Source organism: Nomascus leucogenys, chromosome 17 (genome assembly GCF_006542625.1).
Source record: "Nomascus leucogenys isolate Asia chromosome 17, Asia_NLE_v1, whole genome shotgun sequence".
In the NCBI taxonomy this organism is placed as follows: domain Eukaryota; kingdom Metazoa; phylum Chordata; class Mammalia; order Primates; family Hylobatidae; genus Nomascus; species Nomascus leucogenys.
This window is the reverse complement of record NC_044397.1, coordinates 87,430,508-87,502,596: the sequence shown is the minus strand read 5'-3', so window position 1 is coordinate 87,502,596 and position 72,089 is coordinate 87,430,508. Positions and strand designations below refer to the sequence as shown.

The 72,089-nt window shown below is 38.7% G+C and overlaps 2 protein-coding genes across 5 annotated transcripts; both read left to right on the top strand.

Moving 5' to 3' along the window:
- Positions 1-12,800: 12,800 nt before the first annotated feature.
- On the top strand, positions 12,801-45,921 carry ZNF112 (zinc finger protein 112). 3 transcript variants are annotated; one of them, XM_030797383.1, is made up of 6 exons: positions 12,801-12,829; positions 21,902-22,123; positions 26,613-26,661; positions 27,599-27,725; positions 31,198-31,293; positions 38,193-45,921. In XM_030797383.1, the coding sequence occupies exons 3-6, from the start codon at positions 26,647-26,649 to the stop codon at positions 40,694-40,696; spliced, it is 2,742 nt and encodes a 913-aa protein (XP_030653243.1). In that variant the 5' UTR covers positions 12,801-12,829; positions 21,902-22,123; positions 26,613-26,646; the 3' UTR covers positions 40,697-45,921. The 3 variants fall into 3 exon arrangements, with proteins under 3 accessions (XP_030653243.1, XP_030653241.1, XP_030653240.1); XM_030797381.1 differs by lacking the exon at positions 12,801-12,829 and having other exon boundaries at positions 21,568-22,123; XM_030797380.1 differs by lacking the exons at positions 12,801-12,829; positions 21,902-22,123 and having other exon boundaries at positions 22,840-26,661.
- A 3,491-nt stretch (positions 45,922-49,412) lies between these two features.
- Positions 49,413-70,646, top strand: ZNF235 (zinc finger protein 235). Of its 2 annotated transcripts, none has more exons than XM_030797385.1 (5): positions 49,413-51,813; positions 53,330-53,392; positions 57,017-57,143; positions 57,850-57,933; positions 67,796-70,646. In XM_030797385.1, the coding sequence occupies exons 2-5, from the start codon at positions 53,378-53,380 to the stop codon at positions 69,772-69,774; spliced, it is 2,205 nt and encodes a 734-aa protein (XP_030653245.1). In that variant the 5' UTR covers positions 49,413-51,813; positions 53,330-53,377; the 3' UTR covers positions 69,775-70,646. The 2 variants fall into 2 exon arrangements, with proteins under 2 accessions (XP_030653245.1, XP_030653244.1); XM_030797384.1 differs by having other exon boundaries at positions 57,850-57,945.
- The last annotated feature ends 1,443 nt before the right edge of the window (positions 70,647-72,089 follow it).

Here is a 72,089-nt window from a genome sequence, read left to right as displayed (position 1 = left end):
AGAGATGGGTAGACGAGTAGTGACTTAGTTCTTAATGTTGCTTAGTGAATCTGCATTATTACATAAACAATAGGGAAGAGGAAGCAATCAGATATGCATTTGTTTCAGGTGAACAGAGAAATGACTTTGAGTTCTGTCTGTCCTTTATCCCACACCTGTGAAGATAAGCTATCAATTTACATTACCAGGGTGAAATTCAACAGAAATGCTTTTGGATAAAGATGTTCAGGCCCACAAGGAATTTCCTTGTGGACAACTTGTGAAGGAGGTATGTAGCTTTTTCTTCTTTATAGCCATCTTATTTAGTAATAAAATGAGAGGTTTGCCTGACACAGTTCCCAGCCTGACTTTTCCCTCTGGCTTAATGATTTGGGGGTCCCGAGATTTATTTTTCTTTCACACTTTGCAAGACTGTGGATGCTTAATAGGATGAGATTAGCAATTGAAAGAGAAAAAGTTTGATTCCTAAAATCTTCACCCTTTCCCTCAAACTCTTTGAACCTTGTTCTTCTTCTGATGGACATGTGTGCATGATTGAGGTGTAGTATCTTAGGTGCTGTAGGAAACAGTAATATTCAAGAATGTGCTGTGATCTGCACTAAGAAGAAGGTGATGCTACTGAACAAGACCAGAATAAACCTACCTATGGAGAAGTATTCTTGCCGAAAACGATGAACCTTAATCTCATCTGCTCTCTAAATCTAAATTGTAGTTTACCAGAGCCACACAAGATATTCAAGAAAATGTTAACTGACAGCATAATGAAACATTTTTAAAAATCCAGAATGTGGGACATCTTACTTGACAACTGACCTGATGTCTTCTATAGGCCAAAAGCATGAATTTAAAGTGGATCAAAGAGGGGATACTCTTCCAGATTGAAAGAGACTCAAGAGACAAAACAACCACATGCAAAGAAAGGACATTTTTGAGATGACTGGAAATTTTGAACTTTCGTTTTGTAGGGTATAAAATAATATTAAGGAATTATTAACTTTCTTCAGTGTGATAGTTGTATTTTTGTTACATTAGAAAATGTAATTCTTTGAAGTATGCATGGGAGTGTTTAGGGGGAAAATAATACAGTGTCATGATTTTGTTTTAAAATTACAGTAACAAAAAGGGCAGAAAGACAATATTGATAAAGGAAGCGTGGCACATGTTGAAAATTGCTGAATCTGGGTGATGAGGTGATGGAATACTTCACTCTTCTTTCAATGTTTGAAATTTTTCATAATATAAAGGTATGAAAATGTTTAGTTTTTGTCCAGAAGAAAAGTGGTAAGCAGAAACTTCGTGTATTTTTATTTGTTGGGTTTTCTGGATTTGCGTCCAACTCTCAATCGACTCACTTGAATGAAATATGGTCTCACTGGTTTTCATATTCTTCAGTTATTATTGTATTTATGATAATAAGAATAGGGTGGAAGTAGGTGATGTGATGCTTGAACTTGAACAAAAAGATATTTCAAATTTTTATATATTTATCTCTTTTTATATTATAATAATTCCTCCCCATGAACGCACCTCCTTTCATTCACCTTGTGAGCCACGTTTTACAATGAGCAATTAAAGTCAAGGAACACCCAAAAGCTTTTGCTGCTTCTGCTTTATACTTTAATAAACTTTGCATGACCTTCTTGTGGGTTCTTGTATCACGGAATGAATAGCTAATATCAGATAACACTGCCAAGACTTCTAGATGCATCCAACACACATGGAATAAAGTAGAAAATCCAGTCAAAGTAGGTTTGAGATCTTGTGTTCCTTACATTCGTGCCCAGTTTCTAAGTTCTGCATTTTTAGCTCACACGTATCTTCCCCTTTATAATTTGTGCCTCCTTTTCATTTCAAACTGTGTTCTCTACTAAAGGGATTTGAGTGGGGGACAGGGTGGGAAGGGCGTTCAAATACATTTGTTGTCACATGTGAAAGAAAAAAATGAGAATAAGGAAAAAGAAGGCTGCGCTTGACCAGAATAGAATGATTCGGACTGAATCTAGTTATCCAAAATAAAAAGGGAAACGCCGGTGAGAATCGCTACCTGAAGAGGATTCTGGAAACTGGTCCAAAGGGTTCACGGCGTCAAAAACACTTCTGTTCCAGGAAAGGTGGCTTTAATGATTGGGCTTCTGGGGGAAATATTAAGTATAAATTATAATCCTGTTTTTGGAGACATTTTGGTTCAAAGAGGACGGTGCTGAGTTTGTATTCTGCTCAGAATTGTGTGACATACATTCCAAATTCAAAGGGTAGTAGCCAGCCTTCCGCCAGAGAAAGGCAATGACATTGCCAATTCTTTGCGAGGATTCTGGGAGCAGTAACCTTGGAGCTCTGTGTAGGTGGCCGGGCTTCCGCTACAGGAAGGCGTGGCTGTGACGATTATCTCATTGGGAATTCTGGAGTTAGAATCCAGGAATTGTGGGTAACTACAGTCACTTCCGCTCCATGAAAGTGAGGTCATCCTTCCTTTCAGGAAGTTGAGTGAGGCCTGAGACAGCAATGTTTCGTTTAGCCTGGCCGCGGCCCTCCTTGTCTTCACGAAGAGTGTCCGCGGCTAGCAGTGGAAGATGGGGTTGGGCCCCAGGTGAGTGATCCTTTGTCGAGTTTGCAGCATTTGGTCTTGGCGGGTTGAGGATCTCTTGTATTTTGTGCTCTCTCTTCCTACTCCAGGACTGACCAGGCAGTTCTGCCACCTTCTAGGGGTGTGAAATTGGGAAGTAATTCAAACTGTATGTGCCTAGCATTCCTTTTATGTAACATGACGGGAATAGCAGTACCAAACTGATGCAGTTGAGTGGAGAATTAAATGAGATAGTCACAAGTAAAAGGTGGTAAGTGTGGTTCATTTTATTAATTTTTTTTTTTAATGTCCCGAGAAGCCCGAGTTACCTGAAAGCTTCTGTGAGCCTGGGAAGGGATCAGAGTTCCACCTGCAGTGCTATTTTGCCCCTTTCTGATCTCTACAGGAAGCAGGACGATTCCTGGATTCCCTTTTTTAAAAAGTGGGGGTGGGGGTCGGGGGATGGGGCGGGAATCACTCCAGGCTATTGTATGGGGATGTCCTCTGTGATTCGTGCAGGAGGGAGACACAGTTCTGATTTCTCGCAGATGGTCACGGGAATGAGGAAAGAATGACTCTTTGGCTCCTAGCAGAACCTTAACTGAGTATGACTTAGCATCCTTCTTCTTGCTGTGTCATCTCTCTTCTCAGGGCAGAAGATATTTACTAATTAGCACATTCTGCTAGCACATCTGTGGGAAAAGGTAGGAGAGAAAGAAGGAGGGTGGGAAGGAGGAAAGAAGATCCCCTCCTTATACTGGAGAAAAAGGAGCAATATACTTTTCCTCAAAATTAGAAGTCAAGCCCAAAAGAATTCTGTACAGACCACCTTAAAATAACATCTTTCAAGCCTCTCCGCATGATTTAGTTGCTTCTTTTTTTAAAAAAAGTATTTTTAATTTATTTTTATTTTGTAGAGATGCGGTCTTACTGTGTTGCCCAGGATGGTCTCAAACTCCTGGCTACAAGCTATCCTCCTGCCTCTGTCTCCCAAAGTGCTGGGATTACAAGCGTGAGCCACCAGGCCTGGCCTAATTGCTTCTTAACAACTTACTATTCTTTGTTCACTACAGCGTGTACATAACTGACTGTTTCTTTGGAGCTTCATTTTGTAATGAAGGCTCTGGTCACATGTAAAACTTGTATTACATAAATTTACATGCTGTTCTCCTGTTAATATGTGTTACGTTAATTTAATTCTTGAGCCCAGCTGGGTTCTGGAGAGGATAGAGTGAAGTTTTGAGGCAGCTACATAAGTCAATGAAATTGGAAACAGAAAGTCTTTAAAAATCAACAAAATCATAACCTTATTCTTTGAGAAGATCAACATAGTTTATAAACCTTTCAACGGACTCACCAACAGGGAAAAAGAAGAAAATAAAAATCAAGAGGGAGGGAACATTATTACAGATTTTTGCGGATATTAAAAGGATTATAAGGGAACATTACAAACAGCTCTTTGTCCATAAATTCATCAGTTTACATGACATGGAATATTACTTGAAAGGCACAAACTCAAAGCTCACTCAAAAAGAACGGCTAACCTAGATAGTTGCATGTATGTATGTGTGTGTGTATATACAATTTTTACACATATATATATAATTTTTTTGAGAGAGGGTCTTGCTCTGTCACACAGGCTGGAGTGCAGAGGCATGATCACGGCTCACTGCAGCCTCGAGCTCCCAGGTTCAGTTGATCCTCCCACCCCACCTCAGCCTCCTGAGTAGCTGGAACTAGAGGCTCACACCACCATGCGCAGCTAATTTTTTCTATCTTTTGTAGAGATGGGTTTTTACCATGTTGCCTGGGCTGGTCTTGAACTCCTGGACTCAAGCGCTCTGCCCACCTTGGCCTCCCAAAGTGCTGGGACTACAGGCTTGAGACACTGCGCCTGCCTGGCCTGATATATATTTCAAAACTTTTGAAATATATTTGAAGGATTTATATTTGAAATATATTTTGAAGGATTTAATAGATAAAGCTTTCCAATAACAGCAATTAAAAAACCAATATTGAGATTAATTCATTGGTGGATTCTACTAAACATTTAAAGAGTAAAGATGTGAATTTTAAATAAACCCAGAAACGAAAACAGAAGGGAACACCCACCCACCCCCAGCTTGTCTCATGAGGCCAGCATTAATCTGATAATACCAAACAAGACAAAGAAATTATAAGGAAGGAAAACTACAGATGAATATCCTTCATGAACTAGGTGAAAAAATCCTGAATACAGTAGTCCCTTCGTATCGGTGGGGAATTGGTTCAGGGACCCTTGTGGAAATCAAAATCCGTGGATGCTCAAGTCCGTTATGTAAAATGGCCATAGTATTCTCATGTAGCCTTTTCATATCACCCTGTATACTTCAAATTATTTCTATCCCTATACAATAAAAATGCCATGTAAATAGTTGTTATACTGTATTGGGTTTTTTATTTGTGTCATTTTTATTGTTGTGTTTTGTAATTTTGTATTTTTTTCTGAATATTTGTATTTTTTTCTGACTATTTTTGATCCCTGTTTCATTGAATCTGTGGATGCTTCTGTAGTATCCACTGGCTGGAAGATCTAGATGACAGAGATTGAGGTGACCACAGGACCTGGAAAGTGAGGGAAGAAATCCAGGGAAAAAGATGTCAAGCAAAGAACTGCCCGTTATTCTACATTAAACTCTGCCCAAATTTCAGACTGACTGACACCCAGAATATATAAAGACTTGTACAATACAGTATTAAACAGCCCAACATCGCAATTATAATGGGCAAAATTTGAACAGTTACTTTACAATGGAAGACATACAAATTGTTAATATAGCCCGTGATGACATTATTGGTCATCAGGAAAAAGCAAATGAAAATTGCAGAGAGATACAACTACACAACCACCAGAATGGCAGATATTAAAAATACTGATAACAGGCCAGGCGCGGTGGCTCACACCTGTAATCTCAGTACTTTGGGAGGCCGGGGTGGGCGGATCATCCAAGGTCAGGAGTTCCAGACCAGCCTGGCCAACATGGAGAAACCTCATCTCTACTAAAAATACAAAAATTAGCCAGGCACAGTGGCAGGTGCCTGTAATCCCAGCTACTTGGGAGGCTGAGGCAGGAGGATCGCTTGAACCCAGGAGGCAGAGGTTGCAGTGAGCCAAGATCATGCCACTGCACTCCAGCCTGCATGACAAGAGTGAAACTCCGTCTCAAAAAAAAAAAACAAAAAAAAACACCTAATAACAGCAAATGCTTATTAGGATTCAAAGCAATCAGAAATTGCATATATTTTGGGAGACAGTGTAAAATTAATCTTTTGGGAGATGATCTGGTGGTTTCTTAAGCAGTTAAACACATCAAGCAATTGTAATCCTAGATATTTATTCCAGAGAAAAGAAAGCATATGCCCGCAAAAAGACTTTTATAAGTATGCTGCAGGATCTTTTTTCATAAAAATATTTAAACAATTAAAATGTAAGCAAGTTTCCAAAGACATATATTCATGCAGTAGAACATCACTCAGTAATGAAAAGGATCAAATGAGTGATATGTGCATCAACATGGATGGATCTGAAAAACACTATACTCAAAGAATTGTAATGCAGAAGAGTTCTTACCATATGGTTCCATGTATTTCATATTCTAAAATTAGTAAAATTTATGGTGAAAAAGTAGAACAGTGGTTGCCACTGGGGGAAGGGGTTAGAGACTGACTGGGAAGTGTCATGAGGGAATTTGTGGGGTAATGTTAATGTTCTGATGGGTAAGTAATAAGTAAGATAGCTAGATGGATGGCTAAGTCATAAATGTTGCTCATTTTAGAATCTAAGCTGAGAATATATGGGTGACTACTGTGTAATTCTTCCAACTCTTCTTTATTTTCTAAAATTTCAGGGCTAGGCACAATGGCTCATGCCTATAATGCAAGCACTTTAGGAGGCCAAGGTGGGAGGATCACTTGAGGCCAGGAGTTTGAGACCAGCCTGGGCAACATAGTGGGACCCCATCTTTGCAAAAAAGAAAAAATAGCCAGGTGTGGTTGGGCACACCTATAGTCCCAGTTACTTTGGAGGCTGAGGTGGGAAGATGGCTTGAGCCCAGGTGGTCAAGGCTGCAGTGAACTGTGATCATGCCACTGCACTCTAGCCTAGGTGACAAGGTAAGACCCTGTCTCAAAAAAAAATTTTTTTAGTAAAATATTGAGAAAAACACAGTTTTGAGTGAAAATTTTTAACAGAGTTTTATAACACAAGATATATTTATGCATCCGAAATTCCACACATTTTGCCAAAAAGACATACCAACAACAAGCACACATTAAACAGATCGACCTGGCTACTGGTGCGGCAGGGGAGAAAATGAGAGTGGGTAGTGGGGGATATAATGGAACAAATAAATAATATCTGTTTGTTTTTTTCTTTTTATTTTTAATATGTATGCCCTCATTCTCCTATTCAAATAAATGATATTTTTATGTTCACATTTTATTCAGCATTTCTATGTAAATAAACTAGGAAGACGGTCTGTGGAAGCTTTATCTGTGTTGTTGCCAAAGGCCTGTAATATGTCTTGAAGAATATTTTCCAGAAAGAATTTAGAAGTGATTCACAACTGAATCTTGTATGCCAAGAATAGTGCACATGAACAAAACATTCTCTGACCATAGAAGGATCAATCTTTTCATCTCAAAATCCCATAGATTATTTTTATATTTTATTACTACTTTTAATGTTGCAGACAATAATTAAAATGCAAAGCTTATTTTTTCATTCCTTTGAAATTGACTCAATTCTTTAGTCTTCAGCCTTGCCATTAAAAAATTTCTCAGTGTCTACAAATGCATCTCTACGAGTCTCTTCCTCCTTTTTCTCTTACTCTTCCTCCTCCCACTTCTCCTCCTCCTACACACCCTCACCTTCCTCCCCCTTCTTCTCCTTCTTCTTCTCCTCCTTCCAATATGTGATTTTGCCCATGTGGATAAATTGTTTATTCTTTCTTAATGATTTATTTATTATAATCTGCTTCCTTCTCTAATCCTCATTTTTTTCTCATTAGCTTATAAGATACACCTGATCAATATGTTCATATTCATTATAGAGTTTCTCATTATTTTTAGCCCTTCCCTCTAAATTCTGAAAAAAGTTCTATGCCATATATTCAGTTTCCTTTGAAACATATCATTGATTTTTTAAAATAGACTTTATTTTAAGAGCAGTTTTAGGGTCACAGAAAAATGGCAGAGAAAGTATTAATATTTCCCATATACTCTCCTTTCCCCCGCCCAGTTTCTCCTATTGTTTGCATCTTGCATGTGTGTGGCATATTTGTTACAACTAATGAACCAATATCAGTACATTATTATTAACTAAAGTCTGTGGTTTACATTAGGGCTTACTCTTTGTGTTGTACATTCCATGGGTTTTGACAAAGCATAACGTCCTATATCCACCATACTGTATCATACAGAATAGTGTCACTGCTTAAAAATATCCTGTGCTCTACCAATTAATCTCCCTGAACCTCTAACAACCACTGATCATTTTACTGACATTTAGTTTTGCCTTTTCCAGATTATCATATAGTTGAATTACAGTATGTAGCTTTGACAGACTGGCTTCTTTCCATTAACAATATGAATTTAAGGTTATTCCATGTGTTTTCATAACTTCATATCTCATTTCTTTTTATGGCTGAATAATACTCTATTGTATTGATGTACCACAGTTTGTTGGTCATATATCATTGATTTTTATGGATTGAAATATCACTCACATTCAGAAAAGTGTCCAAATCATAAATACACATGTGAAAGTATGAACATAAAATGAACAGCTGTATAATCACCACCCACAACAAAAATTGAAGCATGGTAGAATTGCAAACACCCCACTCTCACAGCACCATGATGCTTTCTTCCCCATGAAAAGAAACCACTACCCTAAGTTTTAAGATTCCCTTCCTTTTCTTTATATTTTTACTATTTAAGTGTCCAAAATCATCCTACTGATGAATTTTGCATGTCTAATGAACTTCGTACAAGTGGAATCACACTGCATTTACTGGGTTTGTCTAGTTATTTTGCTCAGCATATTTATGGGAGTCATCATGGTATTGCATGTACAGCTAAGGTTTGTTCAATGTCCTTGCTTTTACCTTGTGTAAATAACAAATATATTTATCCATACTATCATCGATAGACATCTGGAGTATTCTCAGCATGTCATTGTGATGAATGATCCTGCTATGAACATTCTTATATGTGTATTTTGGTACACATTTCTTATAGGTTTATACACTGAGTAGATTTAAGTGTCATAAGAAATGCTTTTCAAATCGGGCTGTACAATCCACCAGCCTTAGATTGTTGAATATAGTGGGAGGTATAGGTCAATTTCAGTTTTATTTCACAATACTCAATTTAACAGCAACATGTATTGAATGTTTGCCCTGTTCCCATGGTGCTGCAGTGCCACATTTGTTGCAGATCTGAAGTCAACGTGAGCATGCATATAAAATTCAAAAGATCCACACATAAAATATTAAAATTAATTAGATTAGTTGGCAAGATTGCAGGATAAAGAAACAAATGTGGTATTTAGTAGAAATGGTTGGGGTGGACATCATTATTTTGTTCCCCATCATAGAGGAAATGTTTTCAATATTTCACTATTCCTTTTGATATGTGTTGCCATTTTTGTAGCTCTTTACTATTGCTTAGTTGCCTAAATTTTCTTATGATAAATGGGTGATTAATTTAATCAAACTTTTTTTCTCTTTCTGATACCTAGGTTACCCTTTTATATATCGTTGGCAACATTCTGTTTAGCATTTTTGAAAGTATATTTATGAGGAAATAGACCTGTCATTTTCTTTGTCTTTCTTTTTTTCTTTTTTTTTTTTTTTGAGATGGAGTCTCCTCTGTCACCCAGGCTGGAGTGCAGTGGCATGATCTCAGCTCACTGCAATCTCCACCTCCCAGGTTCAAGCGATTCTCCTGCCTCAGCCTCCCAAATAATTGGGAATACAGGCACGTGCCACCATGCCCGACTTTTTTTTTTTTTTGTATTTTTAGTAGAAATGGGGTTTCACTGTGTTAGCCAGAATGGTCTGGATCTCCTAATCTGGTGATCTGCTCGCCTTAGCCCCACAAAGTGCTGGGATTACAGGCATGAGCCACCGTGCCCGGCCAGACCTGTCATTTTCTACTCTAATGAAGCCTCTCACAAATTTTGTCAGTGTTATTATAGTGGCCTCACAAAGTTAGTTGGAAAGTGTTTCCTATTTTGTTATTGTCAGGAATAATTTTGAGATGAACATGGTTTCTTCTTTAAATATTTGGTAGAATTCACTGATGATACCAGATTTCAATGCCATACTCTTTTATCTATGGGTTACTTAAAAGTGGTTTGATTAATTTCTAAACAAGTTTATAATTTACGGTCCACTGAGAAGATAGAAACCTTACCAATTATTTGAAAAGAAAAATTAGCATATTGTAGAGTTGGTAGCTAGATTTCTGAAAGAGCAGAAAAAGAACTCTAGGCCAGATGCAGTGGCTCACGCCTGTAATCCCAGCACTTTGGGAGGTTGAGGCGGGTGGATCACGAGGTCAGGAGTTCAACACCAGCCTGGCCAACGTGGTGAAACCTCGTCTCTACTGATAATACAAAAATTAGCTGGGCGGGGTGGCACATGCCTGTAATCCCAGCTACTCGGGAGGCTGAGGCAGGAGAATTGCTTGAAGCCAAGAGGCAGAGGTTGCAGTGAGCCAAGATGGCACCACTGCACTTCAGCCCGGGGAACAGAGCAAGACTCTGTCAAAAAAAACCTCTAATATATGATGGAAGTAGCAACTGCAGCAAGCAGCAACCACCTGAGGTCTGAGGAAACAAAGTGAAGAGACAGGAATTACTAAAACTTCGAAGCTTAGAGGAAGGTCATGCTCACCTGAAACTCAGACCTCTGAGGAGAGGCCAGTGTTCGGCTGGTTCTGCTGTCTCTGAGCTCAGAAGCAGGGCCCTGCAGTTTTAGGACTTAGACATCTAAGGAGTCTTTGGGAAGTTGTTTAATAATGTTTATAAACAGCCATGATGAAATAGGTTCTTCAAGTGTTAGAAAAACTGAAAATTAGGCAGTTGCTACAAGAAAAAGTACTGCTGGCTGGCAGGCACAGGATATAGTATATCTCCTTGCCCCCACCACCCCTATACTCTTCTGCTAATAGTTGCCAAACACAGAACCAGATTGGGGGTGTGGAGGTCGGGAAAGATTGGCTGCAGATTCCCCCATTCCAGCCCCATAAAGCAGAGTGAAGAATGGTGGGTTTGGAGATGAGACAATATTTATTAAATGCACACATGAATCATTTAGTTGTATTTTTATTGATTTCTAGGCAAATTTCATTGTATTCAAAAGCATATTTAGTATTTCAGTATTTTGAAATCCCATATCATTTTACTCATTTGTACAAATCTTATGTGCACTTGAAAAGATGTGCATTTTAGTTTTTGCTAGAATCTTTTGTTCCCCCAGCTTTATATAGGTGTCAAAAGTGCTGCAGAGCTTCTAGACTTTTCAGATCCTAGACTAGACCATCGTCCCCAGGAGAAAACTAGCCCCAAATGCATGACTCTACCAACCGTGTCTGAATTTTGGCCTACCATTTCTCCATTATCTTGTCTTTCGATGCTTTTTGACATTTAAAAAGTTTGCTCACCTTTCCTCTGCCAGATGTTTGTTCCAAATCACTAATTTTGTTATTACCGGAAGTGGAAGTACACAAAGTATTATTCTGTCCCTTTTATTTTTAAATTTTCCTTTCATTTTATAAAAAAAATCACCCATTATCAGATTGATCCTCTTTAATATGTAAACCATATGTATTTTCAAAAACATTTTCTTGGAAAAGAGTTGTTAAATAAAGAATCAAATAGTCTCATCTCTTAATAGTGTCTTTTAAGCCACTGAGCATTTTCACAGATTGGTCGTTATGTCTTTTTATTTTCCTCTTCCTTTTCTGGATTGAGTCAACCCATTCACCGTCCTCCCTGAATCATCCTGTCCTCCAGAAGACAACTTATAATATTTGCTATATCAAGAGCAGGGTGAAAATAGGTGACAGATTTTTCTCAAAGAAGAAAAAAATTTGAGGTTTTACAAGGGACTTATCCCTTCCCATAATAATAACATTTTGTCTGTATCAGTACAGCCCTTCTATTTGCCTTATGGCTTGCATTTCTTCATCAGTAGTTAAAGCAGAGGAAACGTGGGAACCATTTGCTGTTTCTGCTTATGGCCTCATCAACGGTTGCATCTGTTTTTTGTGGATTCTTGGCATCCACGTTCTTGTGGATCTTGCAACACATTATGGTAGATAGCAGCAGCACTATCAGTTTCAGACGCGTCCACACCAAAATGGAATAAAAAAGTAATCCAGTCAAAGAAAGGTTGAGATCCTGTATTCCTTAAATTCGGTGTCCAGTACAAATCAGCCCAATTTCCTTTAAGTACCTGCATTTTTAGCGCACACATCGCTTCCATTCTGTAATTCTTTTTTTTTTTTCTTCCTGTATTGCAAGCTTCTCTGTTCTCTCCTTTATGGGATATTTTCTTGGTAGGTAGGTAGGTAGGTAGGTAGGTAAAGCCCGCTTTGGTTGAGTTTATTTGGGTTTGCGTCGCGTTTGAAGAAAAATAAATTCAAACTCTAGGGGGAAGGCAGTAGAGCTGGACTAGCAGTATAAAATTAGACGGCTAACCAAAAGAGAATAGTGACTATACAAATACTGACTATCCAAACGAGAAAGAGACGACTTAAGGGGAAGTGCTGCCCTGCAAGAAATTCCGGTAATTGTCCAGAAGATCCACAGGGTCAGAGACACACGCGCCAGGAAAGGTGCCTTTCATGCACGGTCCGCTGGGGAAAACAGAGAAATATATATATACAAGCTCTCTGTCTTTGGAAGCATTTCGGTTCCAGGAAGGGGGAGTTAAGGAATTCCTTTGGGACCGGCACATGTGAACTATGATCTAGGCTCTCAGCTTGGCAACCGGCACTTGCGTCCTAGGCAGGCAGAGAAGTGGAGAGTTTTTGTAGGAATTCTGGGAAGTGTAGTTTGGGAGCCCCGTGTAGTCGGGTAACTTCCGCTCTAGGAGGCTGAGGCCGTCTCCCTGATCCCGTCGGGAATTCTGGGAAGCGTAGTCCTGGAGGTCTCTGTAGGCAGAGCCACTTCCGCCCCAGGTACGCTAGGCCGCGGCCTTCGTTCCTCCCAGAAAGGTGAGCCCTCCCCGCCCTGCGTCCTGCTCTTTCCGTCCATACTGATGTTCGTTTTGCTGGGGGCCAGTAACAACCGGGCAGTAGCTCTAGGGGAGGATAATCCACTTGCGGCGAAGGGCGGGATTTGTGTTATCTTTGAATGAGCCTTCTCCAGTGTGGGGCAGCTGGCGCATCCCCACTTAGCGCCGGGGGTTCAGGATCCTACATCGCAGAGACTGGGGATCTCCTGGGTTCTGTACTCCCCCAGCCCTTTCCCCTGACCATCAGCCAGCTCTGCCACTTCCTAGCAGTATAATAACAGGCGAGTATCTTAATCTCTCTGCCTATGTTTCTTTTTCTTTAAAATGGTACTGGTATCTATCTAATGGAGTTCTTTTGAGAGTTAAATAAAAAGACTTGGAACAGAGCCTGACAGGTGGTAGAAGATGGGTCTCTTGTTATTAGCACTTTTTAATTTTCTGAGAAGGACTCAGTTCACTGAAAGCTTCTGTGAACCCAGGATGGGGTCAGAGCTCCCGCTGCAGAGTATCCCTGGCCCTTTTCTGATCACTGAGAGATTTTTCTTTAGGAGAGGATCACTCCGGGCTGTCTGGGTAGTCCACTGTAATTCATGCAGGAGTTCTGATTTCTCCCATCCTCCTTTCCTTCTTTAGCCTTGACTTCTTGAAAAAGGCTGCAGGGAGAAAGAGGGAATGACCCTTTGGCACTTGGCAGCGGAGTCTCACCTGAGTAGTACTTATCATCTTTTCTTTCCAGGGAAGACGATATTTCCTTCATTCACTGGCAAATTCTGCTCGAAGATGCCCTGATATTTGTTCAATAAATGCAGAAACGGATGAGGGAGTACTTGGGCATGAGTAATAAAGACAGTATTTAAACATTTAGTGCTGATCATTCTAAGAGTTTGATATGAATTAACATATTTAATCCTCACAAGAGCCCTTTGAGGCTGAGTTGGGTACCACCATTCCCATCTTAAAGATAAGCAAACAGACACAGAGCATAGGTGGTTTATCTTTAGGTCACTCAGGTGGTAAGAGCCTGAGCTGGGATTTGAATTCAAATAGTTTCCATCCATTGCCTTAGTTCTTGATGTGTTTAGTATCAGCTTCAGAAGATATATTTGGATTTTTCTAGAGGACCATGAAAGCGAGGTTAATGAGCTTTGAATTTTTGATTTTTTTAGTTATCTGTAATTTAATTTTATTTGAAATATTTATAGTTCATATTCTGATTATATAAATTATTGCATATTGTAAAAGATTAAGAAAGTATAGAAAGTGTAAAAGAAAAAATTTAATTATGCTAACCACAAGATATAACAGTAACAATATTAATATTTCAATGTTTTCCTCTTCCAGTAGACTTCTTTTTGGATTTTTACCCATGTTTAACCAAATAGGCTTCATAGCTTTTATTTTTCCCTTAAGTTTTTACTATGGAAATTTATAAGCATAGCCAAATGTAATATGACTAAAATAATTCTGTGGAAGCATCACCCAGCTTCAACCTTTGTTAACATTTGCCAGTCTTGTATCAACTCCCTGCCCCTTTTTTTTGTTTCAGTATTTTAAAGCAAATCTCTAACATCGACTTAGTATAATATTGTTCGATTGATTGTCATAATTGTCAGATATTGATGATCATAAATTGCTTATATCCAAGACTGTGAAAGGGAAATGCCAGCAGCTACTCTAAGGTTTTCATTCGTTGCAGCTTACAGAATGGTCCTTACTTGAGGAAGCTAGGGGACGCAAGAGAGTTGTACCTTGGAGAAGGATGGTGATGAACTTTGTGTTCCAGTAGAGAGTTTGCCTTGCCTAAGTCTTATAGCTCTTTGTTTCTTATTTCTCTTTATCTAAATCCGTACACTGAAAGTTCTTCTATTTCTGGGACCATGTCATATTTTTCTCCATGTGCCCAGCACGTCGTACAAGGTTGTTAAGGGTTTATGGTTAGAGTAGCTACTCAACAGACAGCTGGCATCAAGGATTTGCAGTGTAGAATTGGAATTAGGTATCAAAATAGAATAGAAATAACCCCTGGATATATTCCTTAATCTCACTTAATATTGGTAGGTTATATAATCCACCAACTATTTCAGAGTATTGAAGAGTTGAAGAGCAATGATTGGTTATGTTTTGATAATCTAAAAAAAATTCCTAAGAAACAAATTGTTAGAAATGGTAGCAACATTTATAGACTATGCCTTATAACTGAGGTTGTGTTTCCAGGTTTTTAAAACATGTTTTTAAAAAATGTTTCTACAGTAAAATTGACTATTTTGTTATTTTTGGTGTACAATTCTATTACAACACAGGCATAGTTTGTATAACGACTACTGTAGTCAGAAAAAGAACAGTTCCATCACCCCAAAAACTGCCCTCATGTCTTCCCTCATAATTACCCCTCACCATACCTGTAACCACTGGCAACTACCATAACCACTAAAACTCTATAGTTTTGTCTTTTTGAGAATGTCATATAAATGAACTGATGCTATATGTAACATTTGAGACTGGATTCTTTTACTCAGCAAATTGCTCTTGACATTCATCCAAGTTGTTGTATGTATCAATACTTCATTTCTGTTTACTTCTGGTTAACAGAAGTATCCATTTTATGGATATATCACAGTTTATCTATTCACTGGTTGACAGACTTTTCCCCCCACTTTTTGGCATTTATGAAGAGAGCTGATATAAACATTCATGTACAGTTTTTTTATGCTGATTTCTGTAGGGTATGAAGCCACGAGTGGGGTTACTGGGTCATATGGGAAATGTATGTTTAACTTTATAAGAAACTGCCAAACTGTAGTATCTGTACAATTTTGCATTCTCACTAATGACGTAGAAAGTTCCAGTTTATTTACATCTTCGTCAGCACTTAGTATTTTCCTTATTTTTTTTTTTATTTTAGCCGTTCTAAGCATTGTGACTTTAATTTACATTTCCCTAATGGCTAGTGGTGTTCAGCAGATATTTCTTTTTTTGTTGTTGTTTCTTTGCCATCCTTATATCTTCTTTGCTGAAGTGTCTGTATGCATGCTTTGCCCAGTTTTACATTGGGTTATATTTTTCCTATTGTTGATTTTTTTTTGAGAGCTATTTATATATTCTGGATATAAGTCCTTTGTTGGATGTGTGATTTGCAAATATTTCTTCTCAACCTGTAGCTTGTCTTTTCATTCTCTTAATAGTGTCTTTTGCAGAACAAAAGTTTCTAATTTTAATGACATCTGATTTATCAATGTTATCTTTTTTGGATTGTGCTTTTGATGTCATATCTAAGAAGTCTGCCTAGCCCCAGGTCATGAAGATTTTCTCTTGTGCTAGAAGTTTTATGGTTTTACACTTAAATCTGTGATCTATTTTGAGTTAACTTTTTTATAGTATGTGATGGTTAAGTTGGGATTTATTTCTTTACATATGAATGACCAACCATCCCAACACCACCTGTTTGGGTTATTTCTGTACCATGTTCTGCTAAATTGATCTATGTGTGTATCTCTTCACCAGTACCAAGATATCATATTTACTGTAGCTTGATAGTAAATCTTAAGACTGGATAGTTTGATTCCTCCAAATTTATTCTTTTTTCCCAAAATTGTTTTTAGCTATTCTGGTTCCTTTGCCTTTCAATATGCATTTTAGAATCAGCTTATTTATATCTACCAAAAATTCAGCTGGTATTTTCATTGACATTATGTTAAATCAGTAGATCTGTCTTTATCACATTGAGTTTTCCAGTTCATTAATATAACATGTCCCTTCATTTAAGTGTTCTTTAATTTTTTCCATTAGTGTTCCATGATTGTCTGCATACAGATCTATACATGTTTTGTTTAGACATATGCCCAAGTATAATATATAATTTATTCTTCTAGAGCTATTTTAAATCATATTGTTTTAAAATTTTGGTTTCCAGTTGTACATTGTTAGTGTATAGAAATACACCTGATTTTTGTGCATTGACCTTGTATTCTCTGACTTTGCTATACTCACTAGAAATTTTTGGTTTTTGGTAGATTCCTTGGGATTTTCCATAGAGACACATGTTGTATATTAATCGGGTCAGTTTTATTTCTTCCTTTCTAATCTGTATGCTTTTTATTTCTTTTCCTTGCCTCACTACACTGGCTGATTTTCAGTACAGTGTTGAATAGTTATGTCAAGAGTACACATCTCTGCCTTGTTCCTAATCATAGGGGAAAGCATTTTTATAAGTTCCATTATATTTTGTCTGCGAAAGTTCTGTCATGAGTGGATATTGTATTTTGTCAAATGCTTTTTCTGCTTCACTTTTACTGGAGCTGGTGATTGCTGTGCACTTAAAAGTTTGACAAGTACCTGTAGAACAGCCTTATTTAATTTTTTAACATTTATTGTTTAACTTACCTACTTATAGTAGAAATTTATTCTTTTTGGTGTATATTTCTGAGTTTTGACAATTGCACTGTCACGTAGACTTCACCACCACAATCAAGATTCACAACAGTTCCATTGCCCAGAAACATACCCTTGTGGTAACTTTTTGTAGTCAAACTCTTCCCCAACTCTTAACTCCAGGAAACCCCTGGTTTACTCCCCAACCCCGTTGCCTTTTCCATAACTTCACATGAACGAATCAATGCAGCATGTAGAATTTTAAGTGATTTTTTTCATTTTTCTCTTTGATTTCTCGCATCAGTATTTTGTGTTTTGTGTCTTTCAAGGAATTAAACCATTTCATCTATCATTTGAATTCATTAATATTAATTCATTTATATTTCTTTTTTTTCTTTATTTTATTATTATACTTTAGGTTTTTAGGGTACATGTGCACGATGTGCATGTTTGTTACATATGTATCCATGTGCCATGTTGTTTTGCTGCACCCATTAACTCGTCATTTAGCATTAGGTATATCTCCTAATGCTGTCCCTCCCCCCTCCCCCCACCCCACAACGGAGTGTGATGTTCCCCTTCCTGTGTCCATGAGTCCTCATTGTTCAGTTCCTACCTATGAGTGAGAACATGCGGTGTTTGGTTTTTTGTCCTTGCGATAGTTTACTGAGAATGATGGTTTCCAGCTTCATCCATGTCCCTACAAAGGACATGAACTCATCATTTTTTATGGCTGCATAGTATTCCATGGTGTATATGTGCCACATTTTCTTAATCCAGTCTATCGTTGTTGGACATTTGGGTTGGTTCCAACTCTTTGCTCTTGTGAATAGTGCCGCAATAAACATACGTGTGCGTGTGTCATTTATATTTCTAATGCCTGTTAAGTCTGTAGTGATATCCCTTCTTTCATTCTTGGTTTTGGTAATTTGTGTCATTTCTCTTTTGTTCTTCATCAGGAGTTTAATTTTTACTAATCTTTGCAAAGAACCCCCTGTGGGTTGAATTAATTTTGTCCAGGAGCTAGCAAACCTATTTTTTTAGGCCCAGATTGTAAATATTTCAGTTTTTCCAGTTAACTAGAAATATCAGTACTATTATTTAGGTATTTATATAATGAGAGGAAACTTTAATTGACAAAATTTAAGATATAATGATTGAGTACAACTTAATTGAAGTTCAAGGTTGCTATTCTCTGTCATCAAAATTGACTGTAAATGTTCATCTGTTAACGCTGATTTGTAATGAGATTTTACGTATTTTATCTTTGAAAAGAAATTTTTTAAATAGGTCCTACCAAAAACTGATACTAATCCATAAGCAAATGATTTTAGTTGTGAATATTAATGAGTTGAAAGTTGTGGTAAACTGAGTAGTGGCTCCCTAAAGATATCCATATCCTAATTCCCAGAGCTTGTGAATGTTACTTCACATGGTATTAGAGATTTACTGGTGTGATTAAACTTATGGATTTTAAGATGCATAGGTTATCCTGGATTATCTGGTTGGGCCCAGTGTTCTAATTACAAGGATTCTTATAAGAGAAAAGCAGAAGGATCAAAGTTAGAAGAAAGTGACATGATAACAGAAGCAGAAATTGGAGTGCTGCAGCCATAAGCCAAGGAATTCCAGCAGCCTCTGGAAATTAGAAAAGGCAAGGAAATGGATTCCTATGAGAAGCAACCAGCCCTGCTGACACCTTGACTTTAACCCACAGAAACTGATTTTAGACTTCTGATCTCCATAACTAATAAAGAATAAATTGCATTATTTTAAGCCACCAAGTTTGTGGTAATTTATTATAGCAGCAATAGAAACTAATACAGAAGACATTTAAAGAATTCTTGTAGACTCTTGATATTTACCTTTTAGTGTGTCACTACATTTCAGAATAATCACTTCCAATGGAAGGTTAGGAGAATTATGCAGTGTACAATGAAATGGACTTTGAAATGCAGAAAGGTCCTTTGCACTTGCAAGGTCTGAAAACACTGTTACAATTCTGAAGTTTGGGCTCAGATAACATATATGCTACAAATTTATGCGGGAATTGAGATATTACTTGTTTTAACTTTTGACAGCACCGGAAATTTGTAAAGTGGTTTAGCATTACCTGTGATTCAGACATTAATTGTCTTTGCAATAACTTTCCTACACTCTAAGTTTCACAAATAAGTACTGTTTTGCATTTTAATTTTAGGTTGAATTCATTAAGAAACATTATCAAGTCTACAGCTAAAGCTAATTTCCAATGTCATTCAGTATTATATCAATAGTAATGCTTGAGGGAAGTTCTTATTCAGAAATATTTCAGTCTCAGCCCTGAGATTTAAAAAAATCACAATAAAACTTCAATGCTGCTCAGACATTGAACTCTCATATGGTAGGGCAAGTCAGGATTTTTCTATTTCTCATGAAATTCATGAAACTGATGATGGTTAAATCTTTGAGTTTGCATGAAGTTCACTGTTGCCACTACTGGTTCAATAGCACATGATAGATTAAAATATTCTCTGCAAAGTACCTGCTGATGAATAATACAATGAGTAACCATAGGCTTTAAATACATGTTTTTATAAATCCAACCTCTGCCTTTTTCTGCTCCAACATATCTTTTACCATTATCAATTTTAACACTTCTTAGCAGATTGTACTGCCTCAGGTTTACTGAATTAATATTTGTACCTTCTCTGGTAATATTTTCACCTGTGGTTGTTCCATATAGACTGTTCCTAGAGGCTAATTATTCAACCACTCAAACTTGGCATTGATTCCTTGAATACACAACATCTGAGCAACATCAGTAACATCTGTGAAATCAAGAGCCAAATAAAATTTATCAGAATCATTTCCCTTGTATTTTAATGGACCATAATGTTGTTCCCATTGTCCTCAACTCAGGGCAGTTGGTCTTGCCCAAAGTCTAATGATCGTAAATAAATTTATTTTATCTGGACACATTTCTTTGCCTTCTACAATCAAACATGATTTAATTAACTCATCACTGGCAAATTACTTTCCTTGCTTGGGGCAGAAATAGAAGCTGAATATCCGAATATCAAAATGTACTGTAGTTGCTACCTCATTTTCATTTTTTTTTGTGAAGAAATTCTGCTCTGATGAGACATTTTATTTAAAATTTTCTAATTTTTCTGACCATTTATTGTGAATTGAGAATATTGTGATGAGTGCTTAGTGTGACAGTGTTGACATATGTTTGATTATTTTAGCATAGATATGTTGTCACTGCATAGGAAGCACAATAAGCATGATAAGCTTTGTCATCTAATTCATTCACAGAATATTTCACCTCCATTGTGCCTTTAAAGTGTAACAAAGTCTGTTTTTCTGGAGTTTTTTTCCTGTGTTTGGCTTGATGAGTGTGTATTAGTAATACAAAAATTAAAATGTTGTGTTACAGCAATACATATGGTACTTGAAATGCTGTTCAATTAACAGCATTTAACCCAATTGAGTTAACCTAATGCTGAGTCACTGTGGTTTAAATTATGCTTAGCAACGATACGAAGAAATGAGAGTGCCACCTATGATCTCTGTTATAACTACATAGCACTGCTGCTGTAATGCAAAAGCAGCCATAGGCCGTACGTAAACAAATGATCATTGCCGTGTTACAGTAAAACTTTATGGACACTGAAATTTGAGTTTCACCTAATTGTCACATCACAAAATAATCTTGTCAGGATTTTTTTCAACCATTAAAAAGTAAAAACCATTCTTAGCTTACATCCTGTACAGAAACAAGCAGTGGGCTGGATTTGGCCCAGCCATATTTTGATAGGCTTGATTTTGTCTAGTGTTTTTGTGTTTTAAATTTCATTGATTTCTGCCTTAGGTTTATTATGTCCTTTTTTTCTGTTTGCCTTTAAGACCTCTTTTCTAGTATTTGCATCATTGCTATACATTTCTCTATAATATCTGCTTTAGCTGCATCTCTTACATTTTGATATGTTGCATTTAAGTCTTGATTCCATTTAAAATATGCTCTAATTTATTTTCTAAAAAGTATTTCCACTTCACTGCATCTAATTTCTTTTGTGACTAATTTCATTGGTTGCTTAGAAGTATGCTGCTTAATTTCCAAACATTTGGAGATTGTCTAGATATCTTTTTCTTGTTCATTTCTACTTTAAATCTATTATAGAGAAAATACTTTGTCTGATTTGAATTCTTAGGAAATTAAGATTTGTTTTATGAAAAAGATAACATCTGAAGTAAAAAAAATTATTCAGTGAGCTTACTAGCAGACTGGAGATGACAGAAGAAAGAATCAGTGAACTTGAAGATAGATTAGTATAAAAATGTGATTTGAGCAACAGAGAGAAAAAAATTGAAAAAAAATGAGCAGAGCCTTCAGAACCTGTGGGACAATATCAGAAGTCTAGTATTCCTGTCTTTGGAGTCTCAGGAGAAGAGGAGAGAAATGTTTGTTTGGAAGTACTAGCTGAAAATTGCCCAAATTTGGTGAGAGACATAAATTTACAGATTCCAGAAACTCATTGATTACCAAATACGATAAACTCAGAGAAAATCACTTCTGGATACATCATAATCAAACTTCTGAAAATTAAAAATAAACAAAAATTCTTGAATACAGCTAGAGAAAATGACACATTATATATCTGGTAGAACAATGATTCAGATATATGTGGATTTCTCATAGGAAGCCATGGAGGCCAGAAAACATTGGAAAAACATCTTTAAGATTCTTAAAGGAGTTGTCGGTACAAAATTCTATATCCAGTGAAAATGTCCTTCAGGAATGAAGGGAAAAAATGCCGCACCTGTGCTAAAAGGAGCACTAAAGGAAGTTCTTTAGGCTGAATAGAAATGATATTAAATGGAAACTAGGAACTTCAGAAATGATGAAAGAGCACCAGAAATAGTAAGTTTTTTGGCAAATATAAAATACTGTTTTTCTACTCTTTAAAATATGCATGAATTTTTAAATAAAAATTATAACTTTCTTGGCTAGAGGTTTTTGTGTATATAGAGTAGTATATACAAATTAAACAAAGTGGGGAACTATTTGTTGGTAAGGCATCTGCATTTTACAAAAAGTAGTAAAACAGTAATGCTAAATACACTGTGAAAGATTAGATACGTATATTACAACCCTAGAGCAACCACTGGAAAAAAAAATGACATACAGCCAAAAGCTAATAGATAAAATGAATGGAATAGTAAAAAAAAAAAATCAACACAAAAGAAGGCAGAAAAAGGGGTAATAGAGGGACAAAATCAGGGAGGACAAACAGGAAAAAAGATAATAAAATGGTAGACAGAAATCCAGCTATATCAATAATTGTAGGAAATGCCAATGGCCTGAATACATCAATTAAAATATATCGTAAGATTGGATAAAAAGCAAGAACCACGTATATGCGGTCTAAAAGAACTCCATTTAAATACAAGGACATAAATAGTTTAAAAGTTAAAAAAAGAAAAGGAGCTATACTATGGAGTGGCTATATTAATATCAAAGTAGACTTCAGACCAAGGCCAGGGATGTCGAGGGACACTACGCCAAGGGTCAGTTCCCCAAGTAGACATAACAATCCTAAATGTGTACCCACAAAACAACAGTTACATGAAAAAAAAACTGACAGAATTAAAAGAAAAAATAGAGAAACCCACAGTTCCGTGTAGAAATCTCAACACTCTTTTACCAGTAATCAGTAGAACAAGAAGACTGAAAACCAGTAAGGATTCAAAAGACCTGAATAATACTATTAACATCTTGACCTCATTGACATTTGTAGAGCACTCTATCAACAACAGAATGCACACCGTTTTCATGTGCTTCAGGTTTGGTTGTTTCTGTTGACCTGTCTTGGAGCTCGCCGATGCTTCTGCTGCTTATTTCTGATCTGCCTTTCCCACTTGGCTACAGATTTCTGTGCAGTGGGAACTATGTCAAATTCTCCATTTGCTTATTACCAAACATAGGGATTGGCAGAGAGGAATTATTTGGTACCTATCTGTGGTTGGTGCAGCTTTCCAGCAGGCAGCAGGAAATAGGGACCTTCAACTCAGTAATAGTATATTCAAATTTTCTGAAAATAGATGTGGGAGAATAAAAGATGTGAATATTCCCTGTCCCTTATCTCTGACCAGTTTTGGGGGGATGCTGAAGCCAATAGATTTTTCAGAATGTTGAAAGGGTGATGTACACCTATTGTTAATTACTGACCTAAAATAAACATACTTCGAAACAAACCAGAGCTAATGAGCAGCTTCTAGATTTATTTCATAGTGATAATAATGAGGATGGTAGTAACAATGGCTAACATTGATCAGATTTTATTATCACTCACACTGACTTTCTAATATTGTGATGCATTGAACTCATATAACAACCCAACTTTTATCTCCATTTTACAGATGAAGAACAGAGGCATTGAGAGGTTAATTAATATGTGTCAGTTTATGCTGCCAGTGTGGTAGAGTCAGGATTGAAGCTTGGCAGCTTGATTCTTGTAGCTTGATTCTTGGCCAAAGCATTCTGCTTTCATTAGGCTGGCCAAATGAGTTTTAGGAGCTAATAAGGCTTCAGCAAAACCTTCTTAAAGGTATCATAGTGCGGGGCACCTACAAGCTCAGTGTTAAAAGCTAAGAGGATCTGTGATGGGAGTGGACAAATTGCCTGTGGCTTGTTTTTGTATGTCTCCTCTTCAGGTAAGAATGATTTTTACATTTGAAGGGTTGTGAAAAGAAAGAACAATATTGGACAGAGACAGCACGTGACCCACAAAGCCTGAAATATTCACTATCTGTCCTTTTTATGAAAGCTTTCTAACCCCTGCTCTAAGTGAAAAGAGAAAGGAGTGCAGGAGGGATGGCACATGCAAGGGCCTGGAGACTTTTTTATGAGATCAAGTAATTTACACGGCTGGAGATCAAAGGGGAGAGAAGATTTGCAGAGAAAATGAGCAGACAGACATGAAAGATTCCTGTGTGGCTTGCTAAGAATCTAGACTTTATCCCAAAGGCAGCTGTGCACACGTTTTAACCAAGAAAGGAACATAATCAGGCTTTAATTCTATCAAACATGAAGAAGCAACAATAGTCTATAGGACGACCACTGTGTGATTTCATATTTAACAAGGATTCCCTTTTCTTTTTAATTCTCAAAGTCCCTTGGCTGATTAGTGACCCCCTGCTTGATAAAGGTGATCAGAGAGGTCTAAACTGGAAGGCTGTCTTCACACGGAGTGCGTAACTGCAGACATCCACAGCGCATGTTACTGCTCCTTCCTCTTAGTGACGGCTCCAAGAGCATCTTTTAAAAGAGAGAAATGGGGATCTGGGAATCAAGAGGCCTGGCTCCCAGGACCTTCTCTGTTCCTGGCTTGAGTGTTCTCTGACAATTTTCTTGAGAGGCCAAATGGCCTAGTGGTTAATTGCATGGGCTTATCCTGCAAACTGCCTCTATGTATGTCCTGGTCTGTGGTTTGCAATCCTCTCTGCACACTGTAGTCATCTGGGGGATTTCATAAAAACTCTTCTTCCACAGATCCTCATTCATAGATCCTGGACTTGGGTCTGGGCATTGGTATTCTTTTTTAAAGCTCCCCATTGATACCGGTGAGCTGGCAGCTTAAGAGCCACTGTCCTAGTAATTGAGAACACAGACACTGGGCTAATAGTCCTGGCTGTTCTGTTAGATAAAATGACAAAGCAGCTTAAAATATTGATGCCTCAATATTCTCAACAGTAAAAGGAGTTACAAATTGTCCCAACTTCTTGGGTGGTTGTGGGATTAAGTGAGGGAGTTCCTTTAAAGCATATGAGTTGGTCTTCTCACCACATTTTCTGCCTCCTCTCTTGCCCTAGATACCCTCTAACTCTCATTCTGTTTCAATAGTCTGATGACTCCTTTCTCTTTGAGTGGCAAATATAGGTCAGTCATCTTCCAACACTAAGATCAGCCCTCATTTCCTCCATCCTCATCCATCCTCCGTCATCATGTATGGGTTTGAGGGCCCTTCCATGCTCTCTCAAAGGACTCCGTGCACCCTCTATCCTGGCATCTCTCTGGGCACTGTATCCCTTTTAGAAAGCAATCCATAAATATTGGATAAGTGAAAGAAAACTCAGCTGTTTTACTGCTGATTACGCAGCCAAGTTCATACTTGTCCTTGGTAGTTGTGCTTACATCCTGTGGATTCTACAGCGGAGGCCAGGTGGAGGAGGAGGGAGCTGGAGTGCTCCCTCCACTACTGAAGTAGTGCACCTCTCTTTGAGGTGGTGCTAGAGGGCTCTGCCTTACCCACAGTTAATGTTCAGTTTATGTTTTTCAGTTCTTTCTCTTCCACAGATAGCCTTAAAGTTGCCTGAGAACAGTAAGTAAAGTAACAAACCTTGAGGAAGAACCATGAAATTAAACTCCTGGTGTCCAGTCCTCCCCAGGGTCAAGCACTGAGCTGCTTTTCACAGAGGAGCACACGCAGCCCCACAAACAACCCTGCAGGCTAGGTGTTCTCATCACCAATGAGATTTCGTCATGTCTAGACAGAGGATCACAGTTTTGTTTACCATGAGAAATGTAGTAGTCTCACAGGTTTCATTAGTCTTTTGCTGTACCCTGTGGGAAGAGGGATGTACCACTGAACTTCCCCTGAGCTCAGGAAGAATATTTACCAGCCACTGTATTTTTCATAAGGGTGGTCTCAATGTATATAGTATATACTGTGGCAACAAACAAAAGTAAGAAGCCAGAGCTACAGACATTCCGAAGTTAAGGGTGACTTTCCAGGGACAGAGCAGTAATCTCTGCTGTCCAAATGTCTTACAAAATACATTTGCCAGGGCAATTTTGTGATACAGAATGCTATCTGCATCTCTATAGTTGCAAGGAAATAGAGACCCCTGGTGCGGTTATGATAGGTTTCTTCTATGCACACAGATAATTCTAATAACATCATATATTGTTGGCACTGTATGGTCTGGATTTTGCAAGATGACAGAACTGAAACATTAGAAAGGTTCATGAATGTAACCATGGTTACTCAGCAAGTATATAGCAGCACCAGGTTTGAACATAGACATTTTGTCCCCAGAGTACACTTTTAACCAGTACGTGACATGCCACTACCTCTCGTTTCCCACCTCTCCCAGGATCAGAATGAGCATGCTGGGAGCTGTAAGGCATGTGAGGTTACTGGGTACAGCTGTGCAGATTGCTGCATGCATGAGGGCACCCTGCCAGGAGAGCCAAGTGGTAGCTGGAATCCAACCCATGCTACCTGCTCCTTAAGGCAGGTGTGTGGCCACATCTGCTGGGGGAAGGGACACCTTTTTCTAATTTGCACAAAGATACATTTCCCTTTTAATCATGGCTTCTTTCGTATTACCCTATTCTGCCTTCTCAGGTCTCTGCCTTTCTCTAGAAAAAGAAAGAGAAAAATGACCAAATTCCAGGTGAGCTGGTTTTCATTTCTGCCATTTTACATGTGACCTCATTTTGCAGTGAGTGGACACATCTTTTTCCCCCTTCTTTGCCAAGGGTAAAAAATAACAACAGGCATTTAGTATCATTTATGTATCAGGCTCTTGTTTTTGCAACATTGTTCATATAGGTAACCTCAAACTAAGTGTGCATTAGTTGGATTAAATCATTATATTCTAGACCATTAGTTCTCTGAATTACTTTGCAGCCCAAAAATGGGATAGAAGATATGATGAAAATATTAATAATGTAGCTAACATTTGTTGAGTACTTACTGTGTGCCAGGCACTGTTTTTCAATGCTTTACATGTGGTCATTCATTTTATTACTAGGACTCTGTGGTATAAGTTTCACCATACAAATGAGAAGATAGGAAACTTGTCCAAGATCATAGAGCTAGCATTGGACAGAGCTCCCAGATCCAGACACAGGCAGTCAGACTCCAGAGCTGTGCCTATCACTGCAACAGTCTCCAGATGAGCACAGAGGATGAGCTACATATTTGAGCAGTAAGGGTGACTGATACCCTGTAAATTTGACAAATTAAATAAGTGATGTGTGCGTGTGTAAATGAGGAGAAACAGGTAGCATCAGTCACTGTTAGAACTAAAGCTTTTGTGGAGCAAATGACATTATTAATACAATTTAAAATATTGGTAACTTAGGGTGCAACAGAGTTCCAGAGGCTTACTTATAAGTGCTAACAAAAGGAAGTAATTTCAAAGTGCAAGGATTTCTTTTCTTGCAGCCCTTTTGGTGAATGGTATTAGCATTACAGAAGGCAAACAGAAGAGAACTATGTAAATTTGACTCAAGTTGCCCATACTCCAGAACAGCTTACAATCCTTTACACTTTCTCAGCACTGCCCTTCTTCTGTAAACTTAGTGTGCGTGTGTTTGGCATTGTAGGAGATGGTGACATTCAAGGATGTTGCTGTGGTCTTTACCGAAGAGGAGCTGGAGCTGCTAGACTCTGTCCAGAGGAAGCTGTACCGAGATGTGATGCTGGAGAACTTCAGGAACCTGCTCTTAGTAGGTGAGGATAGGTGCCCTTAGTTACTCAACGGCAGCCTCTTGTGGTGCCTTTGTGTGCTCAATTGTTAGAAACTCTGAAGCCCCTGAAATTACTCTCTGAGATTGGATGCCCGAGAGTCCTAATAATCCCTGTGCAACACAGACAAGATGTTTCTGATGATTTTGTCCAGTCTATCCTTGGAATAGTAAATATGGTCCTGCTTCATTGATTTGCCATCAAACAGTTTAGTAAGTTGTTCCAGGTTAGTAAGTTTATTTTTCAGGGCACCAGTAACTGTTGATGAACTTGACTTTTTAGAGGGGTTTTTTTAAAAAACAATATATTTGTAAATAACTTTAAACTCAGACAACTTACAAAAGGACAAGAACACCCATATAGATTCACCGAGATTCTACCTAGATTCACCTCTAATAACATTTTACCCTATTTGCTCTATCATTTATGTTCATGTTCTTTCCCTCTCCATACATACTTATGTATGTATATGAAAAAATATATATAGTCATAATATCTTTTTCTGAACCACTTGAGGGTCGGTTAATACACCATGGCCGTTTTTCTCTAAATACTTTAGTGTATATGCAGAGTTCAGGAGTCCCCAAGTTCACTCTCACCTCTGATACCAATTGCAAGATTAGGAGTCCTCAAGACCCAAGAGTACTGAGCCCCACACTCAGGCTCAAGAATTCACTAGAAGGACTCGCAGAACTCACTGAAAGCAGTTGTCTTCACAGTTAGTGATTCATTACAGGGAAAGGAGTCAGATTAAAGTCAGCCTAGGGAAGAGGCCCAGGAGGCAGAGTCCAGGAGTGTTCCAGGTGTCAGCTTCCACTTGTCATCTTCAGTGGAGTTGTGGACAGCACTGACTCTTCCCAGCAGTGAAATGTGACAATACATAAGGAACACTGCCAGCTAGAGAGGCTCATTTGAGCCTTGGTGTCCAGAGTTTTTACTGGAGCTTAGTTACCTAGATATGATTGACCACCTGGGTGGCTGCTCTTAGATTCCAGTTTCTCCAGAGGTTAAGCTAATACCACGTGGCTCAAAGCCCCCACTATAAATCACATTGTTTAACTATCTGGTGTGTGGCCCAAGGCTTCTGGGTAAACAAAAGACACTCTAATCGGACAGGATATTCCAGGGACTTAGCGATTGCCTTCTCCAGAAGCCAAAGGCAGATCTCTCTTTAAACAAGACTAATTCTTTCCTTTACTGCACAGTCTGTTTTATAAAAAGAGGAATATTCTCTTACCTATTCTCAGGACAGATATAATGTTTTTATCTTATCTATCATTTATGCTGTAATTTTATCCATAAAGCCAATTTTATATATGTTTTTTTTCTTTTGAGACAGAGTCTCACTCTGTTGCCCAGGCTGGAGTGCAGTGGTACAATCTCAGCTCACTGAATCCTCTGCCTCCCAGGTTCAAGTCATTCTCGTGCCTCAGCCACCTGTACCTGAGATTACAGGCGTCTACCACCACGCCTAGCTAATTTTTATATTTTTATTAGAGATGAGGTTTCACCATGTTGGCCACGCTGGTCTCAAACTCCTGGCCTCAGGTGATCCACCTGCCTCAGCCTCCCAAAGTGCTGGGATTACAGGCATGAGTCACCGCAACCAGCCTAATTTTATTCTTTAAAGCGTATTTTCCTCCCTCCAGAACAGGATCTAGAGTCTAGTATAGTTGTTCTGTCTCTTTAGCCTTTAATTTAGAACATTTCCACAGCATTTCTTTTTCTTTTATGACAGTAACATTTTTGAAGAACACTATCACCTCTTCCCTTATTTTTAATAGAACATTCCTAATGATTCCACAAAATTAGATTCAGATGATCCATGCAGCAGGAGCACTACGTAGGTAGAGTGTGCGCTTTTGAGGGAATCACATCTGGAGGCACATGAAGTCATCTGTCCCTCAAAGGATGTGGTAACTTTGGTCACCCAGTCACGATGTTATGCAGTTTCCCCACTATATAATTACTGCTTTTTTCCCCATTTGTAATCATAGGGTAACACAAGTGTTTTCTTGTAGACTAAGCACCTGGTGATGACCTTGCCTTATCGGGTCCTTACCATGACAGTTACAGAATGATGATTTTTCTAACTTTACCTCCTTCACATTTAGCAGTCAGCACCTGGCATAAACTTGCAGTCAACAAGAGCCCCCCACTTCTCAAGCATCAATTCAATGTTATTTGTAGGGATTTGTGAAATTTTTTAAAGGTTTATAGTTTATTACTGTAATTTTTTAGATGTTAAAATTGTCCCAAGTTTGGCCTCTTTAAGCTGGCTTCTGTGACCTTGTAACATGTCCCCAGTGTTTTTTTTTGAGCACTTTCTTACTTTATTGGCAGAGCACAATATTTTGTGCCCATCTTTACTTTGCCTTGGCTCTGGAATTACCCTTTTTTTTTTTTTTTACTGTGGAATGGTATTTAATGCCAAAGTCTGGATGCTAGGTATGGTCACTGTAGTATCTATGTTTCTTTGTCTCAGGACATAGAGCTAGGGTGTGTGTGTGTGTGTGTCTGTGTGTGTGTATGTGTATGTACATACATATACATATACACACATAAATATGTATACATATGAATGGATGTTCAGTTTATTTCAAAAGAAATGTTCATTACAATTATACTGAAATGCCATTTCTCACCCATGAAATTGGCAAAAATTCAAGAACGTAACACTATACATTTTTTGGCAAAGCTGTGGGGAATGAAGAACATTCCTGCATTGAAAGGAAGAATGCAAAATGATACAACCCTTAGGGAGGGGAAGTTGACAATATCTAACAAAGCTAGGTATTTACCCTTCCCCAGCAACCCATTTCTAGGGATTTTCCCTAAAAATAGCCATGTCCAAAAGAATATTAATAGTATACTACAATTCATATAGGAAATAAGGTAAAATAAGTAAATAGACAGTGTGTGGGTACAGACACACACACACACACACACATATCTATATATACTTATTTTTATAAGAAGAAACACAAGAAGGAAGGTTTAATCAAAATAATGAGGCGTGGTGGCTCACACCTGTAATCTCAGCACTTTGGGAGGCCAAGGCAAGAGGATTGCTTGAACCCAGGAGTTCAAGACCAGCCTGGGCAACATAGGGAGACCCTGTCTCTACAAAAGATTTAGCTGGGCATAATGATGCACACCCATGGTCCCAGCTACTCTGGAGGCCCAGGTGGGAGGATTGCTTGAGCCCAGGAGGTTGAGGCTGCAGTTGTAGTGAGCCATGATCATGCCACTGCATGCTGGCACAGGCAGAAGAGTGAGAGCCTATTTCAGAAAAAACGAAAATCATGAAATTAGTTTCCTATAGTCAGTGGAAGGTAACAGGGTGGAAGGGATGTGGGAGAGAGTCACACTTGTCTGTGTATACCTTTTTGTCTAGTTTTGACCAGTTGAATGTCATCAAACTTAAAAACTTTTGCTCTCCTTTCCTTCTTTACAGCACGTCAGCCCTTCAAGCCAGACCTAATATCCCAGCTGGAGAGAGAAGAAAAGCTTTTGATGGTGGAGACAGAAGCCCCAAGAGATGGATGTTCAGGTGAGAACTGTGCTGCAGGAACACAGCAGCCAGGGAGCCCCTTCTAGAACATGAGTCAGAACACATCACTTCTCTGTTTAAGCTTTCCTGTGGCTCCCCATTTCACACATAGTAAGTTTAAAGTATTTAAAATGGTCTATTAGGTCCTAAGGTATCTGTCCCCTCAACCTCTTCTCACTTTCCATATTCACCTACTATTGTTTGTTTTTGCTCATTCAGTCTGTTTCAGAGGCACTGCCCCATGATTGCCCCCTCAGACCTCTCAATTATTAAGCTTCTGTATCAATTTCCTTGACTTGCTTTTCTCTCTGAATGAATTGGGTAATAGATGCATGATCTTTGCTCTCTTCAATTCACCCTGAGGCAGCTAATAGGTGTAGAATAAATCTGTGTAATTGAAAGATATTCTAGAATACTGTTTCTCATCTGATGGATGCCTGTTTTAACTGCTTAGCTGTCGTTGGGTATTCATAGATAGGTAGCCATTAATTCTAAAAGATAAGAATAGCCAATCAGCTAAAGTAAGTATCAAAAATGACCAATGCCAACATTATAACTGGTCTTCCTCATGTAGCATTTTCAAGTGAGACACCCTTGTATTCATATGTCCAGCTTCTTATCCTCCCATTCTGTCCCATACTCTCGCACCCAAACAATCTCTTGACGTAGCCACAGTCTTAAAGGAGAATTTTCAAGTTGGACATTTATGTGAATCCAAACATTTTGATAGTTTCTTGAGTCCTCAAGACTGACATCAAAAGCCACCGTCGCAACCGTGTAGCTAAGGATGCTGCTGGATAAGAAGAAAGAGCCAACAGAAAATTCAAAACAAATTAACTCACTTCTATAATGGTTTGTTTCCATCTTGGTTAAGATTCAGGGTCCTACATGGTACCCTTGAGAGTAGGAGTTAAACTTTTTCTCTAAAGGTCCCAGTAGTAAATACTTTAGATTTTCCTGGCCACATGTGCTCTTTGTCACGGTCTTTGTTTTTCTTACACCACTTTAAAAACGTAGAAAGCATTCTTGGCTCCTGGGTTGTACAAAAACAGGCCAAGGCCATGCTGTGCCAGTCTACCTTCCTGATACTGTCAGCTGGAACATAATGTCACCTTTTAAAATACCTTAATTTTTTTACCTGTACTAACATGATCATATACCTCATATTAATATAAAAATTTGTTATGTACATTCTTATTTTTAATATACTAATTTTTCTTCTTTGCCGTTACCTTGGGGAAATCCCTCCCAGTCTAAGATTATAACTCTTGTTTTTGTAATGGATGCATAATATTCTAATAAACAAGCTAGTTACTTCCAAGATACAATGGGGTACAGCCTTTGGGTAAATGCCCCCATTCCGAAAGGGAGAAATCAGGCAAAACGAAGGGGCTACAGGCCCCATGCCAGTCTGAAACCCAACAGGGCAGTCATTAAATCTCAAAATTCCAAAATAATCTCCTTGGACTCCATGTCTCACATCCAGGCCATGCTGATGCAAGGGATGAGCTCCCAAGGCCTTGGGCATCTCTGCCCCTGTGGCTCTGCAGGGTATAGCCCACTTGGCTATTTTCATGAGCTGGCGTTGTGTGCCTGCATCTTTTCCAGGCACATGGTGCAAGCTGTTGGTGGGTCTGGGGTCTGGAGGACAGTGGCCCTCTTCTCACAGCTCCACTAGGCAATGCCTCAGTGGGGACTCTGGGGGCTCCAACCCCACATTTACCCTCTCCATTGACCTAGTAGAGGTTCTCCATGAGGGCTCCACCCCTGCAGCAGACTTCTGCCTGGACATCCAGGTGTTTCTATAAATCCTCTGAAATCTGGGCAGAGGTTCCCAAGCCTCAGCTCTTGCCCTCTGCACTCCCACAGGCCCAACAGCACATGGAAGCTGCCAAGGCTTGGGGTTTGCACCCTCTGAAGCAATGGCCTGAACTATACCTTGGCCCCTTTTAGCCATGGCTGGAACTGGAGCAGCTACAATGCAGGGTGCCATGTCCTTCAGCTGTAGAAAACAGCAGGGCCCTGGGCCTGGGCCACAGAACTATTTTTCCCTCCTAGGCCTTCAGGCCTGTGGTAGGAGGGACTGCCATGACTGGCTCCGAAATGTCCTGGAGGCATTTTCCCCATTGTCTTGGCTATTAACATTCAGCTCCTCTTTAATTAGGCAAATTTCTGCAGCCTTGAATTTCTCCCCAGAAAATTGGTTTTTCTTTTCTACCACATGATCAGGCTGCAAATTTTTCAAATTTTTATGCTCTGCTTCTTTTTTAAATATAAGTTCCAGTTTCAGATAATCTCTTTGCCCATGAATATGGGCATATGCTGTTAGAAGCAGCCAGACCACATCTTGAATGCTTTGCTGCTTAGAAATTTCTTCCACCAGATAACCTAAATCATCCCTATCAAGTTCAAAGTTCCACAGATCTTTGGAGCAGGGGCATAATGCTGCAGGTCTCTTCGCTAAAGCATAGCACCAATGTTGGGAAAATGTATAAATGCATTTACAAACCTAAATATATCTAAATATATCACCAGTTCCAGTCCCCAATAACTTCCTCATCTCCATCTGAGACCACTCAGCCTGGACTTCACTGTCCATATCACTATCCGTATTTTGTTCAAAACCATGTAACAATTCTCTAGGAGGTTCCAAACTTTTCCTCATCTTCCTATCTTTTTCTGAACCCTCTAAATTATTACAACCTCTGCCCATTACCTATTTCCAAAGTGACTTCCACATCTTTATAGCAATGCCCCACTTTTCTGGTACCAATTTTCTTTATTCATCCGTTCTCCCATTGCTGTAAAGAACTACCTGAGACTGGGTAATTTATAAAGAAAAGAGGTTTAATTGACTCACAGTTCCATAGGCTATACAGGAAGCATGGTTGGGGAGGCCTCAGGAAACTTATAATTATGGTAGACGGTGAAGGGGAAGGAGGCATGTTTTACATGGCAGAGGAAGAGGAAGAGAAAGAGGGCAGGGAGTGCTACATGCTTTCAAACAACCAGATCTCTTGAGAACTCTATCACGAGACAGCACTTGGGGGATGGTGCTAAACCATTAGAAAGCACCCCCGTGATCCAATTACCTCCCACCAGGCCTCAACTCCAACATTGGGAATTACAATTCAACATGAGATTTGGGTGGGGACGCAGAGCGAAACCATATCAGCGGTTAAGAAAGGAGTCAGCACAGCAGCTTAAATATTTGCAATCAAAACATTGTCACCACTATACCTTATAGTGCCCACAAAAAAGCAAAGTAAGAATGGAAGGTGATCTCAGCCTGGGTTACCTGAGCTGATGTTCTCGCTTAGCTTTTATTAAAGAAGAAGAAGAAGAAGACATAAACAAAGATTTTTTTTTCTCTGAGTTCATTATAGCTAACTATTAAATTCAAAGGAATTACTTGTTTTTATGACAAATATAGCACCTTTGTTATTGAATTGATCAATTTGGGTTGCTTGAATGATTGACTTTCTCAACCTCTAAGTGCTAAAGCAGGATTGCTATGAAGATGTAATAAATTCTCAACCTTCTTACCTCAAATGATGTCTTCGGCATCTTTTGTCATGCTTATTTTCTCCATCAAATAAAGTTCATTTATAAACTTAACACAATTTCTTATTACCACTCTACCATTGATATTGAAATAGAACTTAAATCTTGAGATATTTAAATAAAGTAACAAGGTGTTTCAGTCTGTACCATTGACTAAAGGAAATTAATGTTGTTACATATGTGGTCTTTTTTAGAAGAGTGTGAAACCAAGTGAAATGACCTTTTATTTTTTTTCTTCCTGTATGTCCTTAACATTGCAAAACCCACTGCTCAGAGAGAAACTTTAATCTCATATATTTGAGAGATTTTTATATCATGAATTATGTACTAATTTGCATTGAAACAGTTGCTTTGTAAGAAATTGGGTTTTGACTAACAAGCTGCTTTCATATTCTCAAGCCACTACCTCAGTCCCAAAAGACAGGACATATTAAACTGTATCTTGGCCGGGCGTGGTGGCTCACACTTATAATCCCAGCACTTTGGGAGGCCGAGGCGGGCGGATCACGAGGTCAGGAGATCGAGACCATGGTGAAACCCCGTCTTTACTAAAAATACAAAAAATTAGCTGGGCGTGGTGGCGGGCGCCTGTAGTCCCAGCTACTCGGAGAGGCTGAGGCAGGAGAATGGCGTGAACCCAGGAGGCGGAGCTTGCAGTGAGCCGAGATTGCGCCACTGCACTCCAGCCTGGGTGACAGAGCGAGACTCCGTCTCAAAAAAAAAAAAAACTATATCTTGATGGATGTATATTGAGTGTTTTTTATAATAGTAAAACAAAACTACAAGGATTATGATTAACCCTAGCTGGAAGCTCAAACTTCTCACATATAAGCTATATGCTTTATCTGATATGCCTCCTATAATATATCCCTTCATTTCATCATTATATGATAAAATATCATTATAATAACTGAAAGCTTCACTTTTGAGAAGGCAAAGACATCAGTAAATGTGCTTTTAAAGTACCAAGATGCATACCTACTGATATACCTTGAAGTGTTATCCCACAATCAGCGTGCTGCCCCAGAGCCTAGTGACACAGGTTCATCAGTGTGGCCTTTTCTTTTTTCCTTTTTTAAAATTTGGGATAGGGTAGGGCTTACAGGTAAGGTTTTGTTCAAGAAAAATTACACCATTTTGGGTTTTTTGAGACAGTCTTGCTATGCTGCCCAGGCTGGAGTTGCAGTGGCTGTTCACAGGTGTGATTATATTAATAGGTCACTGCATCTTCAGATACCTGGGCTCAAGCATTTCTCCTGCCTCAGCTTTCTGAGTAGCTGGGTCTACAGGATTGCGCCCCCATGCCTGACTCAAAGTTATGCCATTTAAAAAGTTACTTTAGAAATGAGAAAGACTCAATCCACAGGCCCTGCCTATAGGTCTTTTTGATCTTACATTTTTATTTCATCCACAGTAGTTTCTTGTGACCTTTGCTTTTCTCATCAGCAGTATCACTCTGAATTGTTTCCCTACCTCTCCTATAGCCTTTCAGCTTTCCAGCAAAGTTGCCACCATCACCAGTTCCTTTCCCATTTAAAAAGCTACATTACATGCTCTTTTAGTTCTATGAGTGAGAGCAACTCAAACTATGATTTATTCATCAATGTTTATTGAGCAACTACTGTTCACTTGGCAGTGAAAGGAATGCAGTGCACAAAACAGTGTTTGTCTTCATGGATAATACATTCCAGGGTGGAGAGGCAGACAAACACAAAGAAATAAGGCAGAATTATGTCTGAGGGTAATATTCATGAAAAAACATCCCTTTTACTGCTTTTCTTCTGGATATTATAAGACTTAATCTACTTCTAAGTGTTAGAAGAATGCATGTTATTAATTCAACCCTGTTTAACCAGTTGTCCTTAGGGAGGATATTTGTCACTAGTATATGAAGATCTGCTGTCTGCTTATAATCTGAGCTTTAATAACTAGGTAACTATTTCTACCCAAATATCCTGTCTTCAACCCTTTCTGGTGCCTCAGATTTCCTAAACATTAACATAATTTTCCAATAAAATGGCACAAGCAAAAGTCAGTATTCATTGAGTTTCGTTCATGGCTAATGAGCACCTAAGAGGACACCTACAGGTGCCATAATATTTTTCTGATTTTTTTGGTTGAATTCTGTCACAGTCTTTCACATTTTGACCTACACCATGGCCATTGATAATTGTGAAATATCTTTTGAAAAGAGTTAAAATCTATAATGGCCTACAGGGACTTAGAAGAGCTTATTATTCTCATGAGGATAAATAGCTTATTAGTGACAGGATATGTGATGCCTCGAACATAAAGTAAAGGTCTGTGTTTACCTTCTTCAGCATATCATTTAATGCACACAATACTCTTACAAATGAACAACATTATCATGTTTATGTGCCAGACAAAAAAGTTAGGACAAAAGGCGTTTGTCCATTTGCAACTATATTTTTTCAGATTTAAGAACATCCTCTTTTCCCCTTCAGATCTCCTGGAAACCCATGATTAATCCATGATAACATGTTTATGGTTGTGTTGTTTTGTTTTATCTTGTTTCGTTTGAGACAGGATCTCATTCTGTTGCCCAGGCTGGAGTGCAGTGGCATGATCTTAGCTCACTGCAACCTCCGCCTCATGGGTTCAGGTTATTCTCCTGCCTCAGCCTCCTCAGTAACTGGGACTACAGGTGCGCACCACCACGCCTGGCTAATTTTTGTACTTTTAGTAGAGATGGGGTTTCACCATGTTGGCCAGGCTGGTCTGAAACTCCTGACTTCAGGTGATCCACCCGACTTGGCCTCCCAAAGTGCTAGGGTTACAGGCATGAGCCACCGTGCCCAGCCATGTTTATGGTTTTGCTAAGCCTTTTGAATACAGCCATCATGTTCGATGTCCAGGTTGTGCTGCAAAGTCCTGATTTTGAGGCATCAGATATCTTGAATTATGTAGATGCTATTTGTATGTAGGTTGAATATCCCTTCTCCAAAATGCTTGGGACCAGAAGTGTTTTGTATTTCAAATATTTTCAGATTTTAGAGTATTTGCATTATACTTACCAGTTGAGCATCCCTAATCAGAAATCTGAAATGCTCCAATGAGTATTTCCTTTGAACATCATGTAGAACACTAAAAAGTTTTGGATTTTGGAGCATTTCAGATTTCAGATTTTTGGATTGAGAATACTCAACCTGCAACTGGTATAGCCAAAGAAGAGGTATTTTCTAAGTATTCTTAGAAATAGTGGCATGAATTTTCCTCTGATTCATTCAAGTTTCATGTTATGACCTGAGTGTAAAATCTTCAAATCTCTTGAATAAAGCATTCACTCATGCACGTCTGAATTCTCATCCTTATAGGAAGGAAGAATCAACAAAAGATGGAGAGTATTCAGGAAGTAACAGTAAGCTACCTTTCCCCCAAAGAGCTTTCCTCCTGTCAGACCTGGCAACAAAGTGCAGGTGGGTTAATCGGGTGTCAAAATTTCCTGAAAGTTTTTCAAGGGAAGAATTCTCAGTTGCAAGAACAAGGTAATTCCCTCTGCCAGGTTTGGGCAGGAATACCAGTTCAGATTTCTGAAGACGAGAACTATATATTGACTCATATAGGGAATGGCTCCAATTATATAAAAAGTCAAGAGTATCCATCTTGGAGGGCACATCATTCTTGGAGGAAAATGTATCTGAAAGAGTCACATAATTATCAGTGTAGATGTCAGCAAATTTCCATGAAAAATAATTTCTGTAAGTGTGACAGTGTCAGTTGGCTCTCACATCACAATGATAAACTGGAAGTACACAGAAAAGAAAACTACAGCTGTCATGACTGTGGAGAAGATATCATGAAGGTATCATTACTTAATCAGGATTCAATTCAAACAGAGGAGAAGCCCTATCCATGTACTGGGTATAGAAAAGCCTTCAGTAATGACTCCAGCTCTGAAGTTCATCAGCAGTTCCGCTTGGAAGGGAAGCCCTATACATACAGTTCATGTGGAAAGGGCTGTAGTTATAGTTCACTTCTTCATATTCATCAAAATATTGAGAGAGAAGATGATACTGAGAATTCACATCTGAAATCCTATCAGAGAGTGCATACAGAGGAGAAACCATGCAAATGTGGTGAATATGGTGAGAACTTCAATCACTGTTCCCCTCTTAACACTTATGAACTTATCCACACAGGTGAGATGTCCTATAGGCGCAACATTTATGAGAAAGCCTTCAGTCATAGCTTAGACCTTAATAGTATTTTTAGGGTCCATACTAGGGATGAACCCCATGAATATGAGGAAAATGAGAATGTCTTTAATCAGAGTTCATGTCTTCAAGTCCATCAAAAAATCCACACTGAAGAGAAACTATACACAGATATAGAGTATGGAAAGAGTTTCATTTGTAGTCCAAATCTTGACATTCAGCATAGGGTTCATATGGAGGAGAATTCCTATAATTCTGAGGAGTGTGGTAATGGCTTCAGTCTGGCCTCACATTTTCAGGACCTTCAGATAGTCCACACTAAGGAACAACCATATAAACGCTATGTGTGTAGTAACAGCTTCAGCCATAATTTATATCTTCAAGGTCATCCAAAAATTCACATTGGAGAGAAACCACATAAGGAGTGTGGGAATGGCTTCAACTGGAGCTCAAAACTTAAAGATCATCAGAGAGTCCACACTGGACAGAAACCATACAAATGCAATATATGCGACAAAGGTTTCAATCATAGATCAGTTCTGAATGTTCATCAGAGAGTCCACACAGGAGAGAAACCTTATAAATGTGAGGAATGTGATAAGGGATTCAGTCGGAGTTCGTATCTTCAAGCCCATCAGAGAGTCCACACTGGAGAAAAACCTTATAAATGTGAGGAATGTGGGAAGGGGTTCAGTCGAAATTCATACCTTCAAGGCCATCAGAGAGTTCACACTGGAGAAAAACCATACAAGTGTGAGGAGTGTGGGAAGGGCTTCAGTCGGAGTTCACACCTTCAAGGCCATCAGAGAGTCCACACTGGAGAAAAACCATTCAAATGTGAGGAGTGTGGGAAGGGGTTCAGTTGGAGCTTTAATCTTCAAATTCATCAGAGGGTTCACACAGGAGAAAAACCCTATAAATGTGAAGAATGTGGTAAAGGCTTCAGTAAGGCCTCAACACTTTTGGCCCATCAGAGGGTCCACACGGGAGAGAAGCCATACCAATGTGATGAGTGTGGTAAGAGTTTCAGTCAGAGATCATACCTTCAAAGTCATCAGAGTGTCCATTCTGGAGAAAGACCATATATATGTGAGGTATGTGGAAAGGGCTTCAGTCAGAGAGCGTATCTTCAAGGTCATCAGAGAGTCCACACTAGAGTGAAACCGTATAAGTGTGAGATGTGTGGGAAGGGCTTTAGTCAGAGTTCGCGCCTTGAAGCACATCGGAGGGTTCACACAGGAGGGAAACCATACAAATGTGAGGTGTGTACAAAGGGTTTCAGTGAGAGTTCACGCCTTCAAGCACACCAAAGGGTTCATGCGGAAGGGAGACCCTATAAATGTGAACAGTGTGGTAAGGGTTTCAGTGGGTATTCAAGTCTTCAAGCCCATCACAGAGTCCACACTGGGGAGAAACCATACAAATGTGAGGTATGTGGAAAGGGCTTCAGTCAGAGATCAAATCTTCAGGCTCACCAGAGAGTCCACACAGGAGAGAAACCATACAAATGTGATGCATGTGGTAAGGGTTTCCGTTGGAGCTCAGGTCTTCTCATTCATCAAAGAGTCCATAGTAGTGATAAATTCTATAAAAGCGAAGACTATGGTAAGGACTACCCTTCATCAGAGAATCTACACAGAAATGAAGATTCTGTTTTGTTTTGAAGTCCTCAAATGGGAGCTGATATTTTCCAGTCACTAGAGTTCTTTCAGTAGAATAAGAATTTTTAAAAATTAAAATGTAATGTTTCTGCCCAACTTCAACATTCATAATGGCCAGGAGACCACACAACAGAGACATTTAATGAGAGGGGTTTCACGAGGGATTTTGTTAGAACTTTAACATCAGTCATTGCACAGGAGCTAAGGCTTATAAAATATGAGTATGGTCAGGAATTTAATAAAAGTACAGTGATGAGCATGCCTAAATCCATGTTCTCTAGAATGTAAGCTTGGTGAGAGAAGGGACTTTGTTCATTGCTAGTCTACAAAACTAGGACATTTCATAACTCAATGTAGGTGCTCAGTACTTTTTGCTAAATAACTAAAAGTATGTGAAGGTAAAAGGTTTGAAATTTTTAAGTGCATTTTTTAAAACTTAAAATGTATTTGGAGGAGAAATTCTGCAAGTAATCTTAATAAAATCATTTCAAGTAAATATTTGAAATATAGGACAGTAAGCATTATGATGATCTGAAATAACATTAATTTGGTTGTAACCCTATTGGGGTTAGTTCCCATCCTTTGTTCCATCTTGAGCAGAGATGTGCTGCATTTCTTAACGTTTGGTCTCTATACATTATACCATCTGTTGAAGTTTAGCTTTGTGTGTGTGTATATGTACACATGTGTGCACTTTAAATATCAGTACAAACTGATAAACAATGTTTCTGGTTAATGTTGCAAAAATGGAACACTGTATTTTACATAATTGATTTTCTACTCCTGCCCTGTGAGTTAAGGCAGTTTTACTGTAATATTTGCAAGTATCCAAAATGGTTACTGATGACAAATACTTTTTAATAAATGTCAAAATCACAATACTTGGGTTTTTTTTATTCTCCATATTTCTCTAAAAGTCCATTTGATCTGACTGATTTCTAAATGTTGTAGCCTTTGTCCAATCCACACCTCCTTAAGCAGGGTCAAGTTTGAAGGATTTTAATTTTGTCAAGTTTTCCATTCCCATACTTCTCCCAGTCACACACAAAAAAAAGGGGAAAATCTTGAATTTTTCTAAGCATATTTATCAATGTATTGACTAGTAGGATAGGGTTGCCATTTATTTGCTAGTGTCTGTCTTCAAGAATGATGCATTTTGTTGGTAAAAGTGAAAAATACAAGCTTGTCGTTCTATATATATCAAAATACTTATCAAGCCCCCCATATGTATCGGAATGTAAAATGTGCTTACCGATCTGGAAATCATAGAACAGTAATTTATAATTAAGCACTTTTAGCAGTAAGGAAGGATTTTACAATGATAGTAATGTTTTGAGCTGGAAGTAAATGTCCATCAGTATGAATCGGGTAAGTTTCTATATGTTCTATACTATGGATCTACAGAAAGTATGATTTAGCTCTAAAATGACAAGAATGGATCATGCATGTTGTTTAGTAACAACCTAAACCATAGGTTTTTACAAGACGTACATTCATAATTGCCAGCTAATTTAAGCCTGTGTACATGTATGTTCAAATATATGCTTATAGATAGTGTGTGAAAGATTACTCATTATTATATCTATAGTAGTTTTCTCTGGAAAGCAAACTTTTTGGCTTAGTTTTTTTGTGCTTTATTTAAAAATATTTATAATGGACATTTACCAAGTATACCAAAGCAGTGAACAGCTATTGATATATTATCTCTTATACTTAAGAACTCATGATATGATTGCTTGATTTCACTGTATGACATTATGACCAACAGTAAAGAATAAACCCCCTGAAGTTAATTTTTAAAATTTCCTGGATTTTTGAGAATACAGATAAATTAGGTGTCCAGTAACTTTATATTTCTGTGAAATTTCCTTAGGTCTCAAAATCCATGTTGCCTAGGATGCCCTAGTGCAATCCAGTTTTATAAATTGATGCTCACTGCTTTTCCTTCAGATTGCCCCTTGCTGGATGAATATGGTGACCAAAGCACTGGCATAACTTGGCTTTCAAGGTGCTGGTTCAAGTTGCACAGTATCATCAGAAATCCAGGGCTTCTAAAGCATATCTTTGATATCATCACTTATAGGGGAGAGCTCATGGTGGTTTTATCAATTGGAATGCTTTTAGTTCTAAGTAACAGAAAATTTAGAGTTGCCTAAACCAAAACTGTTTCTTAGTTCATATAAATAAAAAGACACAGATACGGTAAGACTAGGGTCTGGGTAAGGTAGGGGGATTTTATATTACTTTCCTTTAATTCTCTCACCTCTCTTTTCTTGTGAATTCTTGTCTTCACGTTGTTCACAATACAGCAGCATCACCTGCTTTCTTATTCACAGCTGAAGGAGGAGATACTCTGTACCATTTTAGTCCTGTGTGGTTCTGGCTCCCAAAATGCATAGAATCTCTGACACTCCGATTCCCACTAACAACTGAGACTAACCAAGACAACAAAGGACACCACTGGTCCAGTAGCCTATTCCTAGTGAGAAGCAACAGCAGGCTACTGTGAGAAAAGGGAAGAACATGGAGAATCCTTCTGTGGCCCCAGTGCAAAGGGATGGCCAAAAGCTGAGGACGGGGCAACAGGAACATTGAGAAAACTTTAGCACTCCAGTTCCCACGCTAAGCACAAGGTAGCACTAGAGAAATCTGTAGCCAGTGGTACAACTAAGATAAATATTGCAACAACAAAACCCAATTCCAGCTTAATTCCTGACCAGATTAATTCAGCACTCCACCCTGACATCCTAGCAGAACATGTGTGCCCAGTTTTAGGCAAAAAATAATGTTTTCTTCAGTCTCTACTGTTTTGTATATGTTATCTGGCATTTTATTTTAAAAATACAAGATCAAAAGTTGAGAACAATCTTCTGCCAATAGATAGCAGACCAATCAATAAAACCACATTTATAAATAACCATATTTTGGAACTGTTAGGGAATTTTACATAACTGATTGTTGTGCTAAAGACTCCAGTGAAAAGGGCAGATAATATGCATCAGCAGATAGGGATTTCAGTAAAATTTAATAGTCAAATGGGAAATGCTAGGAAAAGAAAATTTATGCTACTGCTTTTACTTTTATCAGAACACTTTTGAAGGACTTATGAGTAGACTCAACACAGTTGAGAAAAGTGTCAGAACTTGAATATAGGTCAATAGAAATCATGCGAACTAAAACACAAGAAGAAAAAGTGTGAAGAAAACAATACAAATAGGACGACATTGTAGGATCTAATATTTGCATACTTGGAAACCCAGGGTCGGGGGAGAGAATGGGAAGAAAAGATATTTAAAGAGATAATGGCTGAGAATTTTCCAAAAATAATAAGACTTCACCCAGATTCAAGAACCTCAGAATACCAAAGCAGTATTTTTTTAAAAAAGAACAAAACTAGATGTATTATTGCCCAACAGCTAAAAATGGATGGACAGTGCAAAGAAAATATTAATGGCAGACAAAGGAAAGGGACACATTACATATAAGATGCAGAGTGAGAAAAACATCAGACTTATCATCACAAACCATGCAAGCAAAAGACAATGGAGTTACATCTTTAACATTTAGAAACAACGATTTAAAAAAAATGACCAATCAAAAAATCTAAGCCTGGTGGAAAAAATCTTTCAGAAGTTATGCAAAATAAAGACATTTTCAGATGAACAGAAGCTGATAGAATTCACTTTTAGCAGACCTGCACTGTAAGAGATATTTAGCATACCAGAAATAGACTTGGATCTACCAAAAGACATAACTATGAAAATAGTTATTTCAATCATTTTAAGTGTAAAATAATTTTTATTTTTATTACTCCAAAATATAATTCAGTAAAGCAAAATTAGGAATGAGGTTTTATGAATTTAGAGGACATATAAAAGTAAGATGTTTTGTAAGAACACTGCAAAACAGGGAAGACAGAAATGAGAAATATACTAGCAGAAATTAGAGGTATATGGTTGTACTCTATACATGAATTGGCATAATATGATTTGAAGATAGACTGTGAAAAAATATAGGAATATATTTTAAGCCCCAGAGTAACCATTTAAGAATTTTTTAAAGTACAACTCATAAGTCAGTAGTAGAGATTAAATTCTGGTTCCAAAAATAGCAACGTAGAAGCAAGCTGGCTTCACTCTTTTCAATAGAAAACTAAAGACAAATATACAGCACCAAGATTATCACCAGCAATATCCCAGAACTCAAACAGAAGGAGACAGTTCCTGAGGACACAAATAAGTGAAAAAAACTGAGCAGATGGTAAGAGAAGTGGACTTTCCTATCCACAGTGCCCTTCCCCCTAATCTGCCTGGCGCCAAGACTGTGGAAAATTTTCCCGTCTCACAGTTTCTATACTGGAAAAAGTTAATCAAGGTGGACAACCAGCCTCCTCACCATCTTGGGTTCCCTGGCAGGAGACTTGTCCCTGACTCAACCCACAGAAAGCATCAGGAGTAACTGAAGAGAGAAATATCCCTGAGGACAGCCAGAGACAAAGGAGGGAGGTGGGAATACTGTCCCCGTCATGGAAACTCTACTCTGCAACTCAGCCAAAGGAGACAACAATCAGAGTGGCTGTTCAGCATCACTATACTGTAGGTCCCCAATCATGAACCACTAGCCAGCTTTCTTACAACTAGGATATCCCCTGTGGGACCTACCCCTTTTGGGATGGGTGGCACTATGATTATTTAATAGAACTGAGGCAAACCTGGAGTTAATACGCCATATAGTACCAAAAAGGAGTCGGTAACCTAGCGGGAAAGAAGAAAATCAACAGGTAAAATATAAAGAATCTCTAGGGAGCCATATCCAATGAAAAACAAAACCAGCCAGACAGAGAAGAGTGGAATGTATAATCGTTTGATGCAAAGACAGACACACATCCATAAGCAACAGCAGCCAACAGGGAGCCATGGCGTCCCACAAATGGACAAAGCAAGGAACTAGTGACTGATCCTAACAGGAAGACGATATGTGAACTCTATGACCAAGACTTCAAAAGAGCTGTTTTAAGGAAACTCAGTGATCTCCAAGATAACACAGAAAAGCAATTCAGAAATGTATCAGAGAACCTGAACAGAGAATAAAATAATTTTTTAAAATCAAACAGAAATCTTGGAACTAAGAAATATGTTTGCTGAACTGAAATATCCATTAGAGGCTCTCAACAGCAGAATGTATCAAGCAGAAGAAAGAATCAGTGAGCTCCAAGACAGGCTATTTGTGAATACACAGTCAGAAGAGAACAGAGAAAGAAAAAGAGCAAATATTGCCTGAAAGAGATAGAAAATACCTCAAATGACCAAAACTAAGAATTATTGATGTTCAGGAGGGAGTTGAGCAAGAGCAAGGAGTAGAAAGTATAGTCAACAAAATAACAGAAAACTTTCCAAAATTTAAGAAAGAGATGAATATCCAGGTACAGGGAAATCATAGAACAGCAAACAGATTTGACCCAACCAAGACTACCCCAAAGCATATAATAAACTCTCATAGGTCAAGGAGAAAGAATTCTATAAGCAGAAAAAAATAAAAGCAAATAACTTATAAAGGAGCTCCAATTCATCTGGCAAAAGACCTCTTAACAGCAGCCGTATAGGCCAGGAGGAAGTGGAGAGACGTTTTCAAAGTGCTGAAATAAAAAAAAACTATCATCCAACAATACTGTATCTAGTAAAGTTATCCTTCAAATATGACGGAGAGATAAAGTCTTTCCAAGATAAACAACTAAATATGTGGTTAAACCTCTCAGGTTTAATAATTTACTGAAACAACTCACAGAACCCAGGAAAATTATGTTTATTAATTACAGCTTTGTTATAAAAAAAGGATACAAATCAAAACCAACCAAAGGTAGAAATGCATAGGACAAGGTCTGGGAGGGTTCCAGATGAAAAATGCCATGGTTCTTTCTCTTGGGGTAAGGACACATTACCCTCCCAGCATGTAGCTGTATGAGAATACTTGCCAACCATAGAAGTCTATCCACGCTTGTGTTCATAGATTTTATTGGGGCTTTATTACATAGGTATGATTGGTTGAAGAACTGACATGTAACTCAATGTCTAGCCCCCATCCTTTACACAGGCTGGTGTTATTTGGCTCATAGTCCTAAACTTCAAATCACATGATCGATCTGTCTGGTGTAACCAGCACCTATCTGAAGTAATCTCACTAGCATAACTTATCCAGAGGCCCATCATGTGTCACCTCTTTAGCACAATCTGTCAGGTATAGTGTGAGTGGCCCACCGTGAATAACAAAGAGCTTCTATAATTCAGGATATTTTAAGAGTTTAGATGCCACCTCCCAGGAACTAGGGACAGAGGCCAGAAAAGTTGGAGAAATGCAGAATGTGTAATATCATAATAACTGACCTAATTCCTTCAACAGGTCAGGGTCTGAAAAAAAGGAGTGATGTAGTAGTGTTCAATAGTAAAGACACCTAAGTAGATAAATAAAATGAATGGGCTGGATATTGATTTGACAAACCAGTCATGAGATATTTTTAGGTAATCAGGAAAATTTTAATAGAGATTGGGTATGTAAAGGAAAATAAAAATCTCAGGATCCTCCAAACTTAGGCAAGCGTGGAGATTAAGCCCTGGAGTTCAGTCATTGCAGTACGCTCTTCCAAACGAACAGCTGTGCGTTAGCCAGATCCCCATGAAAGGTGAAAAGCCTCGGGTATTTGGGAAGAGCTTTCCCCACAGATCACTCATAAGTAAATTTTTTGCTGAGCTCTCATAAACAAGCACTTGCCAATTGTTGCTTTAGTTCTATAATCTAAGTCTAGCTCCTAAAACTCCACACTGATCATGAAAGAGCCTTTGCAAAAATCATGACAGTGGAGAAATCTGACATAAGTGACTCCATCTTGGTTCTAACCCCACAAACTGTACTTGCTCATTCCTGTGCATAGGCCAAGCTAACTATGGAAAGAATTCAGTTCAGAGTTTAACTTTAAAACAAAGATGGTAAAAGTCCCCTCCTGGAACTAACCCCTTCCTTGCTTGGGGACTGAAACTGCCTTCGTAAAGCTAATAAATTGTCCACAAGGAGTCACAAAGCTGTAAGTCACAAGATTTGTAACCTCCTTAATTGCTCCTATAGATAACATCACTACTGTAAAACCTAGAACTGGTGCTTGAGGTATTTTTCAGACCCTGCATTCTGATGGACCAGATGATGTCACCCAGACCAGTACCCCATACCAAGAAACCGACCTCCACCCTGGAACTAACTCAGTGCACGAAGACAGCTTTGACCCCTTATGATTTCATTCCCAACTAAATCAATCAGTATTCCTCATTCCCTAGCCCATGCCCACCTAACTGTCCTTGAAAAATCCCAGCCTTTGAATTCTCAAGGAAACAGATTTGAGATATCTCCCATTCTTCTATTTGGCTGGCCCTGCAATGATTAAACTATTTATTTGCTTCAAAACCTGCTGTTCTCAGTGCATTGGCTTTTCTAGGCAGTAAGAAGAACCCTCGGTGATTACAATAATGTTGATTACAAGTTTATCTTCCCAGGTGCAGAACAAAGTCAAGACTCATTCCTCCACCTACTCTCCTCTACCTCCACATACATCTACATAATTGACTCTTCTTTTACTCCCTTTTCCTCTTAAGACGTTCACCTTATTTATGTAAAAATGTAGATTTATTGGGGACTAACTAAAGTCTCACAAGAATGTAACTATTCGCCTAACTGCATACCTACCCCTCTTCCTATATCCCTTCCCCACCCCTTTAAGGAAATTGATAAATACTAAACCTCCTGAAAACCTCTTTGGAAAGATAGTCACAGATGTGTCTGTGGCTTTGTTTTTCCCCGGCAGGTCCTAAAGCTGGCTTAGTAAACCTCAATGACTGAGACTTATGCCTGAGTCACTCATTTTGGTTGTCAAGTATTAGGAAATACTAAGAAATAACTGGTATTTTGTTCAGTGTGACAATAGTATTGTGGTTTTGAAAGAAAATATTTTTATTTTAAAATATATTTAGCAAAGCATTTTGAGGTGAAAAGACATAATTACAGGAATTTGCTTTAGAATTGTAACTAAAAGAAAAAAACAGTGATAGATGAATTAAATAGGCTAAACAGTGTTAATTATTGAATTTGGGATTTGGGTATATATAGTTCATTTTACTATTCTCTCTACTTCTATATATGTTTGAAAACTTTGATAATAAAATGTAACAAACTACAGCTGATCTTTGAACAAAACAGGTTTGAACTCTGAAGGTCCACTTATACATACATTGTATTCTGCTTTTGCCATCCCTGACACAGCAAGACCAACCCCCTCTCTTCCTCGTTCTCCTCAGCCTGTTCAACTCAGTGAAGATGATGAGGATGAAGATCTTTGTGATGATCTGCTTAATAAATAGCAAAAAAATACTTTCCTTATGATTTTCTTAATAACATTTTATTTTCTCTACCTTTATTGTAAGAATACAGTCCAACCAAGGCGGGCAGATCACCTGAGGTCGGGAGTTCGAGACCAGCCTGACCAACATGGAGAAACCCCGTCTCTAAAAAAAAAAAAAATACAAAATTAGCTGGGCGTGATAGTGCATGCCTGTAATCCCAGCTACTTGGGAGGCTGAGGCAGGAGAATTGCTTGAACCCGGGAGGCGCCATTACACTCCAGCCTGTGCAACAAGAGCAAGACTGTCTCAAAAAACAAAAACAAAACAAAAAACATATATATATATAAAACATACAAAATATATGTTAATTGTTTATGTTATTGGTAAGGCTTCTGGTCAACAGGCTATTGGTAGTTAAGTAAGTTAAGTTTTGGGGGAGTCAAAACTTACAGGTAGATTTTTCAACTGCCCAGGGGTCAGCTCCCCTAACCCTCGTGTTGTTCAAGGGTCACCTGTATATTTATACCTGCCTAGGAGAAAAATCATGACTTCTTTGTTTCATCTAGTTTATTCAACCATAAGACACTTAATTTCATTTATGTCAGGATCAGGATCAAAGTATGTAATGAAATATTTGAAGCCGAACACAAATTAGAAAACAATTCAAGATTTTACACATGCCCATATTACAACGTTGTCTTAGATTCCCTGCCAATGAAGCTGCTTTTGTTTGCCATAGCAGTACACATTTAAAATAAATGAAGTTCAAGATGTTTCTCTGGCTTAATATTTATATTGCCTTTTTGTGGGTTCTTAGTATATTAGAACGAATAGCACATTAAACAAAACACTGTCATGAGCCCTTAGGTACCTTGAGGAATAATGGAGGGAAAGGAGTCAAACACTTTACTCCCTTTTCTTGCCACCAACCCCTAAATATAAACAACTTGGACACTAAGGACTAAAACTCCATTCCTCTTTTCCTCCCCCTCACTGATACGGAAGAGGGGCATGGAAGTGCTAGAGAGGAGAAGGGTGTGGTCCCTGACTAAGGCTCTACCCCCAGGCCTGTGGCCACGGACCTAGGCGAGGACAGGCATTCCTGCCTTTGCGCCCAAATATTGCACTTCCCAAGACCACTCTGGCCCACCACGCCCCCATCCTGTGCCTATAAAAACCCTGAGACCCTAGCAGGCAGAGACACAAGCTGTTGGACGTTGAGAGGAGAGCATTGGCGGACACACAAACGGCTGGATGTCGAGAGGCCGTCGAGGGGAGCAGGTCGGCAAAAGAGCACACCGAAGAGACCCGCAGGCCAGCGGGCCATTAACCGGTGGAATCATGCAGTTTGGCCTGGGTAGTCGGAGGAGCGCCCAGGCCGCCGAGAGGCTGACTCCAGAGGAAAACCATCTCCCTTCTGGCTCCTCCATCTGCTGAGAGCTACTTCCAAATTTTTCTCCAAGGTTTCTCCAAACCTCGAACTCTTTCTCCAAGCCTATGTGTGGTGTGATACGATTCTTCTGGCACACCAAGGCAAGAACCACTGGGATACAGAAAGCCCTCTTGTGCTTGCGATAAGGCAGGGGTCTAATTGAGCTGACTAACACAAGCCGCCTACAGATGGCTCAACTAAAAAAGCACCCTATAACATACGCCCACTGGGCCTTCAGGAGCTATAAACATTCACCCCCTAGACACTGCCGTGGGGTTGGACCCCTACAACCTGCCCGCGTGCATGCTCCCCCTAGAGGTTTGAGCAGCTGGGCAGGAAGAAGCGAGCCACACCCTCATCACATGCCCTGGGAGGGGAACAAGTGAACTTTTCCCGTTTCATCACAATTTACTTTCGGCACTAACATGATTGTTCAGCTGTCTTCATCAGCAGGCCTATATTCCAAGAGATTCCTGCCCAAGCAAACTGTTTAATTGTTCATTATGGGAACTTCCACAGAGACCCATCAAATTTTCAATCTCTTCCAACGAAAGTATCAATAGATTGCACCTTAAGATTCTTTGCTTCAAAAATCCTTGCTATATCCACCAATCCTGGACTGTAGTATCATGATCATTATGCAATACTAATAAAATCCCTTGCATTGAAAGACCCTCCTTAAACATCCAATTCTCAGTCAGTTTCAACCTTGCCTTGACACTTTGCTCTGTGAAGTGCCAACGCTCCGTCGAAGCGTTGTTCTCCATTACTGCAATCAACAATAAATTCTGTTTTTTGTCTTATCAACAGGTTGAGTTGACGATATTTGGAGAGCCGGCATTTGACACAAGTTTGAGATCTGGTGGTCCTTAACGTTCAACATTCATCAGAGCTCAGCCTAAGTCACTTTTACGCTTCCCATTTTTAGCTTACCCTTTGCTTCTGCTAAAAATTTTGGTTTCTAACTTATTTTCATAATACAAGCTGCACTTTTCACTTTTATATGGCATCATTTTAAAAATTTTACAATTATTTTCTCATGAGCTTTTAAAAATGAATAAAACAAAAACTAATCTGACAGTAGTAGCACCAGAGAAGTGGCTCAAACCCAACCGGCTTGAGTCAAAACAAAACCCAGCTGGTGGCAAGCGCTGCCCTTTGGAGCATTCTGGGAACTGTAGTCCAGGAGTGAGAGAACTCTGAGACGCTTCCGCTTAGGAATTCTGGGAAGTGGAGTCCACGAACCGTGGGCACTCGGAGGCACTTCCGCTCCAGGAAGGCGAGGTCGGGTCTGAGCTCCCAAGGAGGTGAGTCAGCTCCGGGTCTCCAAGACTTCTCCGAGTCCTCTTTGCCAAGGCGTGGGGCCAGCGATGAACCGGTCCTTAGCTTGGGGAAGAGAACCCGCGGCCAGCGCTGGAGGGCGGGGTTGGGAGGCTGCGGGAGTTTGCGTCCCCTCGGCAGAACCTCTTGCGTTGGAGGCGGGCTCGCGTCGTCCGTCGAGATTGAGGGTCTGCTGCCCTAGCCGTCCTCACGCACGTACCAGCCAGTCCTGCCTGCTCCTCGCAGTAAAATATTGGGCAAGTTACTTAATCTCTCCTTGTCTCAGTTTCCTCGTGCCTGTAAAGGGCTAGTGCGTTCCCAGTGATATTCTTGTGAGAATTAAATGAGATTTTATAGAAATAAGCTTAAAACCAGTGCATAGGAAAATGTTGGATGCCACCGTTCATTCTGTTATAATACTAAAAAAGACGCCTGTTGTTTGGAAACTCCTCTGAGGCTAGGAGATCCAGCTACGGAGCCGCTGTGCCTTCTCTAATCCTTGCCTGATGTGGGGCCGTTCCTGGATTCTTGGACTTTTCTAGCCTCTTGTTTAGGAGACAGGAGATTAGTTCCAGCGGAGCCTGGGGAATGTCCTCTGTGTTTTATCTCAGAGAAGCGGTCGTCATTACGGATTTGCAGAGTGCCAGAGGTGTCCTGAGGCCCTAATAAATGTTCAGTATAATGTGGTTATAACCAATAATCCCGTGTGGTTAACTTAAGTGTAACACCATTTCTTAGAGAGTTTTAGGTTTTTATTAGTCATTGCTTTCATGCATGTGGAAAAAGAGACTTAATTGAGGCTCCTCCAGCTTAGTAACATTTGCAAGTAATTTCATCTATTGGAGGAAAAAAACATCTGTGGCAGTTTAACTATCATTACCAACGGAACTAATTACGTTAGACAACCAATCACAGTTACAGACTTTTCTGAGGGTAATGGTAACTCACAGGACAGAGCAATTATTTTTGAGTTCTGGGTTTCTTAAAAGATTCATTTTCTAGAAAGCATACTCAAAAGGGCAGTTTTATGAAGCATAATAGCACTTGCTTGTCAGAAGCTGCAGGAAATAGAGAATACAGGCATTATTGTCCCCATTTACAGGTGACTGAATTAAGGCACAGAGAGATTAATAATTCGCTTAAGGTTTATACTGCTGATCAGTAGAAAATAAGTAGAAATGCCAAAATTTGAAGCCAGGCATGTTGGCTCTGTTACATTCCCCTGCCTGCCTGTGTCTCATTTCCTTGGAGACTGAGGTTCAGAAGGAGTACGCAGAGAGCTGCATTTGATTTAGGTCTGTTAATATGAAATGTTCATGAACAAAAGCAGCTGGTTGAGGGGGCCGAGGGGTAGCTGGGAGCTAGCTCCCGTTCTCCTCACTAAGCCATGTGCAACTGTGTCCGCCTAGACACAGGGGGACCTTTCTCTGAAGTGTCACATAAAAGTGCCATGTTGACTAATGGCATGCCTAACCTAGCTCATGATGCCTTTCCCTCCCCCAGGTTCGCTCCCCTAGAACTCTGCCTTTTCCCAGAAGGGGAAGGGGAAAAATGACCAAGTTCCAGGTAAGTTTGGTTTGCCTTTGTGTTTCTTAAAATGACATCTCATTTCACAAAGATTGGACACATTTTTCCTGTTTGGGAAGAGTAAAGGGGAACGAAAGGCACTTGGAAGATTGTTACATGCCAGGCTGTTGCCTTTTATTTCAAAATAATAGTATAAAAATTAACAGATATATAGATCTGTTAATTTCTAAAATATATTTCTATATAATTATATATTTATATATAAGTATATATTTATATATACAAATATATACTTATATATTTATAAATATATACAAATATGTACTTATATATTTACCTATAAATATATACAAATATATACTTATATATTTACCTATAAATATATACAAATATATACTTATATATTTATCTATAAATATATACAAATATGTATTTTTATATAAATATATACAAATATATACTTATATATAAATATATACAAATATATACTTATATATAAATATATACAAATATGTATCTATATATAAATATACAGAAATATTTATATATAAGTATTTACTCATATATAAGTATATATTTTTATATATATGTAAATATAAATCTCTAAATATATATATTTAGAGACAGAGTCTCACCCTGTTTCCCAGGCTGGAGTGCAGTGGCTCACTGCAGCCTGGGCCTCCTGGGCTCAAGAGATCCTCCCACCTTAGCCTTTTGAGTAGCTGGGACCACAGGCACTCACCAGCACAACCGGCTAATTATTTTTAGTAGAGACGGGGTGTTCCTGTGTTGCCCAGGCTGGTCTTGAACTGCTGGGCTCAAGCGATCCTCCTGCCTTGGCCTAACAGATACATTTTTTAAATGGAAAACAACTCACATTACGAATATGTTTACAAATCATTTCCCACATTCCTTTTCATTTGCACTCACATATGTAATCATACTTTAGGTACAATTTCAAATATTTTTAATTTTATATTACCTACTTTTTAAATGATCACATCATTTTCCATCATTTACTTGATTTTATTTTTCCTCATTCTCCATGTTTATGTAATCTATGAATTTTGCCATTTTAAGGACATTGACAATAGCAGTTTTTCCCCATATAACTTCTCTTCCCAAATAGGAATTCTGAGAATTCTACCATTTTTTTAATCTTTAAAGTTTAGACTCATTTTCTCATACGCGGTACTTCATTTTATGGAGAGAATAAAGTATAGCTTGGTGCAATAGCATCTGACTGATGCCAAAATCAGAGAAAGTAATTTTAGTTTCAAACGAGCTAGATTTCTTTCTTTAATTCTAAGTAAAACCTTGCATTATAGTTAAGTATCTGTTTTATTCATTAACATGTTATTATATTTTAAAGATGTACATACTTAGTTTAAAAGTCATATAGCACTAGGAGATTCGCCAGGAATTTGCACCATGGAACGGCTTTGTGAGGATGTAGATGGCCTTATCTGTATTTTAAACATAAAGAGACAGGTGTGAACCTTTAGTCACTTACTGAAGTCCACTCAATGCCCAGCTGACGTTAAAGCTTCCCGTGCCTAAGCCAGAAGTTTCAGGTGTTCGTTTGGGTGAAGGCCAGGCACAGTGGCTCACCTGTAATCCCAGCACTTTGGGGCTGAGGTGGGTGGATCACTTGAGATCAGGAGTTCGAGACCAGCCTGGTCAACATGGTGAAACCCTGTCTCTACTAAAAATACAAAAATTAGCTGGGCGTGGTGGCACATGCCTGTAAGCCCAGCTACTCATGTAGATGAGGCAGAAAAATTGCTTGAACCTGGGAGGCGGAGGTTGCAGTGAGCCGAGATCACACGACTACACTCCAACCTGGGCAACAGAGTGAGACTGTCTCAAAAAAGAAAAAAGAGACTATTCAGGGACCTGAGGTTATGCTACACATGTATGTGTCCCTGGCGTGTCCTGGTAGATGAAGGGCTCCGGAAATCGCATTGCTCTTCACCAGATTCCCTTTGTCAGTGCCTGGCTCTTTGCCACATGTGTCATCGAGTTGTTTAGTACATAGATATTCAGAACTGCAGCCAAAACAAATGCAGGGATGTGCAGTGTCTTCAGATAAAAAATGTTAATTTCCATACAGAAAAACACCATATACAAACTTTATGAGACAAATAGGAAACAGGTGCGGGGGTAGGAATTTATTTATTCTAGAAAATGACTTAATATTCTTAATAGTAATGTTACTGATACATGAAAAATCCCAATAGGATTAAGCAAAGGCAGTATGTGAAGAAAAATAATATCAGATAATCTTTAAAAAAATTAAATAAATAGTTGTTTATATCACTCACCAAATTACTCAAGATTTAAAAAAAATAATACAATGTCCAGTTTTGGCCAGAGTGTGGAGAATCGGGAATACTTATAATCTCTTATAGGAAGAGTTAATCGAGAAAATTAACATTATACCAGCAAAACAAAGGTATATATATTTTTTTACAATGTAATTACCACTTCTTGGAACTTACCTTTTTTTTTTTTTTTTTTTTTTTGAGACGGAGTCTTGCTCTGTCATTCAGGCTGGAGCGCAGTGACATGATCTCGGCTCACTGCAACCTCCGCCTGCTGGGTTCAAGTGATTCTCCTGCCTCAGCCCCCCGAGTAGCTGGGATTACAGGTGTGTGCCCCTATGCCCAACTAATTTTTAGTAGAGACAGGGTTTCACCATGTTGGTCAGGCTGGTCTTCAACTCCTGACCTCAAGTGATCCACCCGCCTCGACCTCTCAAAGTGCTGGGATTACAGAAGTGAGCCATTGCGCCCAGCCAGAACTTATCTTAAGGAAATAACCATACGAGCGGCTGAGATCTATGTAAAAATATGGTTTTTTGTGGCATTGTTTGTCACTTTTAAATTTAAAACGATCGAACGTGCATTATTTAGAATGGTTAAATATATTGTAGATCATGTTTATGGACTATCATGCAGCCATGAATGGGATGAAATAGATGATGGTGATGATAATAAGAGGAATGATCAACATTTATTGAGTACTTACTGTATGTCACACACTGTCCTAAGTTCCTTATATGTATTCACTCATTTAATCCCTTCAAGGACCCTATGATATAGGTCCTCTTATACAGATGTGGAAATTGAGGTATTGAGAAGGTAGGTGACTTGACCAACGTCACAGAACTAGCAATGGATAGGTCCTTGGAATGTGAACTAAGGCAGTCAAACTCCAGAGCCTGTACTCTTAACCTTGACCCTAAATGCTGCTGCAGTTGACCAATACAGCATGTTCCTGAGAACCCAGAGAGTGAACTGCATACTTGTCCCAGAGCTTTATGAAGGCCTGTTGGATTGACAAAATAGTGATACTATCCAGTGAGAGAAGATAGGTACTATCCAACACTGTTGGGAAGAAATTAATGCAAAATTTCTTACAAAATTTGGCGCTATCAGTCAAATGGTAAAATGTGTGTCTGCCATGATTTAACAATGACAGTTCTAGGGATTTAACTATATAAAGGGCACCATGTTACATGTACAAGGTATTTTCCGTTTTCCCCCTAGCATTTTTGGTGTGATTGTGGAAGGGGAAGAATAGTAACTCTACAGAAAGAGTTGCTTAGGTGCCAGTGGCCATTGGGTATGAGATTGAGGTTACGTGTGCTTGATGTTCTAGGAGGCAGTGACATTCAAGGATGTGGCCGTGGCCTTCACTGAGGAGGAGCTGGGTATGCTGGACTCTGCCCAGAAGAAGCTGTACCGAGATGTGATGCTGGAGAACTTTAGGAACCTGGTTTCAGTGGGTAAGGGCAGGCACGCTCTGTAATTCAGCAGGGTTTCTCAACCTCCATGCCATTGATGTTTTGGGCCAAATAATTCTGTGTTGTATCAGGCTATCCTATGTATTTTGGGATGTTTAGTGGCATCCCTGGCCTCTGTCCCCTTGTTCAAGGCTTTGGGACTGCTCAGAGACTAGAGTTTTTCTGTCTCTCTAGGGCATAGAGACAAGATGTTTCTGACCTTTGTTCCAAGACAACTGATTTTCTTTTAGAAATGAACTATAAAAGGACAGTTGAGCTTGGCTCCTCCTGATTCCTTATTTCATATATCTTTTTTAAACTTGTGGGTCATGATCCATTGGTGGGTCAGGAAATTAGTAAGTTGCATCAGCATTTTTGTAATAAAATAGAGTAACAATATCAGAGCCCCTTAGCCAGAATGGTGCACATTGTGGCAATAACTGCCGCTGCTTGCAGTAAGGGATGTGATGAAAACAGATATTGATTAGAAATTGGTCCTTTAATCTTATATTTCAGTAGTTTACATAGGGTAATGTATTTCCAGTGATAGTAAATGTATTTCTTATAATGTGTCATGATAAAAAAAAAAAAATGTTCCCTAAACATTGCATGCCGGGGTAGGGAGGAGACTTACATTATGTGATTGGAACCAGATTTTTTCAGTACTCTTTGCCTTTAACGTTTTCACTTAAATACTATCTTTTTATAGGACATCAGTCCTTCAAACCAGATATGATATCCCAGTTGGAGAGGGAAGAAAAGCTTTGGATGAAGGAGCTTCAAACCCAAAGAGGTAAGCATTCAGGTGAGTACTGTGCAGCCGGAATCGTAGTTAACAGCTGTTATTTTTCCTTTATTCAGGATAATTTCTTCTCTACCCAGCTATCTGAGAGACTTTTTTAAAAAATCATCTGTCATGGCTGGGCGCGACGGCTCAAGCCTCTAATCCCAGCACTTTGGGAGGCCTGGCAGGTGGATCACTTGAGGTCAGGAGTTCAAGACCAGCCTGGGTAACATAGCAAAACCCTTTCTCTGCAAAATATAAAAAAATTAGCTAGATGTGGGTGTGCCTGCAGTCCCAGCTACTCAGGAGGCTGAGATGGGGGGATTGCTTGAACCTGAGAGGTGTGGGTTGCAGTGAGCCGAGATCTGCCACTGCACTGCAACCTGGGTGATAGAGCGAGACTCTGTCTCAGAAAAAAAAAAGAAGGAAAACATCTGTCACATCATGTCACTCGTCTGCTTCAGACCCTCCACTGGCTTCCCATTTCACGAGTAAAATCCAGTGTATTTAAGGAGCTTGTAAGGCTGTATAATGTTTGCCTATTCACCTAGCCTTACCATTCTGTTTTTCCCCCTCTCTTTGTCTCTGCCACCCTGACTTGTTCCTCAAATATGACATCTGCATCACAGCCTTTTACTTTCTATTCTCTGGCTGCAATGCTGTTTTTTCTTAAACCTTTGTCCTCTTTGTGATTGATTGACTGATTGATTGATTGAGATAGGGTTTGAATCTGTTGCCCAGGCTGGAGTGCAACGACACAGTCTCGGCTCACTGCAATCTCCACCTCCTGTGCTCAAGCAATCCTCCCACCTCAGCCTTCTGAGTAGCTGGAACTACAGGTGTGCACCACCACAGCCGGCTAATTTTTATATTTTTTGTACAGACGAGGTTTCCCCATGTTGCCCAGGCTGCTCTTGAACTCCTGGACTCAAGCAATCTGCCCACCTCAGCCTCCCCAAAATGCTGGGATTATAGATGTGAGCCACTGCGCCCAGCCCCTCTTCCTTATTTCATTCATGCCTCTGCTCAGAAATCATTTTATGAGAGGCTTTCTTAAAATACCGTCTTCCAGCCAGGCACGGTGGCTCACGCCTGTAATCCCAGCACTTTGGGAGGCCAAGGTGGGCGGATCACCTGAGGTCGGGAGTTCTAGACCAGCCTGACCAACATGGAGAAACCCTGTCTCTACTAAAAATACAAAATTAGCCAGGCGTGGTGGCACATGCCTGTAGTCCCAGCTACTTGGGAGGCTGAGGCAGGAGAATCGCTTGAACCCAGGAGGCAGAGGTTGCAGTTAGCCGAGATCGCACCATTGCACTTCAGCCTGGGCAACAAAAGCGAAACTCTGTCTCAAAAAAAAAAAAGGTTAGATTCCTTTCTTCTGTCAGTATTGGATTTAATTTGGTTTTGTTTTTTGGTTTTCACATTTTTATTGGGAGCCACTGGGGAGGGTCCTCCTCCCTGTCAGTGGAGATGCTCAGTTTCTTCAGCCACTCCAGGGTTGGGCCCTAGGAGTCCTGGGGGTGGCTGGACATGTAAGGCAGGCTCCCATCATCTCAGACAGGCATTGGGTAATTGTAGGGTGTGGCCTGGTTGATCATAATGGCATACTTGGTGTAGGCACTGAGTGGGGGCAGAATTGTAGCATGGCCTGCAATGGTGAAGGACACAGCCAGCACTGGGTGCTTAGCCCAGGCATTCTTGAAGACGGCAGCAAGTCTTGCAGCCATCTTCGTCTTGGTAATGGCGATGGCTTGTTATTTTTTTCATTTCCTTAAGGTGTAAGGTTATGATGTTGATTTGAGACCTTTTTCCTTTTCATTGTAAGCATTTATCGCTATAGATTTCCCCCTTAGCACTGTTTTTGCAGTGGATTTGTTTTCATTTATCCCAAGATATTTTCTAGTTTCCCCTGTGATTTCTTCTTTGATCTATTGGTTCTATGTGTATTGTTTAATTTTCACATATTTATGGAATTTTCAGGTTTTATTCTGCTATTCATTGCTAGTTTCATTTCATTTTGATCAGCAGAAATACTTTGTGTGATTTTAATCTTTTTATATTCATTAAGGCTTTTTTGTAGTTTAACATGGTGTATCCTAGAGAATGTTCTGTATGTACTTCAGAAAAATGTGTATTCTGCTGTTATTGGGTGGAGTGTTCTGTATAATCATAGTCTACGTGTATATATTCGTTAGGTCCCTATACTTCAAAAATGTATAAAACATAGAAAATTGATTAATTCTAAAATTGCTTATGTCCTTTGTGAAGATATCATATAATCCACCAAACTGAGGGAGATACGTGATAAAAATGACTTAGTAGGATGCCATTTGTAATCCCACCATTCAGTTCAAACATTCATTTTATATCTTTTTCTGTTAATGAAAATTGACTGATAGTTTAAATGGGTAATTTCTGCTTCTCCACCCTTCCCCCAACATATACATAATTTGGATGACCAATTTGTTTTCCTTTCTATGACTTTAAACTTTTTATTTTGAAAACTTAAAAAACATAGAAAAGTAAATAATGCCATAGACTTTGTATATCCATACTGTCTTAGCAGTTATCAACTTTCTGCTGTTCCTGTTTTATCTATTCCCTTTTATTTTTTGCTGGAGAATGTCATATCACCCATTTATCAGTATCTATCTACAACAGTAACTCCTTATTGTCACTTAATATCCATTCTATAATCAGTATGGGCTCATATGTATTTATTTATACTTTGTGTTATAATCCAGTATTGCATTGTTTATTTTGTTACCAAGTTGTTTCTACTTTGACCACTTGGAGCTTTCTCAGGTTGCCTCCTGTGGTTGAAATCACCAGTGATTTCTAGAAATGCAAATTAAAACACTGGTGAGATATCATCTTATACCAGTCAGAATGGCTATTATTAGAATCTGTTACGGATCTCAGGAGATCTCAGGTAATGAACTCAAAATGGATTAAATAACACCATTTATTCAATAGGATGTCCTTTCCCCAGTGTATGTTTTTTTCGACTTTGTCAAAGATCAGTTGGCTGTAGGTATGTGACTTATTTCTGGGTTCTCTTTTCTATTCCATTGATCTATGTATCTATTTTTGTATCAGTACTATGCTGTTTTGGTTACTATAGCCATGTAGTGTAATTTGAAGTCAAGTAATGTAATGCCTCCAGCTTTGTTATTTGTTTAGGATTGCTTTGTCTATTCAGGCTCTTTTTTGGTTCCATGTGAATTATAGAATTGTTTTTCCTCTGTAAAAAATGACATTAGTATTTAGATAGCCATTGCACTGAATTTGTAGATTGCTTTGGGCAGTATGGTCTTTGTAACAATATCGATTCTGCTGATCCATGAGCATGGGATGTTTTTCCATTTTTTTTATGTCATCTGCAACTTCTTTCATTATTGTTTCATAATTTTCCTTGGTTAGATCTTTCCCCTCCTTGGTTAAATACATTCCTAGGTATTTTAATTTTTTTGTAGATACTATAAATTGGATTGTGTTCTTGATTTGGTTTTTAGCCTGATCATTATTGTTGTATAGAAATGCTACTGACTTTTGTATATGACTTTTTTTAATCCTGAAACTTTACTGAAGTCGTTTATCAAATCTAGGATTCTTTTGGAGGAGTCTTTAGGGATTTGTAGATATAAGATCAGATTGTCAGAAAACAGAGATATTAAGTGACTTACTCTTTTTTTGGTTTTCTCTCTTTCTCTTGCCTGATTACTTTGGCTAGGACTTCCAGTGCTGTGTGGAATAGGAGTGGTGAAAGTGGGCAATCCTTGTTTTATTCCAGTTCTTAGAGGGAATGCTTTCAGCTTTTCCCCATTCAGTATGTTACCTATGGGTTGTCATATATGGCTTTTATTATTTTGAAATATGTTTCTTCTGTGCCTAGTTGAAGGTTTTTATCATGAGAGGATGCTGAATTTTGTCAAATGGTTTTTATATATCTGTTGAGATGGTCATGTAGTTTTTGTTTTTAATTCTGTTTATAGGCTGAATCACATTTATTGGTTTGTGTATGTTGAACCATTCTTGCATCCTTGGAATAAAACCCACTCGATCATGGTGGCTTATCTTTTTGATGTGCTATTAGATTTGGTTTGGGGGGTTTTGTGGGGGGATTTGTGTTTGTTTTTGGAGGATTTTTGCATCTACATTCATCAGGGATATTGCTCTGTAGTTGTCTTTTTTTGTTGTGTCTTTGTCTGACTTTGGTATCAGAGCAATACTGGCTTTGTAGAATGAGTTAGGGAGGATTCTCTCCTCTTAGATTTTTTGGAAGAGTTTTAGTAGAATTGGTACCAGTTCTTTGTACCTTTTGTGGAATTCCAGTGTACATTTTTCTGGTCCTGGGCTTTTTTGTTCTTGGGAGATCTTGCATTGCTGATTCAATCTCACTGCCCATTACTGGTCTGTTCAGGATTTCTGTTTCTTCCTGGCTCAATCTTGGGAGGTTGTATGTTTCCAGGAATTAGTTCATTTTATCTAGAATTTCTAGTTTTCAAGTGTATTGTTCATAATAGTGTCTGATCATGTTTTTTATTTCTATGGTATTAGTTGTAATGGCTCCTTATTCATTTCTGATTATGTTTATTTGGATCTTCTCTTTTTTTGGCTAGTCTTACTGGCAGTCTATCAGTTTTATCTTTTCAAAGATAAAAACGAGCTTTTCATTGCATTGATCCTTTGTATGGTTCCTTGGTTCTCTATTTTATTTAGTTCTGCTGTGGTCTTTGTTACATCTTTCTTCTGCTGACTTTGGGTTTGGATTGTTCTTGTTTTTCTAGTTCCTGGAGGTGAGACATAGGTTGTTAATTTTTTATCTTTTTTTTTAATGTAGACATTTAACACCATAAACTTCCCTCTTAGCACTGCTTTTGCTTTATCCCAGAGGTTTTGGTATATTGTATTTTCCTTTTCATTCATTTCAAGAAATTTTAAAATTTGTCTTAATTTTGTCATTAACCCAAAGATTGTTTAGGATCATGTTTAATTTTCATGTATTTGTATAGTTTCTAGAGTTCTTCTTGGAATTGATTTCTAGTTTTATTCTGCAGAGGTATGAGAAGATACTTGGTGTGATTTTGGTTTTTAAAAATGTATTGAGACTTTTTTGTGACCTAACATATGTTCTATCTTGGAGAATGCTCCATGCGCTAATCAGAAGAGTGTATATTCTGCTGTTGGATAGAATGTTCTGTAAATGTCTGTTAGCTCCATTTGACCTAAAATTTAATTTAAGTCCAGTGTTTCTTTGTTGATTTTCTGTCTCAGTCTATCTAGTGGTGTCTGTAGGGTGTTGAGGTCCCCCACTGTTACTGTATTGCTGTGTATTTTTTTAGGTCTAATAATATTTGTTTTATGAATTTGGGTGCCCTAATGTTTGGTGTCTATATAGTTAGGATTGTTATATCTTATTTGTTTATTGATCACTTTATCATTATGTAATGACTTTGTCTTTTTTTTTTTACTGCTGTTGATTTAAAGTCTTTTTTTATCTGATATAAAAATAGCTACTCCTGCTCGTTTCTGGTTTCCATTTGCATGGAATATCTTTTTCTACCTCTTTACCTTCAGTCTGTGTCTTTATCAGTAAGATGAGTTATGTTGCCATTTGATTTCTTTATCTTCCTTCTTTGTGTTAATTATTTTATAAGGCCTGCGAGTTTTATACTTTTGTGTCTTTTATCATGGCAAGTATCAACCTTTTGTTTTCACGGTTAGAACTCGAGCATTCCTTGTAGACCTGGTCTAGTGGTGACAAACTCCCTAAGTGTTTGTTTATTTGGGGAAGGCTTATTTTTCCTTCGTTTATAGAGCTTATTCTAGTAGGATACAAATTTTTTTGTTTTTTGAAGCAACTTGAAAATAGAATCCCAATCTCTTCTGGCTTGTAAGATTTCTACAAGTTGAATTGTGTGATGGAGCTTCCTTTATAGGTGGCTAAACACTTTTCTTTTGCTGATTTTAGGATTTTATCCTTCATATAAACCTTAGTCTGATGACTGTATGCTGTGGTGAGTTCCATCTTGCAATGTATTTTCCTGGAGTTCATTAGGTCTCTTTCATCTGGGTATCTAAAGCTCTTGCTAGATTGAGGAAGTTTTCCTCAATTATTTCCTTAACTAGGTTTCCAAACTTTTTACTTTTTCTTCTCCCTCAAGAATACCTATGATTCATAGGTTTGGTTGCTTTATATAGTTTCATACTTCTTAGAAGCTTTTTTTTTTCTTCTTTATTATTTTTTCTTTACTTTTGTCTGACTAGATTAATTCAAAAGACCTGTCTTGAAGTACTGAGATTCTTTCTTCTGCTTGTCTAGTCTATTGTAAAAGCTTTCAACTGTATTTTGTAATTTCTTCAATGATTTTTTCATTTCCAGAAGTCTTTATTTGTTTGGCTTTTTAAAAAAAGATATCTCTCTCTTTCTCTGGTAAATTTCTCATTCATATCCTGAATTGATTTTTTTGTATTGCTTTTCAAATTTCTTTTGTATCTCATTGAACTTCCTTAAAATCAGTATTTCAAATTATTTATCTGGCTCATTTTTTCCTTTATGATCTTTATTTCATGTTGTTTTTTTCCTGTCTTACTGCACTGACTAGAACTTCAGTAATGTTGAATAAAGGTGGCGAGAGTGGATATGCTTGCCTTGTTCCTGATTTTCTGAGGGAAGCATTTAGGTCTAATTTTAGAATACTAAATCAGCCTTGCATTCTTGAGATAATCACTACTTTGTCGTGATTTATCCTTTTTATACATTGTTAGATTTGATTGATCACATTTTGTTAAGAATTTTATAAATATGTTCATTAGGAATATTAGTCTGTAGTTGCCTTTTCTTGGAATGTCATTGTCTTATTTTGGTGTTAGAATAATGCTGGCTTCCTAAAATGTGTTGAGAAGTATTTACACCTTTTCATTTTTCTGGAAGAGTTTGTCTACTATTGGTATTGTTTCTTCCTTATATGTTTGGTAAAATTCATGGATGAAGCCCTATAAGCCGGAACTTTTGTTTGTGGAAATGTTTTGTAAGTATGAATTCTGTTTCTTTGGTAGATAAGGGCTATTCAGATTATGTGTATGTTCTCAAGTAAACTTATTTTGTGTCTTTCAAGAAATTTGTCCAGTTCATCTGCATTGTCGCATTTATTGCCATAAAGTTCATAAGTCCCTTATCCTTTTAATAATATATATAGGATCTATAGTGATGTCACCTCTCATCCTGATGTTTGTAATTTGTATCTTCTTTCTGTCATGCATGCTAGAGTTTATTAATTTTATTGTTCTTTCCAAAGAACTAGCTATTTCTGTTTTCTTATTTTCTATTTATGCTTACTTTGTGTTTAATTTGTTGTTGTGTTTTTAGTTTCTTTGACACATTTCTGCTTTATAAATTTTTCTCTAAGTAGAAATTTTGATATGTTGGTTTTTTATTTTCACTCAATTTATAAAGTCTCTTGAATTATTTTTGATCCACAGTTTATTTAGAAGTATGTTATTTATTCTCTGAATATTTGAAGATTTTGCAGAGATGTTTCTGTTCATAATTTCTGATTTAAATCAGTTGTGGTTAGAATACCCTTTGTGTGACTTGACTCCTTTTGCATGTGTTAGAACTTGTTTTATGGCCTAGAATATGGTCTATCTTGGAGTATGTTCCATGTGCACCTGAAAATAACATTTTCTGCTCTTATTGGATAAAGTGTCCTATAAAGACCAAGTAGTCAACTTGGTTGATAGTATTGCCTCAAGCCTGTGTCTTCACTTATTACCTATTTGTTTTTTGTTGTGTTTTGTTTTATTTTTAACATAATTTATTGTTTCTGTTTTGTTTTCTTTTTTCTTTTTTATTTTTTATTTTTATTGAGACGGAGTCTCGCTCTGTCACCCAGGTTGGAGTGCAGTGGCACGATCTCAGTTCACTGCAAGCTCCGCCTCCCGGGTTCACGCCATTCTCCTGCCTCAGCCTCTCCGAGTAGCTGGGACTACAGGCGCCTGCCACCACGCCCGGCTAATTTTTTTGTATTTTTAGTAGAGATGGGGTTTCACCGTGGTCTCGATCTCCTGACCTCATGATCCGCCCGCCTTGGCCTCCCAAAGTGCTGGGATTACAAGTGTGAGCCACTGCGCCTGGCCTTGTTTTGTTTTCTGACTGCCGATGCTGCTGCTGCAGCTAAGACCTTTTTTGTTTCTTCAGCTTTTGTGCATTCTGGAAAACCTGAATTCACAGAGCCTTCTTAGTCAGAAGCCACAGTCAGTGGGCTGTTTGGTAATTCAGAGGGGAAAGGTGTCTTCGGTCCCCAGTTCCCTGCATGTCTTCCCAGAGTTGTCATAATAGATCTTGTGGAGGCTTTTGAGCATCTTTTTCCTCTGGTTGATGCTTATCAGCAGATAGCATTTGTGGGCTTTGTCCTTTCAATATGTCAGCATGTGCTTTTCATAACTGCGGATCTTGGCTGGGCGCAGTGGCTCATGCCTGTAATCCCAGCACTTCGGGAGGCTGAGGTGGCAGGATCGCTTGAACCCAGGAGGCGGGGGTTGCAGTGAGCCGAGAACATGCCAGTGTACTCCAGCCTGAGTGGCAGAGCAAAACTCCATTTCAAAAAAACAAAACGAAACAAAACTGTGGGCCTTGATGTTCAAGTTGATAATTCCAGCCTCTGGGGAGCTGGTGTCCTCAGGGCTTGCCATGTCCTTTTTTATCAACTATTCTGGCTTAATTTTTGGCTTCTCCTGGTTGGCCATTTCCAAAGACAAGTGTCTTTTCACAACGTCATCAACCTTCTCAATTCTGGGAAAGTTCTGTTAGTCTTTGAGCAGCGTACAAGGGGACAGGTCATCATCTTGGCTGGGCTGGACTGGTTTCTGGATGGCATATCCACAGGCGGCCTGGAGGAAGAAACTTGGAGGATACCAGCACCACTGGTTGGAAGGAAGTCTGGTGCTCCCTCCTTTTGGCTTCTCAAAAACTGGAGCTTGGGTCTCAGTGGAACTTAGCTCCTTTCACACAGCCCTTGGCATGGTGACTTCTGACCCCCAAGGGGCCAGGGCAGCTGTCCTTTTCACAGCACGGACTCGGTTACATGAGTGCCACCACACATCTTCCTACTTGCTTTACTAGCTGTTGGAAAGGGATATTGAAATCTCCACCTATAAATATGGATTTATCTAGCAGTTATTTTGAGCACACTTCCAGATGTGCAGGTTGTATAATGAGAGCCTATAATTGAGGCATATATTTTGCCTGATTTATGTAGTTGCTACTTATGATTCAGTTGCTGTAGCCAAAGAAGAGGTGACTTTTAATTTACCATTCTTATAGGCAAAGAAGTCAAATTTTCCTTTCTAAGTACTTACTGAGATATCATTTTGTTGTTCTGCAGTTGGCTGGTTTCTACCTCCTGTCCTATTCTTAGATCTGTAGTTCTGTGTTTCGACAGGCAAATAAAATCCAAGAAAATCCACGATGGTAAAGATAAGCTGAAAATTTCCATCATGAACTAAAGCCTGATACCAAAGGAACTATGTGTAAAATTTGGAAACATCTGGACAAAGCATTCACTTTGGAGTTGCGTATACTAGAGAAGACACACAGGCAGCAAAACACATACTCAGAAAAGACCCAAGATATACCTTAACCATACCCTGGGCTGATCTCAAATTTTCTATCTTAAATATGGCTTTTTAAAAAATTTGGTGTTCTCTTGGTTGCAGCTGCTTTTCAGAGCTCCTATAAATTTATTTCAGCCAGTCTAGTTTTTTTAACGTTTCCATGGGGAAAATGAGAGCTTGGATCTTAATTCTCTACTTTGCTAATGTCAGTCTCTTGGTCCTTTATTTCTTATTCTCTCTATCCTTTCAGGAGACAGGAATCAAAATGAGATGGCAACTCTTCACAAAGCAGGATTAAGGTGCTTTTCACTGGGAGAGCTTTCATGCTGGCAAATCAAGAGACACATTGCGAGCAAATTAGCCAGAAGTCAAGACTCTATGATAAATATTGAAGGAAAGAGCTCTCAGTTCCCCAAGCACCATGATTCCCCCTGTCAAGTGGGAGCAGGAGAATCTATTCAAGCTTCTGCGGATGACAACTGTCTAGTGAATCACATAGGGGATCATTCCAGTATCATTGAAAATCAAGAATTTCCAACTGGGAAACTTCCGAATTCTTGGAGTAAAATATGTCTGAATGAGACACAGAATTATCAGAGAAGTTGTAAGCAGATTCAGATGAAAAACAAATTATGTATATTCGCTCCATATGTTGACATTTTCAGTTGTATTTCACACCACTGTGATGATAATATAGTGCACAAAAGAGATAAAGTTCATAGCAATAGTGATTGTGGTAAAGATACCCTAAAGGTATCACCTCTTACCCAGCGTAGTATTCACACAGGACAGAAAACCTACCAGGGTAATGAATGTGAAGAAGCCTTCAATGATAGCTCCAGTCTTGAACTTCATAAGCAGGTGCACTTGGGAAAGAAGTCTCCAGCGTGTAGTACACATGAGAAGGACACCAATTGTAGCTCAGGTATTCCTGTTCAACAAAGTGTTCGTACTGGAAAAAAACGCTACTGGTGTCATGAATGTGGTAAAGGTTTCAGTCAGAGCTCAAATCTGCAAACTCATCAGAGAGTCCACACAGGGGAGAAACCCTATACATGCCACGAGTGTGGTAAGAGCTTTAATCAGAGCTCACATCTTTATGCTCATTTGCCTATTCACACAGGAGAGAAGCCCTATAGATGTGACAGTTGTGGGAAGGGCTTCAGTCGTAGCACAGATCTTAACATTCATTGCAGAGTTCACACTGGAGAGAAACCTTATAAATGTGAGGTGTGTGGGAAGGGCTTCACTCAGAGATCACATCTTCAGGCCCATGAAAGAATTCACACTGGAGAGAAACCATACAAATGTGGGGATTGTGGTAAACGCTTTAGTTGTAGCTCAAATCTTCATACCCATCAGAGAGTCCACACTGAAGAAAAACCATACAAATGTGATGAGTGTGGTAAGTGCTTTAGTTTGAGCTTTAATCTTCATAGTCATCAACGAGTCCACACAGGAGAAAAACCATATAAATGTGAAGAGTGTGGTAAGGGTTTTAGTTCAGCCTCAAGTTTCCAGAGCCATCAGAGGGTCCATACAGGAGAGAAACCATTTCGATGCAACGTGTGTGGTAAAGGCTTCAGTCAGAGTTCATATTTTCAAGCACATCAGAGAGTCCACACTGGAGAAAAACCATACAAATGTGAAGTGTGTGGGAAGCGCTTCAATTGGAGCTTGAATCTTCACAATCATCAGAGAGTCCACACCGGAGAGAAACCCTACAAATGTGAAGAGTGTGGTAAGGGTTTCAGTCAGGCCTCAAATCTTCAAGCCCACCAGAGCGTCCACACTGGGGAAAAACCATTCAAGTGTGATGCATGTCAGAAGCGATTCAGTCAGGCCTCACACCTTCAAGCCCATCAGAGAGTCCACACTGGAGAGAAACCATATAAATGTGACACTTGTGGTAAGGCCTTCAGCCAGAGGTCAAATCTTCAAGTCCATCAGATAATTCACACTGGAGAGAAACCATTTAAATGTGAGGAATGTGGGAAAGAATTCAGTTGGAGTGCTGGTCTCAGTGCCCATCAGAGGGTCCACACGGGAGAGAAACCCTATACGTGTCAGCAGTGTGGGAAGGGCTTCAGTCAGGCCTCACATTTTCACACACACCAGAGAGTCCACACTGGAGAGAGGCCTTACATATGTGATGTCTGTTGTAAGGGCTTCAGTCAGAGGTCACATCTCGTCTACCATCAGAGAGTCCACACTGGAGGGAATCTGTAGAAATGAGAGGTGTGGTTCAGCCTTCAGTTAGAGCTCACATCTTTGTCTTCGTTGGGAAGTCCAGGCTGATGATTATGAAAAGTTCCTTTAAAACTAGAAGCTTCAAAGAATCTTGACAGGAAAGAAGTCTCTCAAATACTGTGGTTTAGACTTGGTTAGGACATGAACTCTTTACAAACGTCATATTTCACAGATGCAAGAAAACTTTGTTCTGTAAATATGATCAGTGTTTATATCAGAGTACCAAGTGTCCCAGTTCTCAAGATGTAACACAGCAGAAAAGTCTTGTCGGAGTCTGCCCGGGAGAGAGGCCTTCCTTTAACACAAGTATTATTGACAGAAAAAATTGATGTCAACAAAATGTAACCTCTATGTAAGGAGGTGTTTTTCACCACTGTATCTCTACCATGTAGAACTGTGCTTGGCTCATAATAGGGCCCAGCAATTACTGAAGAAAGTGAAGAAAATACCTATAATTAGGACAAATACTTGAAAATTCTAGTGTTTCCTACTCTAAATTTATATTAATTTATATTCAAAAGGAATCCTGCAAATAGCCTTAATAACGTTAGTTTTAGTGAGTACTGAAAGGTACATAATACTGCCATCCATACGAATACAAATTTGGAAAAAAGACATGAAATGGCTCCCATCCTTCAGCCTTAGTTCTTTGTACAGTATATCATCAGTTGTGTACAGTATGATTTTTAGTGTCATTAGTTTATAGACTGAACAATACTGTTTTTAACTAATGTGACCCTGCAATTTACATGATTAGAGTTTTTGGACACTAAGCTTTACTGTAACTCTGAAAGTGTTCAAAGTAGTTACTGATGACAAAAAGTTTCTTAGTAAACTCGAATGGTTAATAATTGGTTTCCTCTCATTATTTTCATTCAGGTTCAGGTCAAGTTGCTTTTCTATGTGTAGTCTTTCCTCCATCTAGACCGCTTTAGAAGGAGCTTTGGCAGATTTCAGGCATGTTTTTTCTCACATTTATCCCCTTAAAAGGAAGTGGCAGGGCAAGAAACCTGTTGAGTCTTTATTGAAATTTTATCTTACTGTTTATTTATTTTGTTTAATAGAGCCTTGCAGTGTTGCCCAGGTTGGTCTCAAACTCCTGGCCTCAAGCATTCCTCCCACCTTGGCTTCCCGAAGTGTTGAGATTACAGATGTGAACCTCTGTGCCCAACCTTGAAATTGTATTCAATGTAGTGATTTAGATGGATTACCACTTACACAGCATTCTATGCTTAACACCTCTTGGTATTAGTGGACAATAAATACTCTTTGACCTGGCAGTCCTAGCACTAGAAATTTCACTTAGGAGATTGTGACAAAAGCGAGAAAGATTGTACACAAGGATATTTATCCTGAATTCCAAAAGGAAAAAGTAAAATATCCGAGTTAGTCTTGATATATCCTTATAAGATACAGCCATTAAGATGATCAGAGGTCTATAATGACTAGAGAAAACATTATTCATGAGAAAACTAGGTTAGATCCTTCCTGGGATTATCCAATTAATAGAAGTCTGTCCACCTAACGATGTGATTATATGCATAGAAATAATAGAAGGATATTAATATGCTAACAATTGTTTACTGTGGCATGGAAGGTTGGGATATTTTAACTTTTCAAAAAATTACAGTGACATCAATTTTACCAAAGTAAAAGTGAAACAAAGTTATGCATAAATGAAAATCCCTTATAGCTAAATCTTGTTTGCTTTATCTCATTATATGGCATGTAATCCTGTGTTATGGGTGTGTAACCGGCTTAAGTCCAGCTGCTTGCTACTCAAAGGCTGAAAACATGAAAAGCAAAATATAGTGAAAGGAAAGCAGTTTTACTAATCAAATGTTAGCAATTGGGAAATGGCCAGGCTTATACCTTAAAAGACCATTCCAACTTTTTGGGCTGAGTGAGGGAGTTTAAGAGGGAAAACTTGGTGTGGGAAATAAGTGGAGTGGTGCAGTCGGGTGCAGGTCTTGCATGTCTTCTTCTGATGGTTTATCTTGAGTAATCACCCATTTGGAGGTCCAGTTTGCATCGTCTTGACTTTGGCCCAGGAGTGGTGGATGAACTGTTCATAACTTCCTCTAAGTGGGAGGATTGTGCAGCTGATTTGTTTAGTCTCTGTGTCTGTTTTGCTTTAAAATTAGTCCCTGGAATTTCTAAGCAAGCACAATTATACAAGTGAGCACTGTGCATGAAGTACCTCATGGGAAAGGGAGAGATGAGTTTTAACATATAAGGCCACATTCTGAGATTGGGGAGGAAAGGGAGAAAAGTTTTAAAATGCATTTCAAAGC

Coding starts and splice junctions, on each gene's coding strand:
- ZNF112 (XM_030797380.1), top strand. CDS start 26,326: ATGCCACTACCTCTCGTTTCCCACCTCTCCCAGGATCAGAATGAGCAT. Junction 26,662..27,598: donor GAAAAATGACCAAATTCCAG/GTGAGCTGGTTT, acceptor TTGGCATTGTAG/GAGATGGTGACATTCAAGGA. Junction 27,726..31,197: donor CAGGAACCTGCTCTTAGTAG/GTGAGGATAGGT, acceptor CCTTCTTTACAG/CACGTCAGCCCTTCAAGCCA.
- ZNF235 (XM_030797384.1), top strand. Junction 57,144..57,849: donor TAGGAACCTGGTTTCAGTGG/GTAAGGGCAGGC, acceptor ATCTTTTTATAG/GACATCAGTCCTTCAAACCA. Junction 57,946..67,795: donor CCAAAGAGGTAAGCATTCAG/GTGAGTACTGTG, acceptor CTATCCTTTCAG/GAGACAGGAATCAAAATGAG.